This window comes from Gorilla gorilla, chromosome 9 (genome assembly GCF_029281585.2).
Source record: "Gorilla gorilla gorilla isolate KB3781 chromosome 9, NHGRI_mGorGor1-v2.1_pri, whole genome shotgun sequence".
NCBI lineage: Eukaryota > Metazoa > Chordata > Mammalia > Primates > Hominidae > Gorilla > Gorilla gorilla.
This window is the reverse complement of record NC_073233.2, coordinates 70084306-70156394: the sequence shown is the minus strand read 5'-3', so window position 1 is coordinate 70156394 and position 72089 is coordinate 70084306. Positions and strand designations below refer to the sequence as shown.

General features: G+C 42.0%; 2 protein-coding genes across 3 annotated transcripts; both read right to left on the bottom strand.

The window, feature by feature from the left end:
- Positions 1-17893: 17893 nt before the first annotated feature.
- Positions 17894-20915, bottom strand: SCGB2A2 (secretoglobin family 2A member 2). 2 transcript variants are annotated; one of them, XM_004051338.5, is made up of 3 exons: positions 20777-20907; positions 19980-20167; positions 17894-18097 (listed from the first exon to the last, which is right to left on the bottom strand). In XM_004051338.5, the coding sequence occupies exons 1-3, from the start codon at positions 20829-20831 to the stop codon at positions 18059-18061; spliced, it is 282 nt and encodes a 93-aa protein (XP_004051386.1). In that variant the 5' UTR covers positions 20832-20907; the 3' UTR covers positions 17894-18058. The 2 variants fall into 2 exon arrangements, with proteins under 2 accessions (XP_004051386.1, XP_018891522.2); XM_019035977.3 differs by lacking the exon at positions 17894-18097 and having other exon boundaries at positions 19845-20167; positions 20777-20915.
- Positions 20916-46554: 25639 nt separating this feature from the next.
- On the bottom strand, positions 46555-49139 carry SCGB1D2 (secretoglobin family 1D member 2). The gene is made up of 3 exons (XM_004051337.3): positions 49003-49139; positions 47887-48074; positions 46555-46693 (listed from the first exon to the last, which is right to left on the bottom strand). The coding sequence occupies exons 1-3, from the start codon at positions 49055-49057 to the stop codon at positions 46664-46666; spliced, it is 273 nt and encodes a 90-aa protein (XP_004051385.1). The 5' UTR covers positions 49058-49139; the 3' UTR covers positions 46555-46663.
- Positions 49140-72089: the final 22950 nt, after the last annotated feature.

Genomic DNA, 72089 nt, shown 5'->3' with positions numbered 1-72089 from the left:
AGACCTGCCAGCATCTCATAGTCAGCTTTCTTGGTGTTCATGTGCTCATTGATTGACATCCTGGATGTCTTCTTTGCTAATGATATTACTAATTTTGAAGAACATCTAGTTCAAAAACCTGAGAATGAGGTTTACCAAGTGTGTAGGATTGACTCATGCAGGGTCTCTTGACTTTATTTCTTCAGGCGTCTCTCATGACCACTGAGCTAAGTGGAGTCTCATAATTTGCCCTCTGGACAAATATTATCGGTCTCTGCCTAGGCACTTTTTCTCCAGTGTCTTCTCCCCATGATCCATCTTACACTTTATGACAAGCTCAATATTCTGAATCCAAAGTTTTGATTTAGTCATCGCTTATTTATTTATTTATTTATCTATTTATTTATTATACTTTAAGTTCTAGGGTACATGTGCACAATGTGAGGTTTGTTATGTATGTATACATGTGCCATGTTGGTGTGCTGCACCCATTAACTTGTCATTTACATTAGGTATGTCTCCTAATGTTATCCTTCCCCCTCCCCACACCGCATGACAGGCCCTGCTGTGTGATATTCCCTATTCTGTGTCCAAGTGTTCTCATTGTTCAATTCCCACCTGTGAGTGAGAAAATGCGGTGTTTGGTTTTCTGTCCTTGTGAGAGTTTGCTCAGAATGATGGTTTCCAGCTTCATCCATGTCCCTACAAAGGACGTGAACTCATCCTTTTGTACAGCTGCATAGCATTCCATGGCACATATGTGCCACATTAAAAAAAAATTTTTATTATGCTTTAAGTTTTAGGGTACATGTGCACAACGTGCAGGTTAGTTACATATGTATACATGTGCCATGTTGGTGTGCTGCACCCATTAACTCGTCATTTAGCATTAGGTATATCTCCTAATGCTATCACTCCCCTCTCCCGCCACCCCACAACAGGCCCCAGTGTGTGATGCTCCCCTTCCTGTGTCCATGTGTTCTCATTGTTCAATTCCCTCCTATGAGTGAGAACATGTGGTGTTCGGTTTTTTGTTCTTGCGATAGTTTGCTGAGAATGATGGCTTCCAGCTTCATCCATGTCCCTACAAAGGACATGAGCTCATCATTTTTTATGGCTGCATAGTATTCCATGGTGTATATGTGCCACATTTTCTTAATCCACTCTATCATTGTTGGACATTTGGGTTGGTTCCAAGTCTTTGCTATTGTGAACAGTGCCACGATAAACATACATGTGCATGTGTCTTTATAGCAGCATGATTTATAATCCTTTGGGCATATACCCAGTATTGAGATGGCTGGGCCAAATGGTATTTCTAGTTCTAGATCCCTGAGGAATCGCCACACTGACTTCCACAATGGTTGAACTAGTTTACAGTCCCACCAACAGTGTAAAACTGTTCCTATTTCTCCACATCCTCTCCAGCACCTGTTGTTTCCTGACTTTTTAATGATGGCCATTCTAACTGGTGTGGGATGGTATCTCATTGTGGTTTTGATTTGCATTTCTCTGATGGCCAGTGATGATGAGCATTTTTTCATGTGTCTTTTGGCTGCATAAATGTCTTCTTTTGAGAAGTGTCTGTTCATATCCTTCTCCCACTTGTTGATGGGGTTGTTTGTTTTCTTCTTGCAAATTTGTTGGAGTTCATTGTAGATTCTGGATATTAGCCCTTTGTCAGATGAGTAGATTACAAAAATTTTCTCCCACTCTGTAGGTTGCCTGTTCACTCTGATGGTAGTTTCTTTTGCCATGCAGAAGCTCTTTAGTTTAATTAGATCCCATTTGTCAATTTTGGCTTTAGTTGCCATTGCTTTTGGTGTTTTAGACATGAAGTCCTTGCCCATGCCTATGTCCTGAATGGTATTGCCTAGGTTTTCTTCTAGGGTTTTTATGGTTTTAGGTCTAATGTTTAAGTCTTTAATCCATCTTGAATTAATTTTTGTATAAGGTGTAAGGAAGGGATCCAGTTTCAGCTTTCTACATATGGCTAGCCAGTTTTCCCAGCACCATTTATTAAATAGGGAATCCTTTCCCCATTGCTTGTTTTTCTCAGGTTTGTCAAAGATCAGATAGTTGTAGATATGCGGTATTATTTCTGAGGGCTCTGTTCTGTTCCATTGATCTATATCTCTGTTTTGGTACCAGTACCATGCTGTTTTGGTTACTGTAGCCTTGTAGTATAGTTTGAAGTCAGGTAGTGTGATGCCTCCAGCTTTGTTCTTTTGGCTTAGGATTGACTTGGCAATGCAGGCTCTTTTTTGGTTCCAAATGAAATTTAAAGTAGTTTTTTCCAATTGTGTGAAGAAAGTCATTGGTAGCTTGATGGGGATGGCATTGAATCTGTAAATTACCTTGGGCAGTATGGCCATTTTCACGATATTGATTCTTCCTACCCATGAGGATGGAATGTTCTTCCATTTGTTTGTATCCTCTTTTATTTCCTTGAGCAGTGGTTTGTAGTTCTCCTTGAAGAGGTCCTTCATATCCCTTGTAAGTTGGATTCCTAGGTATTTTATTCTCTTTGAAGCAATTGTGAATGGGAGTTCACTCATTATTTGGCTCTCTGTCTGTTATTGGTGTATAAGAATTCTTGTTATTTTTGCACATTGATTTTGTATCCTGAGACTTTGTTGAAGTTGCCTATCAGCTTAAGGAGATTTTGGGCTGAGACGATGGGGTTTTCTAGATATACAATCATGTCATCTGCAAACAGGGACAATTTGACTTCCTCTTTTCCTAATTGAATACCCTTTATTTCCTTCTCCTGCCTGATTGCCCTGGGCAGAACTTCCGACAGTATGTTGAAAACGAGTGGTGAGAGAGGTCATCCCTGTCTTGTGCCAGTTTTCAAAGGGAATGCTTCCAGTTTTAGTCCATTCAGTATGATATTGGCTGTGGGTTTGTCATAGATAGCTCTTATTATTTTGAGATATGTCCCATCAATACCTAATTTATTCAGAGTCTTTAGCATGAAGAGTTGTTGAATTTTGTCAAAGGCCTTTTCTGCATCTATTGAGATAATCATGTGGTTTTTGTCTTTGGTTCTGTTTATATACTGGATTACATTTATTGATTTTCATATGTTGAACCAGCCTTGCATCCCAGGGATGAAGCCCACTTGATCGTGATGCATAAGCTTTTTGATGTGCTGCTGGATTCGGCTTGCCAGTATTTTATTGAGGATTTTTGCATTGATGTTCATCAGGGATATTGGCCTAAAATTCTCTTTTTTTGTTGTGTCTCTGCCAGGCTTTGCTATCAGGATGATGCTGGCCTCATAAAATGAGTTAGGGAGGATTCCCTCTTTTTCTATTGATTGGAATAGTTTCAGAAGGAATGGTACCAGCTCCTCTTTTTACCTCTGGTAGAATTCAGCTGTGAATCCATCTGGTCCTGGACTTTTTTTGGTTGGCAAGCTATTAATTATTGCCTCAATTTCACAGCCTGTTATTGGTCTCTTCAGAGATTCAACTTCTTCCTGGTTTAGTCTTGGGAGGGTGTATGTGTCCAGGAATTTATCCATGTCTTCTAGATTTTCTGGTTTATTTGCGTAGAGGTGTTTATAGTATTCTCTGATAGTAGTTTGTATTTCTGTGGGATTGGTGGTGATATCCCCTTTATCATTTTTTATTGTGTCTATTTGATTCTTCTCTCTTTTCTTCTTTATTAGTCTTTCTAGCAGTCTATCGATTTTGTTGATCTTTTCAAAAAACCAGCTCCTGGATTTATTGATTTTTTGAAGGGTTTTTTGTGTCTCTATTTCCTTCAGTTCTGCTCTGATCTTAATTGTTTCTTGCCTTCTGCTAGCTTTTGAATGTGTTTGCTCTTGCTTCTCTAGTTCTTTTAATTGTGATGTTAGGGTGTCAATTTTAGATCTTTCCTGCTTTCTCTAGTGGGCATTTAGTGCTGTAAATTTCCCTCTACACACTGCTTTGAATGTGTCCCAGAGATTCTGGTATGTTGTGTGTTTGTTCTCGTTGGTTTCAAAGAACATCTTTATTTCTGCCTTCATTTCGTTATGTACCCAGTAGTCATTCAGGAGCAGGTTGTTCAGTTTCCATGTAGTTGAGCGGTTTTGAGTGAGTTTCTTAATCCTGAGTTCTAGTTTGATTGCACTGTGTTCTGAGAGACACTTTGCTATAATTTCTGTTCTTTTACATTTGCTGACAAGTGTTTTACTTCCAACTCTGTGGTCAGTTTTGGAATAGGTGTGTTGCGGTGCTGAAAACAATGTATATTCTGTTGATTTGGGGTGGAGAGTTCTGTAGATGTCTATTAGGTCCACTTGGTGCAGAGTTGAGTTCAGTTCCTGGATATTCTTGTTAACTTTCTGTCTAGTTGATCTGTCTAATGTTGACAGTGGGGTGTTAAAGTCTCCAATTATTATTGTGGAGGAGTCTAAGTCTCTTTGTAGGTCACTCAGGACTTGCTTTATGAATCTGGGTGCTTCTGTATTGAGTGCATATATACTTAGGAGGGTTAGCTCGTCTTGTTGAATTGATCCATTTACCATTATGTAATGGCCTTCTTTGTCTCTTTTGATCTTTGTTGGCTTAAGGTCTGTTTTATCAGAGACTAGGATTGCAACCCCTGCCTTTTTTTGTTTTCCATTTGCTTAGTAGATCTTCCTCCATCTCTTTATTTTGAGCCTATGCGGCTGTTGTTGTGTATTTGTGTGTTTCTGTTTTTGTTGTTGTTTTGGTATTTTTCCCATTGGGTTTAGCCAACTCTATCAGACTTGATCAAATCCAAATGAAAGTTCCAAATCACAAAAAAAAATGGTCTCTGAGTTGGCTAAATTCCTGCAGCTGAAAGAACAAAAAAGATCAGCCAAATGGGAGAAAAAGAAAAAAAACTTGATTTTGACTACTTGAGGGTCTTTATTTACAGAACAAGGACAACTTTTTGCTTGCCAAGCCAAACTGAGAAAGCATTGGCCATCCCCCAGGCTTAGCTCAGTAGCTAAGATAGCTAAGATTCTGCCCTTTTTTTTTTTCACCATGAGAACTTGGCTTTGGTTCCTAAATCAAGTTTTTTTCTGGTTTGATATTTGTGGTACCTTTAAACTATCACTGTGAAAGGAAAATAACTCTTGAGACTCCCAAATCGCTAAGCTAAAGGAAAAAGTCAAGCTGGGAACTGCGTAGGGCAAGCCCTGCCTCCCATTCTATTCAAAGTTATCCCTCTGAGTCTCACCTGAGACAAATGCATGTCTGATTTCTTCCTCTACCCTATCATTTATGTAAAAATGCAGGTTTACTGAGCCATACTAAATTGTGTATTCAGTAGAAAGCTAATCAAGGACTCAAAAGAATGCAACCTTTTGTCTCTTATCTACTTCTAACCAGAAAGCCCCCACTTCCAGTCATCACACATTATTGGACTGAGCCAATGTACATCTTACACATACTGATGGATGTCTTATGTCTCCCTAAAATGTATATAAGCAAACCGTACCCCCAACAACCTTGGGCACATGTCTCAGGACTCCTTGAGGCTGTGTCATGGGTGCATCCTTAACCTTGGCAAAATAAACTTTCTAAATTAACTGAGACCTGTCTCAGATATTTTGCATTCAGAATTGGTAACAACAAAGGGATTCTGAGTGGAGGTGTCTCTGAGCTTTGACAAAGTACCTATGGGTGTGTGGTACCAGCTTGAGCTTCTTTATGGCTCAAACCAATAGGAAAATTTGCTGAGGCCTGGAAGCTCTCTCTCTGGAGAATCCCTGATCTCCCAAAATTTGGTTGAGATCTAAAGTTTAACTCCTTTTATTTTTTGGAGTTTTACTTTCTTCCAACAGGGAAGGCAAGTTTTTCTGCTTCCATGATGATTTAAAACAGGTAATTCCTTTCTGGAGTTTGAGCTCACTTTCAACAAGGAAGAGTGTTTGAGCTTTTTCTGCACCTCAGATGGTAGACAGCAGTCTTCAGCCTGAGACCCATCCCTAGATAAGTAGCTGAATTGGAATTTTGTCTTGGCTAAAGTTAAGATTAACAACCAGCTGGTCTTAATTTCTCCTTACCATTAGAGAGCTCAGTAATCATATAAACTGTGCAATAATCTGCTTGTTTTGCTTAACCATTTCTTTGTTGTTTGTTTGTTTCCATTTTTCTTGTTGTTTCTTTTTCCCATTGGGCTTGACCAACTTTATCTGACTTGATCAAATCCAAAGGGAAGTTTCAATTTATGAGAACAAGGCCTCTAAAGTGACTAAATTCCTGCAAAAAAACAAAAAACAATTGGGGGATATTTTTTATTTTGAATACTTGAGGGGCTTTATTTACATAACAAGGCCACCTTTTTGCTAGCCAGGCCAAACTGAAAGAGCATTGGCTGTCGCCCCATGCTGCAGTTCCACAGCTAAAGTTCTGTCGTCTTTTTTTCTTCACCACGACAAGCAGGGTTTGGTTCCTATATCAAGCCATTTCTAATTTCATGCTTATTACTTCTGAAATATCAGCATTTTTTCCTACCTAAAATATAGATTCGATTTTTAAATATTTTTCGAAGGAGCTCAATGGATAAAGGTCAGTTTAATTAACATCCAAAATGTGTATGTGTACATGTGTGTGTTTTATTCAATGGTCTTTACATTATCTTTTTTTCTCCTGGGACCTTTTCTTTTCTGAGCAAAAGTTTTTCTTTTCTTCTTGAGAGGAGAGAAAGACCCTCTCATATTGTTTTATACTGTTTCATATTCAGTAAAAACAACAAGGAAGTAAAACCAAAGACAGGCAGCCCAGCGCCAGGCCTGAAACCAGGCCTGGGCCCGCCTGGCCTAAATCCAGTAGTTAAAAATCAACTTATGATTTAGAAGCTGATGTTATTCATAGATTCCTTACATTGTATAGAAGAACATTGTGAAACTCCCTGTCCTGTTCTGTTCCTCCCTGACCACCGGTGCATGCAGCCCCTGTCACATACCTTGCTTGCTCAAATCAATCACGACCCTTTCATGTGAAATCTTTAGTGTTGTGAGCCCTTAAAAGGGACAGAAATTGTGCACTCAGGGAGCTTGGATTTTAAGGCAGTAGCTTGCTGATGCTCCCAGCTGAATAAAGTCCTTCCTTCTACAACTCGGTGTCTGAGAGGTTTTATCTGTGGCTCGTCCTGCTACATTCTCAATTGACTAAATTCTGTTTTCTTCATTTACTTCTGCTGTCTTTCCTTTCTCATTACACTCTCTGCTGCATGAGGAACCTACCATAGTTTATAATAGCCTGGGATTCCTGAAAACAAAACAAAACAAAACAAGAAAACAGAGAAGTCACCAGACACACCTTTGGAGAGAAACCTCTGTTTTTCTTTATGAAACCATAAAAGTGTAAACAAACAAGTTTCTCTCAGATCTTAACTGCTTGCTTTTGTATCATGTTGCCTGATTTTTTGACTAAAATAGTTTTTATAACAGAGGCTACTCTTGGTGTTGGGAATAACACTCAAAATCCTAAGGAGACTGAACACTCAAAGAAAGGATTCTTAGCAAAGTAATTTTACTTCTGTGCAGAAGGATGCTTCTCCTTGGCCAGTCACCATGACAGCACACCTAAACGCAAGGGTAGGAGAGTCTTTATTCCTGATGCAAGTCCTGCCTCTGTACCCTTTCCCCATTGGCTGGGGTCAGGTCACACAATCTGAACTAATCCCGCTTGGCTAGACATTTGAAATTTCTTTAGATAAGGTGGGCACAAATAGAAGAGAGGGGAAAAGGGGAAGGGGTGTTTGCAATGAGCTAGAGAGATAGTCTTCTTTCCAAATAATGAAAGGAAAGTGCCTGGTACTGTGGCGTGTCTGGGCATGTAACAAAGGCAGAAAGGAAAAAAAGAGAAAAAGGAAAAAGGGGTGGTGTTTGTGGGGTACTATGAATTAAATAATAAAGGATTGATCAGGCTGTTTGAAGAGAAACCTCATCACATCCCAAACTTAGGTTTTTAAGGAAGAGTGTAATTTAGACACTTAGAAGTGTCTTTGTTTAAAGAAATCCTCTTTCAAATGCACTGTAAAAACACCATATGGTCTAGCCTCATAATAATTCTCCCATTTTAAAGACCCAGGATGAATCCTCAAGCATAGGCTGTGCTCAGAGCTCAGAGATCCGGTTAAGAGATAGGTAGTCCCTCTCTAAATAAAATTGGTCTTCTTACACAATCCTTTGATAGAGTTCTATCATTTCATGTTTAATTTGGCATCCATTTTTAATCTCCCTGTAGCACCACCAGACTCTATCTGTACTTTGAGATGTAAATTTTGTTATCTGATTTTTCACCTAAGAGTTTCTTTAACATGCAAATTTAGGGCTATCTCACTGACAATCGCCTAGGGTAATAAAATCAGTTATTAAGAAATTGGAAGTCTAAAATAAAAGGATTCATAGAGGTCTATGAATCTATAAGATCTACTTATATCTATGTGTCTAATATGCCTATGTACTTACATGTTATGTATATGTTTCACTACTAAAAATATATAAAAGAGCTCTAATTGGTTGGCTTTAAAAAATCAATTAAATCAAATACTTTATTGGAATATAGAGACTTTAAGCCAAACTCTCTTTCAAGTTCAAGTGATTTAAGTAAATATTTAATAAATAAGCGGATTTTAAAAAATTCGGTGAAATAGAAAACAGTTAAGTCCTTAGTTATTGGCAAAGAAAAATCACAAAAACCCCGCTCATCTAAACTTAACATTCTTACTTAGAAAAGCCTGAAATTCACAGGCTATCAAAATGGTTAGCAAGGAAATAACTTCAAATAACTATCAGAGTTTTCATAAGTAATCTGGGTAAATTATTTTAAAAATTAATTAGGTAACTATAATGGAATGGATGCTTGTAGATAATCTTGTCATATAATTTATAATCTAAAGTTTTACTAAGCTAAACAAGAAATATGCATTAAATGGGTCATTTCTAATTTTTTTAATTATAGAAAAACATTTTTCTTAAAAATACGTATGTGTTCTTATTAGAAAGAAAATAATATTTTACTAATTCAGATTTACATAAAAGTTATTTGTTAAATTAGATAAAGGCAATTAGTGAATTAGAACAATGTAAAGAAAGTTATAATGAGGTAGTTTTGATAAGAAAAATTGAAAGGAAAATAATTTTATATGAAAAAGAATCTTAAGTGGCAGAATTTTGCCCTAAAATAAATTAATGATTTAAGAAAGAGGAATGTCTAGGATAAAACAGGAAGTCCAAGCATGTCATAAGTGATTTGCATCAAGTTGTCTATAATTAAAGGGAAATTACTTATAATAGTTGTTCTAGATTTCAGGCATTGCTAAAAACAAAAACTAAAACATATACTGAAGTATTGGTTAGAACAGGGCTTTGGCTCTTCAGTCTAAAAAGGACAGCAAGTTCTGCTAAATCTTACACACTGACCACTTAAATTAAACCCTCATCTTCAGACCCCATAGAAGATGCCAATCAAAATAAACTGCATTTGTGAGACACAGGGCCAGAAATTTCTACAGTTTGTATCTAAATCTTGAAAATAAATATTAATTTGAGGGCCCCCATATTTATTTTCGTCTCACATTTCCCTCCTTTTCTTTTTAAAATCTTTCAGAGAAAGCATTTTAGAAGAAAATGAGTATCTGATCTCGAGAGTCATCTGATCTCTCATGGCTAGGACAATTTATTCCTCAATAGGTAGGTCCACATTATTAGGAAAGGCCATTTTTTAGAAGGTTGTGAGGTCTCATGTCCTACAAACATAAAATAGGAAGAAGAAGGGAGGAAAATAACAACAAAAAAAAGAACAATATGGAAAAATCAATATAGACCATATTACTTTGAAATCCATACATCAGGAGGCAGGTAGGAAAGTGGTATGTAAATAGGTTGCTGTTATTTTCTTCTGAAGTTTAAGTTGTCTAGCTTCAGTTTGCAAGGCTTTGAGAAAGCACAGCCTAGTTTTCCATGTCAGATTTTAAAACATGGGTGGAAAAAAGAAAAGAAGGAAACAAAAAATTGAAAACATTACTTTGGAGACGTGTAGCCAGGAAAAACTAGAATTTAGTCCAAACTGTAGATAATAATAAAAATTGAAAAATATAAGGCAAGACTAGAATCTAACAACAGGTGCACTGTAGTTTTTTGAAACATAGTTTTTCTCTCTTCAGTCTCCCATTTTTATTAAAAACAAATTATAATGGGGCCAATTTGTTTGAAAAAATAAACTTTAGTAACATACTTGGCCTAATGATTTGTTTAAAGCAGAGCAATAATAATTAATTTTCACATAGGTTTTTAAAATTGGCTTTAATGAAGTGCTGTTCCATAAGGAATCTCAGATAAGACTTTTTTAAAGCTGAGCCTAGCCATGGATTTGTACCATCAAATATCAATGAGCTAGGTAAATTTCTCCTCTCTTGAGGTCAAAAGATAACTTGGGGCTTCTGGGCCAATCAGAAAGTGACACTCTGTACTTACCACTGGTCAGGAACCCTGTAGAGAAACTGTGTAGACAAGGTTCAAGGCCAGTTTTCCCCAGGGGGTTTTATTGGCACTATAAGTAAAGTTTGATTACTTAAAGTAAAGCACACCATTGTAGTCAAAGCCTTAGTAAAATAAACAGTTGGTCTGATGGTTTCCTGTTGCAAAAGAAAACAGATTATTATTGCACTTATGAAAATAACTATATTGCCATAAGTTAAGAATACTCACAAATTCTGGAGAAATCAGGTAGAGAGAAACATATATGCTCCAAATTTTTTTCACAGGAGTATACTTTACTTAATTGCTACAAGCTGTAAATAGCTCAAAAGAAAAGCTTCTTCACTCTGAAAAACAAAACAAAGGAGTAGCAATGTTTTAAGCAAAAATGTCAAAAGATTATTTCAGTCTCCTATTAGTTCAGTCCATGCAGTTAACTCCTGTTCTGCATGATATTCATGAACATTCCAGCTCTCCATGAGAGTTCTGAGAGTTTTTCCTCTTTCAAATGTCACAATCTTGACAATTAACAGAAGCCTGCATTAGAAAATACCTGTTAGAGTTTCGTAGCTGATTATAAAACCACCTTATAAAGAGGACCAAAACAACAATTGACTGTGAATGACAAAAAGTTTCAGGGTAGCCATAGTCAAAGACACAATTGACAACAAAATGTTACCTCTGTTGCAAACAATAATTTAACATAACAATTATAATTATTACTGGTAATGTACACTAAGTCCTAGCAGAATTATAGGAGTTTCACATAATTTTGGAACACATACCAATAAAATATTTATAGAAATATAGCCCAAAAAAGCCAAACAACATTCCATATTTGATAATGCTTCCTGTGTGATTTTTATATCCCATAAGCCAAATATGTCATTTTTGGACTTTAGGAAACCTAATATCTTCAAGAATTAATTAGGCCAGAAAAAGACATAATTTATTATTTGATTTTGGAAAGCTTGTTGAATATCAAAGGTTTAAGCACTTTTTGGAAAATGGGATCACAGGTCATTGTAAAATAAATATTTGTTTAACCAAAGGAATAACTCAAGGATTTCAAAAAAGGTAAAAACCATTATTTGAGAAAGGAGACATAACTTTCCAAACAATAAACTCTAATAAAAACAGCATGAAGCCCATTAAATTTGTTTTTTAAAATTTTATAATCTATAAAGTGCAATCATCTTGACCATAAGATATAATTTCCATAAGCCTTTTCTGACCTTTACCATGGAGTTTGTTAATGCTTCAAGAAAATCTCATTATTCTGACACAGGGGTCCATAGGCTGGTTTTGCATTAGTGTGCCTTTGACAATAATGGTTAATTCATAGAGAAACAACTTATTTATCTCTCCAAATCAGCCCTTACAATCTCAAATGCCCACCTCTTTCATAACAGTTCCCAGGCCTTGACTAGGGCCTTGAATAGATTTAATTTCTGGCCCTGGGCCTCATGAACACAGTTTACTTTGATTGGCATCTTCTATGGGGTCTGAAGATGAGGCTTTAAGTGCTGTGAGTGTTAAGATTTAGCAGGACTTGGTGTCCTTTTAGACTCATGAGTCAAAGTCCTGTAACTTAATGACACAATGACTTTACAAACACATACAGAAAGTTACAGGGATGTAGTATCCTGAATTAAAAAAATTAACATTTTTGAGATGGAGTCTCTCTCTGTCACCCAGGCTGGAGTGCAGTGGTGTGATCTCAGCTCACTGCAACCTCTGCCTCCTAGGTTCAAGCAATTCTCCTGCCTCTGCCTCCTGAGGAGTTGGGACTACAGGCACACACCACCATGCCTGGCTAATTTTTGTATTTTTAGTAGAGATGGGGTTTCACCATATTGGTCAGGCTGGTCTTGAACTCTTGACCTCAGGTGATCCATCCACCTCGGCCTCCCAAATTGCTGCGATTATAGGCATGAGCCACCACATCTAGCCAAATGAATGTTTTTTTCTAAGCAAACAAAACTTAGTAATAATGATAGGAATTATTTCAACAAAGCATAAAATCTGTTTATTAGGCCAGTTACCCAAGGCTAAAGGAAAGACCTTCTGCAGTGTGACTGCTATTCCTTATGAGGAATATTAGGTTAAAAGGAAACATTTCCTTTAGCTCTTTAAGATAAAGCTTTTTTTAAAGCATCAGGCCACAAGCTAGAACCTTAAGGAAAAAAGAAACTTACAGAAACTGAAAATGAGTTGAAGAATAGAGTTATTACTTTGGGCCTTTTAAAAGAGGAGAGAAAGCTGAAAACAGATACAATAAAAGTTGAACTTTGCAGAAAACAAAAATTATAATACCTCGTAATTTATTAAGAGTAAAGCAGTACCTTAAGAAAACTTCATAGTTGGAAACAATTCTTTACTAAGTATTTTTTAAATCAAAACCTAATTTCTATAAAGACCATTATAATTTCCTTTAATTATAGACAACTAGATCATATGGAAATTTTTTTCTTAAATTATCTTATTATAACTTAGACAGGTCATTTATGACATGTTTGGACTTTCTTGTTTGTCCTGAACATTCCTCTTTCTTAAACAACCAGTCATTTCATTTTAGGACAACTTTTACCATATGATTCTTTCTCAGATAAAATTATTTCTCTTTAAGCTTTCCTACAAAAAAATACATCTTGGTAGACAGCAGAAGTAAATAAAGAAAACAATTCAGTCAACTGAGAAAAAAAAACTTGCTCAAAAAAGTCAAGTTTCTAGGAGGAAAAACAAAAACAAAAACATGAAGGCCTTTTAAATACATACACACACATCTTGGATGTTAGCTTTTAATTAAGCTGACTTTTCACCACTGAGCTCCTTTAAAAATCTGTTTATAATTCTCATTACCATATTTCAACTAGGACAAATTGCAGCTATTTCAGAACTGCCAAGTATGAAGCCAGAAAAAAACTTGATTTAGGAACTAACCCAGGTTGTAAACTGCTTTTTGGGTTTTGAGAACTGTCTGTGTTGATTGCTTCAAAATTGGTAGGGCCTGGGGACATAGGGAACTAACCACACCCTTAATTAAGAAGGTAAACCTTGGCTGCACTTAGCACACAATTAAAGCAACTTACCAGATTTTACCTTAACATTAACAATTTCTAGGAGTTACTATTATATCATGTAATTGAAACTACTGAAAATAGATTTTCATGCAAGGTGTTTAAAAACAGTAAAATGTGTTCTCTAGTAAAAGATTACAAGAAGGCGTGGAAATGTAAACTGTTGCCTAGGGTTAAATAATAGTTTTTCTTTTTTTTGTTTCTTTTTTTTTTGAGACGGAGTCTTGCTCTGTTGCCAGGCTGGAGTGCAGTGGTGCAATCTCAGCTTACTGCAATCTCCACCTTCTGAGTCCAAGCGATTCTCCTGCCTCAGCCTCCTGAGTACCTGGGATTACAGGTGTGCTTTACCACACCCAGCTAATTTTTGTATTTTTAGTAGAGATGGGGTTTCACCATGTTGACCAGGATGGTCTTGATCTCCTGACCTTGTGATCTGCTCGCCTTGGCCTCCCAAAGTGCTGGGATCACAGATGTGAGCCACTGCACCCAGCTGATAGTTTTAAATTAGATAGGAAAAATCTGAAGGTTCAAAGAAGTGGTGGAAGAATTGTGGAAATTAATTTTGCATAAGAGGTTCTCTATGTAAATATATTGACTAAATTTAAAAAATGGGTTATTTTATGGTTTTTCTGTAAATTGAGCATTGAAATAAAAGCATAACAAGGTCTTCCTAAGACACTAATCTGCTCTTTGGCAAAATCTGTAAAGGGCTATAAAAGGTTTTTGCTTCTTTAAAATTTCTGAATCATGATTTTGGAAACATAAAAAACTTATAATAATCTGCAATTCTATTTTATAATATCAAGTGTTTTAAACCTCGAACATTTAACAGCCTTCCCAAAATCAAACTTCAGTTTCAAAATTGTCTTCCCTTGCAGTTAGCTTTTTGAATACTTCAGAAGGCCCCCGAAGTGTTCAGAAAAGAGAGGCAAACAGGATTATTTGACATTCCTCTAGGAAGCAAAAGAGCATTGTCCCCAACCATCCCAGCAGGAGGCAGGAGTAGAGAAGGGTTTATCCACTGTCCCTGCTTGCCCATACCTCACAGCCCAGGGCTGGACACAGACACTAACAACAATTTCAATAAGTATTTAATGACTCATTATCATTTAGCAGCAGGGAGTTTAATTTTCAAGTGATTGGCGAATTTCTTGTCATTCGGCTCTTGATTTTTCATTGGACTCAATTATGGTCACAGAACAGGGTTTGTATGATCTGTATTTTCAACCTGCTAACACAGATGATGCAACTCCAGCTGCTTGGAGTCCTGGACCCGCACAACCTCACTCAGTGGTCTCTAGACACCACATCCAGCCCCTGACGTTGAGGTTGGGCCCTGGGCTGGTCCCTACGTAGGTGCCCGGCTCCTCCCACAGCTCTCCACGCAGTCAGTGCTGAGACCAGAGCCATTGATGACTGGTGTCTCTGCCGGGTACCACTCCTGTGTTCAGTCTCCAGGCCTCTTCATTAAGCCCTGCCTCAGTGCCTCAGCATCCACCCTACAAGATGTTGAAAATTTTCATCCCATTGAGGAATTACCCAGGAGATAGTCCCTCAAATAATACCTTGTCAAATAATGTCCAGGAGTGATTTCCTCTGAGCAGTGCTCTGAATGTTCAGTTTTTCCCTATGTGGGAAAACACTGACAAGCCCCTACACTGTTGAAGCCAATCTGCTCCTCCTAGGCACCACCTCCGAAAAAGCTGAACTCATCGCCCTCACTCAAGCTCTCACTCTAGCAACCAGACAGCAGATGAATATACATTCAAATTCTCATTATGTGTTCCACATAATGCTCACACTCATCCATCTGGAAAGAATGGGGTTTCCTAACTGCAAAAAGCACTCCTGTCATAAATGGCTCTCTCATCAGCAAGCTCCTTCAAGCTTCCAAGCTCCCACAGAAAGTTGCCATCATTCATTGCAGAGGCCACCAAACCCCAGACAATCCTATATCAGCTGGAAATGAGCCAGCAGATCAGGTAGCCAAAAAAGTAGCCCTACATCCCATGCAAGGCCAGTTTCTGTCCCTGTCCTTGTTCTCTTCTCTTTACTCCTCACAAGAAAAGGAGGACTTCTAAGCCCCAAACCTTCAAAAGCAATGACCATGGTATGTCAAGGAAGGGTGCTTCACTCTCCCTCACTCTCAAAGCCTTCCTCACCTCCAAACCTCCACAAATATTCCCATGTCAGTTACAAACCTCTCCTGCAACTTCTCTGCCCTATCCTCACTTCTCCTCACCTTTCCAGCTGTGTTCAAGAGATTACCCAGTCCTGCTGTATCTGCCTCTCAGTGTCACCCCAAGGTTCTCTCTGGCCACTGCCTTTTCCTACCCACCAAGCCTGAGGCCAGGTACCCGGGCAAGATTGGCCGGTAGACTTCGCCCACATGCCACCTGATAAATTGCTCCACTATCTTCTGGTTTTTGTCTGTACTTTCTCCAGGTAGGTAGGAGCATTCCCAATAACTTCAGAAGGTACAAATATCATCACGCAAATGCTCATCATGCATATAATTCCCCATTTTGGACTCCCAACATCCATCCAGTCTGATAACAGGCCCACTTTCATCAGCCAAATCACCCAAGGTGTCTCTACATCTTTAAAAATAAAGTAAGTTCTCCACACACCCTACAAGCCTCAATCTTCAGGCAAAGTTGAAAAAATGAACTCTGTCCTTAAGGCCCAACTCACCAAGCTGCTTCTAGAAACCCCCCAGTCGTGGACAAAAAATCTCCCTTTTACCCTCATGAGACTCCACGCAACACCAAAAGCACCCTCTTTCTATAGTCCCTTTGAAATCATGTATGGCCAAACTTTTGTCTTGGGGCCTCCACCCTTACCAGACTCTGAGCCACTCAGGAATTATTCCCCTTCTTAATCCAGACATGGTCTTTCATGCGTGAAGCAGCAAATGAGGCCATGCCTCTCCCTGTTGACACCTCCTTGTCCTCTCAACATAACTGTTTTGCAGGCACAGACACCTTTCCAGACAATCCAGATGATGCTCCTGCTACAATGACATGGTGGATACCAACCTGTCTCTCAAGAATAGCCCCAAAATTAAGTTTTTCTTTTTCCAAGGTGCCCATGCCACCCCATGTCACACCTGAAGTAGTTATTGAGAAAGTCGTCCTTTTTCTATAACCAAATAGACAGCAATGTAAAATTCTCCCCAGGGCCTGAAAGCTTAAGGAGATGAGCTCCCCACTTCTCAGGCTCAGTCCCAAGGCACAAGGCTACTTTTGCTAGTGGGGTGCACCAGCAAGATAGCAGAAGCAGGAAGAGAGCCGGACGGAAGACACATACCCCTGAAGACGGAGAAAGAGGCCATCCAGATATAACATAGCAGTTACATCAGACTAGGACACTTCCTGTTTACAGGAGACTATAAAACCTTTGCACCATCCTCACTTAAGGCTGATGCCACTTTAGGCCTCAGCCCTCCTGCCTCCAGGCGCTCATTAAAACAGCATGTTGCTCCACACTGCCTCGTGTCGTCTGTTGGTATGCTTTTGGGGTTCGAACCGATACAAAAACCTTACAAGGGGATAGCCTCGGAAAGAAGAGGGACAGGCTGAGGTAGAAGCAGAACAGGTGGCAATAACTGCCCCTGGTGACAGGAATGCTGGGGACAGGACATGAAGGAGACTCCAGGTTCCATGTAAACATCCCCTGCTGTGCTGGGTCCATGCACAGCACACTCACTCCCCTCAACCCTCATTGCCTTTGCAGCTCACTGCGAGACAGCGGAGGATGGACCCCAGTCCCACCACAGGCACAGGACTAGAGGACATTGAAAATCTTAATAGGGGTACTGTTAAACTCAGTAGTCGTATTGCATAGGATTCAAATAATAACATAATATGGTTAAAAATAATATTTTCCTGTAGTAGTTTATAAATTAAACTGAAGCCAACATCTATGATGAGTAAAAATTACAAAATTTAAACCCAGTCAGGTGCCACCCTGCTTTGCAGGCCTCCCCTCCCTGACTGGCTCTGGCCCAGGCCCTGCACATCTCGGGGAGGCCCAGAGACAGCGCAGAGAAGCCTGACATGGCCAGCAGGGCTCAGCGTGGATGGGAGGACTGGAGTGAAAGCAGGTCCTCTGAGCGAAACCCTGCCTCACATCCCAGAGCCTGAGGACCCCAGAGAGAGTCGATGGGGTAGGTGGTGGGAAGGGGACAGGGAAACACTCTTCAGAGAGAGAGGACCAAGGCTTAGAGGTCAGACTGAGGAAACAAATGCTTCACAGAGTCCTCAACCCATGACCATGAGTTCTTTAATAAGTAAGTGTGTGTGTGTGTGTGTGTGTGTACGTAAAATATGTGAGGCCCTCTAACGCCTCTTTTCTATGGTAGAACAAAGAGAAACTTCAGTTTTTGCCATCAATTTATTAAAATACACATATATAGCAGGTTTCAACAATTGTCTTGTAGTTTGTAGTAAAAAGACATAAGAAAGAGAAGGTGTGGTTTGCAGCAATCCGTAGTTGGTTTCTCACCATACCCTGCAGTTCTGTGAGCCAAAGGTCTTGCAGAAAGTTAAAATAAATCACAAAGACTGCTGTCATATATTAATTGCTAGAAAGCAAAAACAGAGACATCACTTAGATTTTCTGCACTCTCTAACAAAATAAAATCTTGAAAAACAGAAGCTTATCCTTTTCCAGGGTTTGCCCACAAACATCTAGCATCCCAGACAGTTAGGGCTGGAAGTAGAAGAGCTGTTGTTTCTGGATCATTTCCCCCACCATGGACTTTTTAAATATTTTTTCTGTGTGTTTGTGGTTCTTTGAAATAACGTATTCAACAAATACGTGACTATATTACCTATTTTCACAGGATTGTTAAAATCTTAGCTCAAATGCAAAAAAAAAAAAAAAAAAAAGTGAAACTTTGAGCTCTCGTCTAACCCTCCATTGTGGAAATATTCCCAGTATCCCAGCAGTCCGACGCCCTCTGCCACCACCATTGTGCTCTACTAATTATCAGAGCTGCAGACTATGATCCGTCTGAGGAAGCTTTTAAAGAAACAAATCCATCACCCTTCCCTGCAGTTGATAATTAGTTTTTAACAAATTATTAATAGTGGTAAAATGTACATCTCATAAAATTTGCCATTTTAAGGGGACAGTTCAGAGTGTTCTGTATATTCGTGTGGTTGTGCAACCTAACTCCAGAATATTACTGTTTTGCACAACTGAAACTCCAGACCCATTAAATATGACTCCCCCTTCTTCTCTGCACCCAAGTCCTGACAACCACTGTTTTTTTTTTTCACTGTCTCTGAGTCTGGCTCCCCAGATTCCCATATGCATGGGTCATGCAGCATTTGTGTTTTTGTGACTCTTTGCTTCACTCTTCACTCGCTATAATATCCTCAAGGTTCATCCATGTTGTAGAAAGTGTCACGGTTTCCTGAGGTGATGTTCACTTTCATCCTAATGGAGGTGTTTGGTATATTTCTAACTTTTTTTTTTTTTTTTTTTTTTTTTACCAGGGAAGGATTAAAGAAGAATTTAACATAGGGAATAAATGCTAAAGAAAACCCTCAACAATATACATGTATAGTTAGAAAGAAATACAAAACTATTGGTTTTTGTTTGAGACAATTCTTCCTCCACGGTGGTTTCATACCCATGATCTACAGTTGCCTATTGGATAGTCCAAGGTTTCTCATCATTTATGCTAGCAAATTTTGATTGCCTGGAAGTGCATTTTAAATTCTTTTTATTTGAGATGTATAGAATCTTGCTCAAATGGTATTTTCCAAGCTGTTGAAAAATGGGGCATTTTTAAAGAAAGAACACTTTTACTTTTTTTTTAAGAAGAGAAGTTTTCTCTGCAGATTGGTCTATAGGTGCGGGTCTTCTGGAAAATTGTTTTTTCTGTAGAGAGTGAACATATGTTTGTATGTGTGTGTCTGAGTGTGTTTGTGTGTGTCTCTGTGTTTCTGTGGTTGTGTGGTTCTGTCTGTGTGTTTGTGTTTGTGTCTGGATGATTGTGTGCTGGTGTGATTGTGTCTGTGTCTGTGTCTTTGCCTGTCTGTCTGTGTTTGTGTATGTCTGAATGTGTGTGTGCTTGTGTGATTGTGACTGTGTCTGTGTGTTTGCATGTGTCTGGATGTGTGTATGTGTGTTTCTGTGTTTGTGTGATTGTGTCTGTGTTTGTGAGCATGAATTAGAGAGCTCTGGGGATAGGTAAGACTTCTACCGACCTTTCCTTTTCCTCTCTTGCCCTATTCATTTATCATCCACTGAGGATTCTCTGGGTAGAGTGACAACACAGGGACGCTGGATGTTTTTCTTGATGGCAAAGTCATTAGACTAACCATTCAACTAAATTAACCAATGTAAGAAAAGGCTTGTTCACTAGTGGCTTTGGCATTGTCAGTGAGAAATGAAGAGCCCACTTGTCCCTGGTCAGGGGATTTAAAAAACTTATAGGAAGAAAATGAAATTACCATAAACACCTCAACATTGCTCAGAGTTTCATCAGTTTGGTTAAGAAAACATTCCTTCAATTCATCTATGGCATTTGTAGTGGCATTGTCGTCTATGAACTCTTGAAGAAGTTCTTTGTATTCAGTCTTAGACACTTGTGGATTGATTGTCTTGGAAATCACATTCTCCAATAAGGAGCAGCCAGAGCCTGGGAAGGATGTACAAGGAAACAAGCTTGGTACCGAAGGCATGAAAGGCTTGGGGCAGACCTATCACATTCCTCATCTTCTTACAGCCCAAGAGAATATAGACTCAAAGATAATGATGCAGAATCTAGAGTTCTCAATTCTGGGAGAAAACCTCAGGCTCTGGGATTTCTTGTAAGCCCTGCAACTTCTTTCTCTCCACTCCCCAGCCCAAAAAAGCAAAACCTCATGAAACTTCATTTAATGAGAAGACTTGAGAAATGAAACACTCGGACTTGGAAGTATATCGTGAAGATTATTTGGTCTTCTTTGGTTCAAAATCATACGATGCTTCACTATTACCATTCAGAGCATCACAGAAGATTTCCAAGTATCTTAGGCCAAGCGTGGTGGCTCACACCTATAATCCCAGCACTTTGGGAGGCCGAGGTGGGCAGACTGCCCGAGCTCAGGAGTTCAAGACCAGCCTGGGCAACATGGTGAGATCTATTATACCTACAGCCTTTGTACTGGGGCTGATCTCTGCTGAGAATTGGGGAGCAGGAGTTCTTCCATAGAGGCCCAAGTGACAACCCCTAACCCTGAGGCAGCCCTCCCTGCACAGAACTCACCTGCGTAGCAGTGCAGGGGGAGGGCCGCCAGCATGAGGACCATCAGCAGCTTCATGGTGAGGCTGCTGCTGTCGGTGTTCAGTCGTGGGTGGCAAGGATCAAGGAAGCCGCTGTGGAGGTGAGCACCCAGCCCTGATCTATTTATTCCCCAGGTAGGCATCTTAATTCCACCCATGAAGGAGGCAATGAGTCAATCTGGCATGGGACCAGTAAACAGGAGCATGCTCCAGGGGAAACACAGCCAGCCTGTATGTAGAATCTTCCTGCTTCTCTTCCTCTTTCTTGTATTCCTTCTCCACTTGCTCCCCTTCCTTTTCTTCTCTGTCTCTTTCTTTAAGGTGAGAATGACAGCGTCATGTCCCGTGTATCTGTGCCAGCTTATCCCAGCAGTGGGCCTAGGTGCAATACCTCACACCTACTCTTGGGAGCAGGCTTTTCTCATCCACTGACATCTCATTTTCAGAAACGGATGTCTGGGAAAGTTTTACCTTTTGTGGGGAAATTTAAGGCCATCCACCCTCCGCTGAAAGTTATTTTTACAAGGATTATCTCGGTTAATTATAAATTAATTGATAACTTTGTTTAGTTCTTTGGTAACTTTTTAGGGTTTTCTTTCCACTGATTCAAACGATGCTGTGAATTAGTAGAGTAGCTGATGGGCTGGACAGGCAGTGCTGGGTGGTGGGTGGTGATGGAATTTGGAATCAGGGATGAGGGTTTGGACCCTGGATGCAACTTGCAGTCCTTCCATGTCCTTGCTGGTCTCTCTGAGCATCCTTCCTTTTCATCACTTGAAGAAAATAAAAGGCGGGATGGGATAGCATGCAGAATTTGTATAAGGATGCTTCATGTAAAGATTGTTTCATGGCCGGTCGCAGTGGCTCATGCCTGTAATCCCAGCACTTTGGGAGGCTGAGGTGGGTGAATCACCTGAGGTCAGGAGTTTGAGACCAGCTTGACCAACATGGAGAAACCCCTTCTCTACTAAAAATACAAAATTAGCTGGGCATGGTGGTACACGCCTGTAGTCCAAGCTACTCAGGAGGCTGAGGCAGGAGAATTGCTTGAACCCAGGAGGTGGAGGTTGCAGTGGGCCGAGATCACACCGTTGCACTCCAGCCTGGGCAACAAGAGTGAAACTCTGTCTCAAAAAAAAAATTGTTTCACACAGCCCAGTACAAGGTAGTCATGTATAAAGACAAGATTTCATCCATGCATGCAGCCATCCATCTTTAAATAACTGCTGAGCATCCCCTGTGAGCTGGCACTGAGCTGCACACCGTAAATTCAGTTATAGGCACAATTTAGACCAAGCCCTTGCTCTCATGAAGCTGACTTTCCAATAAGGGAGGTAACAAGCATCCTGCCACATAAGAGAGATATGAGAAAGTAGTAATCACTGCAAAGAACTCAAAATATCCACAACAGCAAAATGATGTCATGGACTGACTACTGAGAGGAGGAGGCCATGCCATTTCAGCTGACATTTGGATGAGTGGACGACAGTGTCTAGTGACAGATCCAGGGAAGATGCAGTTCCATGCAGAGGGAATGACAAGATCAGAGACCAGAGGGCAGATGGCACTTGGCCAGGTAAGGAAGGCAAGGAACATGGCCACATGGGATCAGGAGGACAGGACAGCCTCATGTGACAGAAAACCCACCCTCGTTTAATTAGGGGCATGGTGAAGGTCATGGGAACAAGAAATACAAAGCTGGCTTGGGTTTTTTATAAAAGAGGCCGGGCGTGATGGCTCATGCCTGTAATCCCAGCACTTTGGGAGGCCGAGGTAGGCAGATCATGAGGTCAGGAGATTGAGACCATGCTTGCTAACATGATGAAACCCCATCTCGATTCAAAATACAAAAAATTAGACGGGCGTGGTGGTGCATGCCTGTAGTCCCAGGTACTCGGGAGGCTGAGGCAAGAGAACCACTTGAACCTGGCAGGCGAAGGTTGCAGTGAGCCAAGATCACGCCACTGCACTCCAGCCTGGGTGACAGAGTGAGACCCCATCTCAAAAGAAAAAAAGAAGATACGGATGAGAGAGCCAAAGAGATGAGTCGGTTCTTCACTTCCTGTGGATGCATTATTTGCTGTCCGGATTACCCATGACGTCTTTCTTTCCATCATTCAGCTGGAGCCTCAGATATTTTCAAGTTGAGAACAAAATTGATTTAGGAAGAGGCTAGAAAAGAAGGTTTCTGTACTTATAGGTATACTTTCACCCAGCTGGCCATGGCGGGCATCCTTCTTCCATAAGTGAAGTGAAAAACTTTGATCATGAAATGGAGACTGTCTCCTTGGCCAAGACCTAATGGGTCTCTGCCTGGTGCCCCAGTCCTTATGGACCTGCCCTCTTTCCCACAGGCACAAACACTCACGCAGTGTTATCTTACCCATCTAAAATGAACTCCCCATACCACCTACATGGTGCCCCACTAAAGAGATGGTGTTTTCTTTCACTCACATATTGTATCCAGATCTGACAGTGATCATTCTCTGGTGAGTCATAAGACATACCTGGCCCAAGAAAGACTCATTTGCAAGCCAGTATTTGCAGGGAGAGAGAGGAGAATCAGAAGTTTAAAACACGGTACTGCTGGTCCAATTTTTTCTCTTCCCAAAAGGGAAGAATTTTTTTTTCTTTTTCTTTTTCTTTTGAGACAGAGTCTCGCCCTGTCACCCAGGCTGGAGTGCAGTGGCTTGATCTCGGCTCACTGCAACCTCCCCCTCCCAGGTTCTCCTGTCTCAGCCTCCCAAGTAGCTGGGACTACAGGTGCCTACCACCATGCCTGGCTAATTTTTGTATTTTTGGTATAGATGGGGTTTCACCTTATTGGTCAGGCTGGTCTCAAACTCCTGACCTCAGGTGATCCACCCACCTCAGCCTCCCAAAGTGCTGGGTTTATAGGCATGAGCCACAGCACCTGGCCGGGACTTTTATTCAGGTCCCTAATTCAGTTCAGAAACTGGAGGCCAAGTGTCCTTCAGTCTTCAGTGTTTCTGTGACAAGTGTTTACTGAGCCTCTACTATGACAAAGCAATAAGTCATTCACACATTCTCTCTAAAATGTGCTTGTGTTTTGTGAGGGGAAAAAAGTATGCCTTAAAAAAAAGGCAGACATCTACCCTGGCCTTGGGCTCACAAAAGAGCTGAGATGTAGGGACATGAAGGATTTGGGCAAAGGAAAGGCATTGCCATACTTCATATTAAATAGCAATGTTGTTTGAAAGTCATCTTTTCTCAGTGATTTCTGTATTTGTACCAAAATGCCTGGAATGGCCGGCCCTGGAAGCTGCATCTCTGCTGAATTCTGCAGCCCTTTTCCTTCATAGGCCCATGGCTGATGGCTCCTGAGTGAGGACCCCAAGCCAGGCCGACTGCCTGTGTTCGCATCCCAGCTCCTCTGTTTGCTGACAGTGCCACAGTGGACAGGAGACTTAACGATTTGTGTCCACTTCAAAATGGAAACAGTCATAGAATGGTTGTGACTCATAAATAAAGTAAAAATGGTAAGGTACTGGGAACAGTGCCTGGTGCAGAGTCAGTGCTGTCTAAATGTCAGTTGCTCATCATCTTTTCCTATTGTTAAGAGTTGTATTTATGATTCAACTCCTAGGACTACTAAGCTCATCATAGAACACTGGAAAATTAGTCTGCCCTTAATATTCTCAAAAATATATCACAATAACCATAGTTAGACAAAGCAAAAACATTTAACTTGGAAAATAAAGCACTGCATTGTGATCCAGGCTTTGGTGTCTTTTCTCTCAGTCCATTTTAAAGAATTTTGCTGAGCTCTAATTGACATATAAATTCTCTCCTAAACAGACCCTACATACTGTCGTCCGATGAATCTTCCCAGAACTCAGCTCCAAATGTGCTTCCACTTGCTTTTTAATGTTCAGTAGAGCAGGAATCATAATTATGTAGCAGTTTGCTGTTTGAAAGGCACTGTTGAACCCTGTGACAACATTCCTAGCAGCAACCCTAGCAGAAGGGCGACCATATTATTTGTTAGCCAAACTCCAACATTTTGGTGGCTGAAAAGAAACATAAAATCAATGGGATGCCAGGACAATAACATAACCCAGGACTGCTGTGGGCAAATTAGCATGAGTGGTCACCTCCCTATGATGTGGGCATGTCATTTCACCCCACCTACCAGAAATGTGACACAGAGATGTTAAGACACTCACCTGAAAGAACACAGCTAGGAAGGGGCAGAAGCGGGATAAAAAGCCAGATGTTCTGGCTCCACAGGCTGCTCTCAACACTATTTCCCTCCTTGGCTGAGCACTGAGGGACCTGCACATCATGGTTCAGATGAGTCCTGGTGTCCACGACTCCCACTGCTGCCCTATGAGAACTCTGGGTTGATTTCTGCACAAGCCCTGGAGAAGAGTTTTCTGCTTGAGACCTTTGCTCCAAGTGGATTCCCCTCCTCCTCTGCCCTTGCCTCAGCTGCTCTGGGTTGAAACACTTCATTCATTCCAAAAGCCACATCAAAGATGGCTAATGCCTTGTGTTCTTTGCTGGCCCCTGCATCTCTGGGGACCTCCCTGTTCACAGGACCCTGTATCTCTCCATAAGCAGTTCCATCTGACATCTCCAGGACCCTCACCCTGACCCTTCCTCCCTGTCCCTGCTCATTGAGCTCATGGCTTGGGCACTTCTTGTTTGTATTATAGTGATGAAAACTACTTATTTTCCTTAATTTACTATTGTGTAACTAGTTTTCAAGAGCAGATTTTGATATTTTACACAAAGAGTGTATTGACTGTATTTTATGTTTTATTACTAGATCTATTCAGGAAAAGGAACTCATTTAAAATTAAAGTTTTACTAAACACAGACATCAGACGTAACACTTAAATCAGACACCACTGTGTCTTCCTGGACATGGTAAATACAACACCATTTGTACTTTCCTGGAGGGAAACTGGGGGTCGGGGAGGAAGAAGGTAGTGAAGAAAGAAGATGGCTGGAAACCCTGCTAACGAGAGCCTGGGCCACCTCAGTGTCCTTTTTCCCTAGAAGTGACTGTTAGTGTGACACCATCTGACCAGGATGTATCTAATGAGTTGGAACCCGGAACCGGATTTGAAAGCAGAGACAAGGTCAATGTCAGCCGCTGGCTAATTCTTTCCTGTACCAAAACCCAGAAATTATACAACTCGCCACGTCCCCACATTGTGTGTGGTTAAAAATGTTAATGCGCATACGCGAGAGGAAGTTTGCCTTGGCTCATCAGATACCTTCACTAGTACCTTCGCCAGTGAGTTAGTAATTTTCCCCTCCCTTCAATGCCAACATTATCCCAGAAACAGTAGTCAGCCCACTGTCATGAGCCTCTGTTATGCCAGGGCCTCAGGAGAGGCATATGGAGGAACTTATACAAAGTATCCCTGCTGCTGGAGCAATGGGTCTCAGTGGGGACACTTTTTCACTTTCCCCACCCTGAAGAACCTTTCCCAATAGTGGGTTTTGCTTGTCCCAACTGGATGGGGGTGAGTGTCCTATTGAGGTCAAGTGACAGAGGCCAGGAATTAAACATCAACTAAAACCTTCTAAACATCTAACAATGCTCAGGACAGCTGTCCACAAGAATGAGATATTCAACCACAAATATTAATATTGCCAATGCTGAGAAGCCATGTATGCAGAAATATTGAAGAGCCGTTCACCTGGTCACAAAAAAACAGCAGTGCCAGCCAGCCTCACACCCAGTGCACAGTGGATGCAGCCCCACGTATGGTAAGAATGCCAGCAGGTGCCTGCCCTCCAATGGGCTGGACTGTATGTAAATTCATGCCCTGGCCCAGGCTGCTTCATCCACCAGAAGGGCCTTACTTCCATCCCTAGGTCTTCCTCATCCTCTAGGTCCTTATGATGCTACTCAATCATCCCTCATCCACAAACCTTTCCCGGAGCATGTGAAGCTCAGAAGGACGTTGTTCTTTGATTTTCTAAAGGCCTTTAATTTCCATGATGAAATTTCATTCTTAGAGATATTCCACAGGTCCTTCTTCAGTCTTCTGTCTCATATCCTGTTGTTCAACATGTGATTAATTTTTAAAGGAAGTCTATTATTTGTTTTCGGAGTGTGACCTTGTCTAGCCTATGAGGTAGACAGCAGGGAGAAGAGATTTGAGGGAAACATCCTAGGCACAGATGAGTAAATCTTGTCAAGGAAAACAGTTAAGATGCCCCACGGGAGAGGCAGCAAGAGTTACATAAAAGGAGCCAGGATAAGTAAATTCTTTGCACTTGGTAAAGCTAAATGTACTTTCATTTTTTGTACAGTTTGTTGACAGCTAGAGATATGTGGTCTTGGGAGGTGTCAGTGGTTCTAGAAGAGGATGTCCAATGGGGGTAAACATGCAGGCCTCATTCACTCCCTTTTGTAGATCCTACCTGTTGCCATCAGATGCCCTCAGCCTGCCAAGTCTTACCTGATCCCACCTCACACTCTTCAGCAGTAGCTCCTGGAGGAATCAGACAGCATATGAATCTAATATGATTGTTTTTATAACAAGGAAACCAATGACAGACATATTTCCTTATGTGATTAGAAATATACACATGTAATCAATAAAGTGAAGAGACAATACACAGAATGGGAGAACATATTTGCAAGCTATTCCACTGACAAGGAATTAATAGCTAGAATACATGAGGAGCTCAAACAACTCAATAAGAGAAAATGTAAAAATCCCATTTAAAAATGGGCAAAAGATCTGAATGAACATTTCTCAAATGGAGACATACAAATGGCAAACAAGTATATGAAAAAGTGCTCAACATTATGGATCATCCCAGAAATGTGATACAATGTGATATCCTCTCACCCCAGTTAAAATGGCTTTTATCGAAAAGGCAGGCAGTAACAAATGCTAGAGAAAATATGGAGAAAGGGAAATCATCGTTCACTGTTGGCAGGAATATAAATCAATACAGCCACTATGAAGAAGTGTATAAAGATTTTTCTTTTTCTTTTTTTTTTTTTTTGAGAAGGAGTCTCGCTCTGTCACCCAGCCTGGAGTCCAGTGGCGCGATCTCTGCTCACTGCAAGCTCCGCCTCCCGGGTTCACGCCATTCTCCTGCCTCAGCCTCCCGAGTAGCTGGGGCTACAGGCGCCCGCCACCACGCCCAGCTAATTTTTTTGTATTTTTAGTAGAGACGGGGTTTCACCATGTTAGCCAGGATGGTCTCGATCTCCTGACCTCGTGATCAGCCCGCCTCGGCCTCCCAAAGTGCTGGGATTACAGGCATGAGCCACCGCGCCCGGCCAAGATTTTTCAAAAAACTAAAAATAGAACTAGCATATGATGAAGCAATCCCATTACTAGGTGTGTATCCAAAAGAAAGGATATCGATATATTGAAGATATCCCATGTTTCTTGTAGCACTCTTCATAATAGCCAAAATCTAGAATCAAACTAAGCTTCTATCTACAGATGAATGGACAAAGAAACTGTCATACATATACACAATGGAGTCCTATTCAGTCATAAAAATGAATGAGATTCCATCATTTGCAACAACATGAATTGAACTAGAGGACATTATGTTAAGTGAAATAAGTTGGGCACAGAAAGACTAACTTGGCATATTTTCATATTTGTGGGACCCAAAAATTAAAACAATGGAATTCATGGAGATAGAGAGTAGAATGATGTCTACCAGAGGTGGGGAAGTTTTTTAGTTAAAATAACTAAAAAATATGATACTTTTTGGCCACTTGTATGCCCTCATTTGAGAAATGTTCATTCAGGTATTTTGGGGCAGGGCAGGGATGGTCAATGGCTACAAAAATATAATTACATAGAATGAATAAGATTTAGTATTTGGGCCCGGTGCAGTGGCTCACACCTGTAATCCCGGCACTTTGGGAGGCCGAAGTGGGCAGATCACAAGGTCAAGAGATTGAGACCATCCCGGCCAACATGGTGAAACCCTATCCCTACTGAAAATACAAAAATTAGCTGGGCATGGTGGTGCACACCTGTAGTCCCAGCTACTTGAGAGGCTGAGGCAGGAGAATAGCTTGAACCCAGGAGGCAGAGGTTGCAGTGAGTCAAGATTGCACCACTGCACTCCAGCTTGGTGACAGAGCAAGATTCTGTCTCAAAAAAAAAAAAAAAATGTAGTGTTTGATAGTACAACACAGTGACTACAGTCAACAATAATTTATTGTACATTTTAAAATAACTAAAAAAGTAAGAAATGATAAATGCTTGAGGTGATACATACCACATTTACTGATATTGGTAAATATGATTATTACACATCATCTACCAGTGTCAAAATATCTCATGTACCCCATGAATATATACACCTATTATGCACCCATAAAAAATAAAATTAAAATGTTTTTGAAAAGAAAGAAATGAAAATGTATTTAAAGTACATTATTAAATACACAATCATTGGTATATACTCATTCTTCGATCAAGAGATTATATAATTAAAGTAACTCTCTCCTGACATCCCCAGAATCCTGAACACATGGTCCATTCTTCTCTGTAGGTGTTTCTTGAGAATACTGTGGTCTCTTTGTCTTGGTGTAACAGCCATACAGCCTAGGTGCTTAATTAATACTGTGTAATTGACTTTTAAGAGAGATTTTGGCTTTTTCATGAAGAGTTTATTGATTGAATTTCATGCTTTATTACAAAGTCTATTTAGAAAAAAGGATTAATTTAAAATTAAAGTCTTACTAAAAACAAGCATCAGACTTAAGATGAAAATCAGATATCACTGACTTCCCGGGCAATGCATCACCATTTGTACTCTCCATGAGGGAAATTTGGAGTAAGGGAGAAAGAAGGCAAGTGAAGAGAGGAGGTGACTAGAGACCTTGCCAACCAGGGTCTGGGCCACCTCAGTGTCCTTCTCTAGAAGTGACTGTTACCATGACACCATGTGACCAGGATCTAGCTAATGACTTGGGATCAGGATCCGGATCTGGAAGTAGAGCCAGAGTCAGCTGTCGGCCTCTGGCAAATTCTTTTGGCTTCTTCACCAAAACCCAGAAGTTACACAACTTTCCATGTCCCCACAATGTGTATGGTTTAAAATGTTAATGCACAAACACATGGGAAAGTTTGCATTGATTCATTAGATACCTTCACCAGTGCCTTTGCCAGTGAGTTATTAATTTATCCCTCACTTCAAAGCCAGAATTTTCCTGCACACAGATGTCAGCCCACTGTCATGAGCCTCTGCTTCACTGGGGGCATTACCTGAGGTATACAGGGACTTACATAAAGCATCCCCATTGCTAGAGCAGTGGGTCACAGTGGGAGCATTTTGCCCTTTTCCTCTGCTCTGGAGAACCTTTGTCAATGTCTGGAGTGGGTTTCTGTCGTTCCTACTAGATGAGGTGATTGCACTATTGAGATCAAATGGCAGAGGCTAGGAATTAAACATTCTGCTGAATTCTGCTAAACATCCTAAAATGCTCAAGACAGCTGTCCACAATCACAAACATGAATACTGCCAATGTTGAGAAGCCTAATGTACAGAAATATCAAACAGCCTTTGTCCTGGTAATGAAACATCGGCAGTGCTAGCTAGCCTCACACTTGGTGCAAAATTATCGCAGTTCCAACTATGGTAAGATGCCAGCAGATGTGTGGGCATCTCTACCCCCCCAGTGAGCTGTACTCCATCTCACCTGCATGCCCTTGCCCAGGCTGCTTTGCCCACCAGGAGGGCCTTAATTCCTCTGTCTTCCTCATCTTCTAAGTCCTTCTGTTACTGGAAAAGAAATCTCAATCCAGACCCCAAGAGAGGGTTTCTGGATCTCACACAGGACGGAATTCAAGGTGAGTCACAGAGCGGAATAAAAGAAGCGAGTTTCTTAGAACGAATCCATTACTAAGGCATTCTTAGAATGCCTTAGTAAGGCATTCTCAGAAAGCAGCTGGAGAAATGCACCATCTTTGTTTTAACTTTTTCTTATATTGGGGTCTTGTCTATGTAAAGACTAAACTAAGCTGTGACTACATGGCAGTTAGTGGACAACATGACAAAAAGTATTGTTCTATTGATTTAAAGGAAACTGTCCTTGACATTTTCGTGTGTGAGTACATCAAAGCAGAACCATAATTATCTTGAAAGCAAATATTGTTATAGGTATTGGGACATCTGGACTTTCTGCTGTTGTTGGAGTTTGTCTTTGCAGGCATGACCAGACTGCTTCCTTAGGTATAAACAATTTAGGACTATGGGTGGTGACTGGCAGGGAAGGTGTCTCGCTGGTTTTCAGATGGAGTTGATTTTAAAATAGTGTCATTCTGGCTCTCCCAGCCTCCTGCTTCCCTAACACTTCTAATGCTACTCAACCATCACCTCCTCCAAGAAGCCTTCCTTACTGAAACATGCACAGCTCAGAAAGACACTGCTTTTCTTTGAATTTCTTCAGGCCTTTAATTTTTGTGAGGAAATCTTATTCTTAGTGATATACTTCATGTCTCTCATCAGTACTCTGTCTATGTCTTGTTGTTCTTCATATAATTAATTCTTTAAGGAAATCCATTATTTCTTTTAATAAAATATATACCTCCTAAGCCTTTGGTGAGGTTCTGGGTTGATCTGAGATAATATTCAGCATCATAGGCTCTTTCCACTCAATTTTTTCACCAACCACTTTTTCCCAGTGTTCCTTCTGTATCTCCTCACCTTTCATTTGTCTTCTACTTATTTTTTCATACTTCTAATTTTTAAAATGATATAGGTGCTTTGAGTAAAAAATATAATTGTGTTAAATAGACTCTAATTAAAAACAGTAGTTCTCTCTTCCTTTCCATTCTCACAATATAGTCCATGCTTTACCTTGAACTTGGTTCACTGTTTCTCCTGGTACTTACCTTCATAGGCCTAATTAATTTTGTTTTGAGACAGAGTCTTGCTCTATCACCCAGGCTGGAGTGCAGTGGTGCAGTATCAGCTCACTGCAACCTCTCCTTCCTGGGTTCAAGAGATTCTCCTGCCTCAGACTCCCAAGTAGCTGGGACTACAGGTGCCCACCACCATGCTGGCTAATTTTTTGTATTTTTAGTAGAGATGGGATTTTACCATCTTGGCCAGCCTGGTCTCAAACTGCAGGCCTCAAGTGATCTGCCTGCCTCAGCCTCCCAAAGTGATGGGATTACAGGCGTGAGCTACCATGCCTGGCAGATCTAATTAATTTTTAATGCAGTTCTCTGTTCATCATCAGATGCAGACACCTCTTACACTTTTTTTTTTTTTGATTCAAAGGTACATGTGCAGTGTTGTTGCATGAGTATATTTTCTGATGCTGACGTTTGGGCTTCTAAAGATCCTGTCCCCCAAATTGTGCACATAGTACCTGATAGGTAGTCTTTCAACCTCTTCTTCCTCCCTACCTCCCCCTTTTGGAGTCCCGAGTGTCTGTTTTTCCATGTTTGTGTCCATGTGCACCTAACGTTTAGTTCTCACTTATAATTGGGAACACATGGTATTTGGGTATTTAGTTTTCTGTTTCTGCATTGGTTCACTTAGGAGAATGGCCTCCAGTTGCATCCGTGTTGCTGCAAAGGACATGATTTTTCTCTTTTTTATGACTGCTTAGTATTCCATGGTATGTACATACCACATTGTCTTAATGAAATCCACCATTACTGGACACCTGGCTTTGCTACTATGAATAGTGCTACAACGAACATATGAGTGCAGGTGTCTGTTTGGTAGAATAATTTATTTTCATTTGAGTATATACCCAGTAATGAGATTGCTGGGTCAAATATAATTGTATTATTGGTTCTTTGAGATCTCTCCAAACTGCTTTCCATAGGGACTGAGCTAATATACCTTCCCACCAATAATGTATGTGTTCCTTTTCTCCGCAGCCTTGACAGCATTCATCATTTTTTGACGTTTTAATAACAGCCATTCTGACTGGTGTGAGATGCTATCTTATTGTGGTTTTGATTTGCATCTCTCTGATAATTAGCGATGTTGAGCATTTTTTCATATGTTTGTTTGGTCCCTTGTATGGTTTCTTTTGAGAAGTGTCTTTTCATGTCCTTTGCTCACTTTTTACTAGGGTTATTTGTGGGTTTTTTTAAATTGATTTGTTTACATTGCTTATAGAATCTGGTCATTAGTCCTTTGTCAGATGCATAATTTGCAGATCATTTATCCCTTTCTGTAGGTTGTCTATTTACTCTGTTGACTGTTTCATTTGCTGGGCAGAAGTTTAGTTGAATTAAGTCCCACTTGTCAATTTTTTGTTTTGCTGCATTTGCCTTTGAGGACTTAGTCTTCATTTCTTTTAGGACCATGAGTGGTGACTGGCAGGGAAGGTGTCTCGCTGGTTTTCAGATGGAGTAGTTCCAAAAGAGTAATTCCTAGGTTTTCTTCCAGAATTTTTGTTGGAGGTCTACATGTAAGTCTTTAATCCATTTGATGTTAAATTTTTATATGATAAGTGGTAGGGGTCCAGTTTGACTCTTCTCCCTGTGATTAGCCAGTTTTTCCGATATTTATTGAATAAAATATCACTTCCCCGTTGTTTATTTTTGTTAACTTTATCAAATATCAGTTGGTGGTAGATGTGAAGCTTTATTTCAGGGTTCTGTCTTCTGTTCCATTTGTCTATGTGTCTTTTTTTTTTTTTTTTTTTAACCAGTGGCATGCTGTTTTCGGTTACTATAGCCTTGTAGTATAGTTTGGAATCCAGTAATGTGATGTCTCTGAATTTGTTCTTTTTGTATACAATTGCTTTGGTTATTCAGGTTGTTTTTTAGTTCTACATGTGGTTTAGAATAGTTTTTTTCTAATTCTGTGAAGAATAATGTTGGTAATTTGGTAGGAATAGTGTTTAATCTGTAGATTGCTTTGAGCGGTATAGACATTTTAATGATGTTGATTTTTCCAGTCCACGAGCATGGGATACTTTTCCATTTGTTTGTGTCATCTATAATTTCTTTCATCAGTGTATTATACTTCTTCTTGTAGAGATTCTTAACCTCATTGGTTAGATGTATTTCTAACACCACTTATTGCTATGTGAAATCCTCAACACTGATTTCATCCCTGTCTCTCTCTCCTACTCATCCTTTCTTCAGGATATCTTTCATTATCTTTCTGAAAAAAAAAAAAAAAAAGGCATTGTAAAACAAAGCTTGGGAGGCCAGGTGCCGTGGCTCACGCCTGTAATCCCAGCACTTTGGAAGGCCGAGGTAGGCGGATCATGAGGTGAGGAGTTCGAGACCAGCCTGACCAACATAGTGAAACCCCACTAAAAATACAAAAAATTAGCCAGGCATGGTGGCGGGCACCTGTAGTCCCAGCTACTCAGGAGGCTGAGGCAGGAGAATCGCTTGAACCTGGGAGGCGGAGGTTGCAGTGAGCCGAGATCCTGCCATTGCATTCCAGCCTGGGTGACAGAGCAAGACTGTCTCAAAAAAAAAAAAAAAAAAAAAAGAAAAGGCTTGGGAAATTTTGTGTTACTGAAAATATCTTAATTCTATCTTCAAGCTTAAATGAAAGTTGACTGATTATAGAATTATAAGCAGAAAATTCTACAAATATGTATTTCTCCTTTACAGTTAAGTTTCTTGTGTTGATGCCATTTTTATTCCACAGCTTGGTATGTGTTTCTTCTAGAGAAAAGATCCTTTTTTGAAAATAATGTTCCAAAATTTCACCTTGATTGTTTTTGGAGTGGAGAATGAGGGCCTTCTTAATTTAATTCTATATCCTTTATTTTGGGATGATTTTGTGTGTTCTTTCTTCGATATTATGGTTCCCACCATTTTCTCTCTTTCTCATGGTGGAGTTTTGTAATTGGACATTGTGAATTAATTCTTCAACATTCTTCGCCTTACATTCATAGTTTTTTTTCTTTAATTTATCCCCCACATATATACTATTTGTTATACTGTTTTAATTTGGTCTTTCATTATTTTATACATTTTTCATCCAATGATACTTTTACTTTGCTGAAACTCTGTTGCTTTTTCAGTCATTTTTAAAACATCAGGGAAATGAGAGATCTTAGTAGTGTGGACTTTGTGAGACATGTGACTGTGTTCCAGGAGATGAATCATCATAATGCCTAGAGAACCTAGACTAATCACAAAAGCATTTGGATTAATTGAGAACTTTCATATCTTTGTGTTGCCTCTTTCTACACCCCAACGGTGAAGTGTCATACACCATGGGTAGGTTCCATGGGAAGAATCAGTAGAAGTGTCAGGAGAGGAGAAAAGAGAGGCTTAATTTTGAGTCACTGGGAAGTTTTGATTAACGCACAGGTCTGCATATTTTAATTTCTGAATTGAGACACTGAGCAATATTTTGTAGAAAGAGGAGAGCCATTGAAGGTTTACTTTAAATAAGCCTATGAGAAAGACATAGTTTTGTTTTCACAACACTGATTTTGTCCTAGAGTGTTAGGTACATAATAAGCAAAAGTGATTTCAACACGAAAGCCTAGGTAGAGATAAGTAAAGCTTTGCAAAGAAAAAAAAAACATTTTGAGACCCTACATGAGCCAACAGGTGTGGGAGAGGCTGCAAGCAATAGAATCAAGAGACTGAGCATAAGTAAATCTTTTGTACCTGGTAAAGCTCAGTTTTCTTTTTATTTTAAGCCAGAGTTTGTTAAAAATAGTTGATATTTTCAACAAGGAAGATATATAGAATGTGAACCAAGCAGAAAGTTGATAGCAAGAGATTTATTGTCTTTGCAGTGTTAATGGTTCTGGGAGAATATGTCCAATGAGGATTAAAATACAGGCCCGCCCAGCTTTCTATCACTTTCTTACTTTCTTACTACCACTCAGACTGCCCCTGACTATAGAGCTGCAGACTGTAGAATCTGGCTTGATCTCACTTCGCACTTTTTTTTTTTTTTGAGGCAGAGTTCGGGTGGGAGTGTAGCCGCACGATCTTGGCTCACTGCTGCAAACTCTGCCTCCCGAGTTCAAGCCATTCTCTTGTTTCAGTCTCCTGAGTAGCTGGGATTACAAGTGTGTGTCAACATGCCCAGATAATTTTTGTATTTTTTGTAGAGACAGGGTTTCACTGTGTTGACCAGGCTGTGTTGACCAGATTGAGAAATCTCCTGGCCTCCAGTGATTCTTCCGCCTTGACCTCCCAAAGTGCTGGGATTACATGCATGAGCCACTGGGCCCAGGTGTCACCTCACTCTCTTTAACAGCAGCTCCAGAAGAAAATCATATGTAGCACAAAACTGATGTGACTAATTTTATAAATGTAAGAGTAACACAAATGAATGGCCTACAATCCCAAGCTTTGGAGGGCTGAAGAATTATAAGAGGAAGACTTGTGTGTCATAACATTTGAGATCTAATTTCTTAGCAATGTTCATGAAAATGTTAAATAAAATATGAATAAAAAATCTATATTAATTACTAAATGGCAGGTACTGTTGTAAGCCTCTTTTAATCCCACAACCACCATCCTATGATCCAGATGACCGTAATATTGATTGTAAATGAGGGACACTTTTGTGAATGAGAGGGAACCCTAAATGGGTGGGAAGCCAGGACAACAATGTAAACCAGGACTGTCCTGAGCAAACGAATTTGTGGTCACCACGCTGTAAGGTGGCAGATCATTCAACCTCAGCTGCAGGAGACAGGACACAGAGATTCCATAGAACTTCATGGGACACAACCAGGAAGAGGCAGAACCAGGATAAAAAGTCAGGTGTTGTGGCTCCACAGGCTTCTCTCAATATTATTTCACTCCTTAGCTGGACCCTGAGGGACCCATGCATCATGGCTCAGGTGGGTGCTGGTGTCCATGACTCTGCTGCCCTATGTGAACTCTGGTTGTTTTTTTTTTTTTTTTGAGATGGAGTCTCACTCTGTCACCCAGGCTAGAGTGCAGTGGTGCGATCTCAACTCACTGCAAGCTCTGCCTCCTGGGTTCAGGCCATTCTCCTACCTCAGCCTCCCAAATAGCTGGGACTACAGGCACCTGCCACCATGCCTGGCTAATTTTTTTGTATTTTTAGTAGAGATGGGGTTTCACTGTGTTAGCCAGGATGGTCTCGATCTCCTGACCTCGTGATCCACCCACCTTGGCCTCCCAAAGTGCATGAACTCAGGGTTTATTTCTGCACAAGCCCCATAGTTTTTAGCTTGGGATCTTTGCTCCCTGTGGACACCCCTCCTCCACTGCCCTTGACTCAGTCACTCTGGGTTGAACCACTTCATTCATTCCTGAAAGCACATCAAGGACCACACATGTAGAGAGCTGAAGGCCTGTGGGTCATGACCAACTCAGCATTCCACTGGAGGCTATATGATCAAACAGCCAACTGTTTATCATGAATGCAGGATGTGGGCAAACTCGCTACTGCACCTGCCACCAGAAGGTTTGCTGAGGGCAATTACTCCCTGGTGCCATGCTCCTTGATGTTATCTACTTTGACATCTAGAGCCTACTGTTTGAAGGATGCAGTCTTGCAAGTTAAGGCAGCTTTTGCCTAAAATTAGTCCCATGTATCCTGCTGGTAAATGTCCCCAAATGCCAGTGGAACTTTGATAGGTTTGTCTAATGTAATTTTTTTTCTGACTGGGAGATCTAATCCTGCACTTCCTGGTGTTCCTGGAGTGAGGGAATCAATGCTTCTCCTGGGACCCATCCCTGAGACAGGGTTGTGGTCTGAACTGGGAATGCCCTCATTGTTTGAGGTGCCTGGGTCCGGATCCCCTTCTCATTTCCTGATAGGGCGGTGCCATTTTGATGAAATTTTGAGCGGCATTCATTAGCCCAATGATTTTCTTTGTTACAGCAAGGACAGAGTCCTGGAGTTTTTTCCACTGGTGGGGGAACTGCATTATAAGACCCTTTATGTCCTGAGATCTGGCAGCATTCCTTTTTAAAATGTCCAGTTTTTCCACAATTATAACATTTTCCTACTTTTGGGCTTAATCCTTGGCTCCTTTCAGATTTGTCAATTACTAAATTAGCCATTGCTTGAGCTAAAATTGCAGAGTGATGAAACTCATTTCCTACATCCTGACAAGCTCTGAGAAAATTTCCCAAGTTTTTTGTACACCTCACAGGTGCCAGTGCACATTTACAATCCGCATTTGAATTCTCAAAAGCTAAAGATAAGGTTAGCATTTCTGCAGCAGTGGTATGAGGAGTTTGACGCTTCACTATGGCTTGTAATCTTGAAAGAAATTGTGCATTGGGCTCCTGTGACCCTTTCATGATATGTAGAAAGGATTGTACTGGGACTCCATCTTCAGGAATTGTGGCCAAGGCACATTTAGTGGCCTGTGCACACTGCTGATAAGCAGGGTCTGGGAGTGCCATTTGACATTCCAGGTCTGAATAAGGACCATTACCTAAGAGCATATTCTCTGTAATGTCTCCGTGTCCAGCAGCACAGTTCTGTCTAGCCTGGTCTGCACACATTTCTTGCCAATTTAAATTTCATGTCAGGTATGCACTAGCAGACAAACAAGTTCAAGCCAAGTGTTTTACATCAAAGGTTAGAAAGCGCATAGCACCAAATACAGATTCTAGCAATCCTAAAGTGAATGGGCTCTGTATCCCATTATTAACTACACTAGTTTTTAATTCCTTCAACAACTTAAACTCTAGGTGGGGGGGTGTGTTCATGAGTACACTGCAGTGGATTATTTGGATCATGACTTATGGAAATAGGAAAAACACAAGGTCCTAAGGGCTCTCTAGCTATGGCAGCAGAGTGTAACGTTCTTTGTATCGGGGTCTCTATTTCTGCTACTGAAGGAGGTGGTACAGATGTTTCTGCTATTGGAGGGGTGGTATAGGCCAATTTTCATCCTCCCTCTCCTGTTTTTTATTTTCAAAGATTCTTTCAGATTTTTAGACTTAAAACATGACTCCTGCTGTCCAGCAGAATAAGAAGGAGATAATGGCAGAAGGAGAGTATGGACCAAACTCCAAGTGGAGGAAACAGAAGAATCAACTTTAAGACCTTTTTGATGAGCCTGTTTTAATCCTTCTGCTCTGTCCCAATTTTCCACATCAAGAGTGCCTGCCTGTGAAAACCATGGATTATGCATAATAACTTCCTGCAGAAACTTAGTGTCTGCGAATTAACCTGAGCTCCAAACTGTCTCAACAGAACTTTAAGAAACTGCACATAATATTTTTCTTCAATAGACAAATTCTGTCCCATGTTACCCTGATTCAGAAAACTTCCCATTCCCAGTACTTCTTTAGAGCACTGACCTTGTTTCACTCCCAGTACCTCTTTAGGGCACTGGCCTTATATCCACTGCTGGCAGACTCATCCCAGGGTCCCCATTTGTCTTGTCAAGTTCAGTTCCTCTGCTCCAGCAGACCTTTTTTGTTCATGTCCTCAAAGTCCCTGTTCAGGCGCCACTTGACACAGCCCCAATCCCTGTTGGACTGAACAAAGGGGGATGAACACAGGAATAAAGATAAAGACAAGAGAGTATATTTGGAAGAAGGGGTCAGGGGGCTCCTTGCTTCTAGTGAACAAGGGCCCTAAGCTTTTACAGCCCATCATATTTATTAGGTAAAAGAGATAGCGAGAAGGGGGGGTGGTTGTCGGTCAGCAGCTTGATTTACAGCAGGCTGGCAAGACTGCATTCTTCAAACAGTAGGCTCTAGATGTCCCAGTAGGTAACATCAAGGAGCATGGCGCCACGGAGTGATTGCTCTCAGCAAACCTTCTGGTGGCAGGTGCAGTCACAAGTTTGCCCACATCCTGCATTCATGATAAACAGTTTGCTGTTTGATCATATAGCCTCCAGTGGAATGCTGAGTTGGTCACGACCCATGGACCTTTGGCTCTCTACACATGCAGGTCTTGTGTTCTTTGCTGATCCCTGCATCTCCAGGGATCTCCTCCTTCACAGGACCCTGTGGCTCTCTGTGGGCAGCTCCCTTCTGACATCTCCACATCCCTGATGTTGACTCCTCCTTTCTGTTCATGCTTCTTGAGAGCAAGTCCTGTGCACATCCTCTCTTTGCATGGCAACATCATATGGTATGGGCCTAATGAACAATTTTTAATTATTTTTCAGAGCAGAATTTGCTGTTTGCAAGAGTTCACTGATGATATTACGTGTTATGTTATAAGGTGTATTTAGAAATAGGTGCTCATCTACATTTGAATCTTTAGTAAAGGCAGGGATCAGATGCAACACTAACCACACATCATGGTCACATTCTGGACACTAACACTGATGATGTTCTTTCTTGGGTGAGGACTTTGGGATCAGGGTGGGAGGAAATCAGCTAAAAGAAGAGGTAGTTGGAGACTGTACCACCAGTGCCTAGGCCACCTCAGTGTCCTTTTTCCCCAAAAGTGACTGTTACCATAACAGCATATGACTTGGATTTATCTAATGAGTTTGGACCAGGAGCTGAATTTGGAAGCAGAGCCAGAATCAGGTGTCAGCCCCTGGCTAATTCTCCTTGGCTCCCTCGCCAAACCCTGAACTTTACTCAACCTGACATTTCCCTATAGTATGTGGTTAAAAGTTAATCCTGTACATGTGTGACTGCTGATTTGGTTCTTCAAATATCTGCACTAACATTTTCATCATCAAGTTGGTATTTGTTTTATTTTCAATGTCCCTATTTTCTTGTACCTGTAGTAATTCCACCTTTGTGAAAGTCTGATCATTAGAAGTATTAGTATAGTTGTATAGCAGAACTGACAAGGTTTCCCACTCCAAAGCAGTGACTTTCAACTAGGACACATCTACTCCCAACTTTCCCCATCCCTGAAGACATTAGTCTGGAGATGTTTTTGGTTGTCACAGCTGTATGGCAGCCCAGATACTATTGGCATCAAGTGGGCAGAGAACAGGGGTGCTGCTGAACCTCCTACAATGCACAGGACAGATCCCACAAGAAAGGATTACTTGCCCTCTATGTCACTACTGCTAAGATTGAGAAACCCTGTGCTAGAGAAATATCTGTGAGCCTTCAAGATGCCAAAAGGAGTGTGGGCATCTTTGTCCTCCAGGGGGCTGGCTCAGCCTTCTGTCCATGCCTTTGCCCAGGCTGCTCCATGCACCTGGAGGCCCTGCTTCCTCTGCTTGCCATCCTCACTTCTCAGTGCTTCATGGTCCAACTCAGCCATCACCTCTTCTGCAAGCCTTCCTTGATATTTCCTTGAATGTCTGCAGGCTTTTAATTTGTGTAGTAAGATCTCATCTCAGTGATATACATTGTGTCTTTCTTTAGTTCTACATCCTGTCTTCCCATTCAACTTGCTAATTAATTCTTTAAGGAAATTCATTAATTCTTTCAACAAAATATACTCTCTTCCTCCATGGTACAGTGTGGTGTAGATTCTGCTTTGACCTGAGGCCATTTGCATCTTCTTAACTTCTTTTTGCCAAATTATCTCCTCTCTGCCCACTTTTTTGCCCCTTTTCTTCTATGCTCCCTTTCCTTTTTATTTGTTTTCCAACATCCTTTTTTTTTACAGTTTTAATTTTTAAAAAGTTGATATAGATGCATGTTTTGAAAAGGAATATAATGCAAAAAAGTGTTTTATTAAAAGTGATTATTCCTTGCCCTTCCTCTGCAGACCTCCCAGTCCCATTCTCACTTTCAGCTTGTTTTCCTGTGGGGGTATTTCCTGTTCTCAATAATCTTTTCTTGCTGTTCTGTTGATGTATCCAGTAACTCCTATTATAATCCCTGTGTATCCAATCCCACATCTTTGCCTTTCTTGTTCTACTTCTTTTTGGTGGAGCATATCCTACAATAACTTTCTGAAAAGAAGTTCATTGGTGATAAAATGTTTGCAGATTTGCATGCCTGAAAATATCTTTATTTTGTCTTCATGCTTGAATAATTGTAGCCTGGATGTAGATTCACATCTGTGTAGAATTACAGGTTGAAATACTCTGAATTCTGAGTGTTACTGCTCTGCCTTCCTGTTCTTGTGTTGGTTCCATTATTATTCCCCATTCTTGTAAGTGTTTCGTTGTTTCTTTCAAAAAAAAAAGTGGGGGGCTTTTATTTAAGATGATGTTCCAAAATATGATCAAAATTGTTTTGGTATGGGAAATCAGTGGATTTCTATAGATTTTTCAATCTTTTTATTCTAGAAAATTACCTAGGTAGTGTGGGCTTTCAGAAGCACTCATGGAACTGTCCAGGACACAAAGCATCTGACAGACCCAGAGAGCCTGAACCAATCACAAAACAGGGCAAGTCAATTCAGAACTTTCTGATTTCCTTCTCTTTCCTCTTTTCCTAGATTCTAACTCTGTCAGAAACCATGGTTAGTTCATTGGGAGAGAATAGATGGAAGTATAAAGAAAGAAAGAAAGAAAACAACATGTATTCTTAAACAATGTGAGGTTGTGATTATTACAAAAACTTGAACATTCTAATTTATGAATTGAGATATTGAGCTTTATTTCATTAAAAGAAAATTGAGGTCCATTGAAGATATACTTTAAAGTTGCCTATAACAAAACCTAAGCTTTGTTATCAGAATATTGGGCTTATCAGGCCAGGTGCGGTGGCTCACGCCTGTAATCCCAGCACTTTGGGAGGCCGAGGTGGGTGGATCACCTGAATTCAGGAGTTCGAGACCAGCCTGACCAATATGGAGAAACCTCATCTTTACTAAAAAATACAAAATTAGCTGGGCGTGGTAGTGCATGCCTGTAATCCCAGCTACTCAGGAGGCTGAGGCAGGAGAATCGCTTGAACCCAGCCTGGGCAACAAGAGGAAAACCCCATCTCAAAAAAAAAAAGAATATTGGGCTTATCATAAAATGCCAGATGGATCATAGGGACAAGATATTTGAGAAAAAGAGCCTAGGCAGAGATTGATAATATTTGTCCAGGGGGGAAATTATGAGACTCTACTTAGTTCAATGGTCATGGGAGAGAGCCTTAACGGGTAAAAGTCTGGAGACCCTGCGTGAGTGAATCCTACATCCTTGGTAAACCTCAATCTCAGGTTTCTGGACTAGATTTTCTTAGAAATTGTGATACCTCCATCAAAGAAGCAATCCAGGAAGTGAATCAATGAGAGCATGGACTTGGAGAGAAGTGCTGACTGTGGGATGCCGACAGGTCTTGGGGGGGGTTTGTCCAGAGGTAAAATACAGGCCCAGCTCCCCTTCACAGGTATCTTCCTGCTGCCTCCCAGACAGCAGCAACCCCTAGAGTGGTTTTTTTTTTTTTTTTTTGATTGTGTGTGCTTTTTTTTCTTTTTTGACGGAGTCTTACTCTGTCAGGCTGGAGTGCAGTGGCGCGATCTCGGCTCACTGCAACCTCTGCTTCCTTGGTTCAAGCAATCCTCTTGATTCAGCCTTCCAAGTAGCTGGGACTACAGGTGCACACCACCATACCCAGCTGATTTTTGTATTTTTAGTAGAGACAGGGTTTCACCATGTTGGCCAGGATGGTCTCGATCTCTTGATCTGGTGATCCACCTGCCTCAGCCTCCCAAACCGCTGGGATTACAGGCATGAGCCACCATGCCCTGCCCTTTTCAAACCATTTTTAAGTGTATAATTCAGTGGCCTTAAAGGCATTCACAACGTTTCACAATATTCCTTCCCAGAAAATTATTATCATCCCAATCAGGAACTCAATAGCCCTTAAATAATGACTCCTAATGCCCTCCCTCCCTGCCCCAGCCTGTGCAGTCTTACTGAATTTCACGTCACACTCTTTTAATAGCAACTCAGGAAGGAAAACCTTACCACAGATGATCCCTATGTGATTAGCTGTATAATGGTGAAAAGAGTGAGCACTTTGCAATCTCCAATCTTTAAAAGCGATGAAAGTAGCTAAGGAAAAGGCCTCCAGGTCACAGCCCTGGTGATGCTGGAACACCTGTGAGTATCACAAGGGACTCTTGTCCCAGATATTGCCTCCCCAGGTCACTGGATGACTGCACCCATAGAGATGAAGGCACAAGAACAGGGACTGCAGGAGCTCTACTTGCACAGAGATAGACACATATACACTAGATGGAGCCTGGGCATCACTTGATTTCGACAGCTTCCCAGTGGATTCCAAAACAGAACCAGGGTTGAGGACCACTGGGTAGGGCATTCGTCATTCTCATGTTCATTAGTGGGAACAATCTTGGACCTTCTTGGGCACTAGTGATGATGAAGTGAGAGAGAACTTGGAATTCTTCCAACAAAATGCATATCAGGATGATCAATGACTAGAAACTTCTAGTAGTTGTAAGCATTATAATAATGATTGTTATAATTTGTTGAGTGCTTTATAGTATTACTGTATTTAATATGTTCTCACAACAATGCTGTGATATGCATCCTATATCACAGAAAGGTAAACTGATAATAAAAGAGGAATGTCTAGGCATGTGGGTGCACATGTGTATAAAGATAAAATACAAGGTGTGGATATCTGAGAGGGCTTCACAGAGGAGGAGGCATATGAAGTGGATTCTATAGATGAGGTTGTCAGATGTCATCATGAGAGATGGCTATACAGGGAAAGGGAGACCCCTATGCACTTATGCAGGGGTGTGACTCACATGAGGCCCGAAAAATGAGATATAAACAAGTATGGCTGAGCACAGAGTGCCCCAGGGAAGAGGAGAGGAGGAGATAAAGCCTCCCAGAAGCAGGTCTTGAAGGTCCTTGTGTGCAACACAAGGGTGTGGACTCGCTCCTCCAGCAGTGGTTCCTCTCTGGTTTTCTCCCAGTGATTTGCGAGCTCCATAAATCCTTGTATCTGCCACACACAACAGCACGCTATGCCTGCTGACAGTAAGTTTGATATATCTTGGTTCTATTTTTAAGCGTACATAATTTCTGGTGTGATTAAAATACAAATTTCTTTTAAAAGCAATGTTTAATTAATAACAACTGTTATCTACTCTCCTGCCAATTGTGTAATGGTGACTATTATCATAAAAAGATGGGCTTGGGGTAAAAAATAATTTCCCTTACTTGAAAGCCTTGAGAACCAGTGCCTTCTGGTCATTTAGAGTTGTTGAAAAGAGAATAGGATCACATTTTAAATTTAGGAGACTTACCTTGGCATGAATGAGGAGGATGTATAGTAAGAAGAGTTCATAGAGGCTGCAAGACAATGTAGGAGAATTTGGTCAGAGCTGGGGAGGACATAGACCAGACTGTGATATGATTGTGTGATGGGAAAGAAGGAACTCGTAAAGGTGATTCTGGGGCAATGGAGGGAATAGAACATAGTGCACTGTTAGGAGTCAGGAGGGAGGGGAGCTGTCGTTGGCTGCCTCATGCCCACCCTGAAAGATACCCACATCCTAGTTCCTGAAATCTGTGAATGTTCCATTATATGACAAAAAAAAGCACTTGGCAGACACGATCAAACATAATGAGATGGGGTGTTATTCTGAATAATCTGCAGGGTCCCAAAACCAAACCTGTGTATTTTGTGATTAAAAGTCAGGGTGGTGGCTCACGTCTGTAATCCCAGCACTTTGGGAGGCCGAGGTGGGTGGATCACGAGGTCAGGAGATCAAGACCATCCTGGCTAACACGGTGAAACCCCATCTCTACTAAAAATACAAAAAATTAGCCGAGCATGGTGGCGGGTGCCTGTAGTCCCAGCTACTCGGGAGGCTGAGGCAGGAGAACAGCGTGAACCCGGGAGGTGGAGCTTGCAGTGAGCCGAAATGGTGCCACTGCACTCCAGCCTGGGCGACAGGGCGAGACTCCGTCTCAAAAAAAAAAAAAAAAAAAAAGCCAAGGTGGGTGGGGTTGATGTAGAAAGAAAAGAAGGGAACATATCATGGAGGCAGAGGTTGGAGTGATGTGGCCACAGGACCAGGACAATTATTAGCCCAGAAGCCAGAAGCAACCCTTAGTGAATTCCCCCCAAGAGTCCCCAGAGGGAGCGGAGCGCTGCTGCCCCATGACGTCTTCACAGGGATACTAATGTTGGACTTCTGACCCCCAGAGATGCCTGAGAATCAGTCGTTTTAAGCCATGAAGTTTGCAGATTTTTGTTCCAGTAGTCACAGGACACCAAGCAGGGAAACTGTGGTGTCTCTCTGTGTCCTGGTCAGGGGGCTTGCTGGGTGGGTGCCTTAGCCTGGATGGGCTCATGGAAGGGAGAGCAGGCTGGGGGCAGACCCTGTGCTCAGTTTTACATCCTGCTCCTGAAATGACTGTGGAGTGCGCACTGGGAGCTGTCCAGTGGTCAGGGGGTGCTGGTCTCTGGAGCTCTTGGGAGAGCTTGAGGAAGGAAGCATTCACCTCAGGTGCTGGTGAGTGATGCAGACGCTGAGGAGTGCTCTGAGCCTGGGGAGTAAAACAACGTGAACTCCAGGTTGAAACCTAAAGAGGCCCCCAAATTGTGATAAGTGGAAAATGAAGTGTACTGGACATGACGGGGGAGAGAAAGCATAGTGCAGAGAGAGCACCAAGCAGGCTGACTGTGGGTCTGAGGGGACATCAGAGTAAAGTCACTGATAGGTGGGAACCCTCGACCTGGATACCCATTCAGGCTGGGGGTTCTCTCAGTGTAAGACCAGCAGGAACATTTCAATTCCTGTGTCCTTGTTACCATGGTTTTTATTCACGGCTGCAAGATGGGAAATCTGTAAGGAATGCAGGATAATTCCTACCAAATATTCCCCTCCGTGACACCTGGACTCAGGCCCCATTAGTAACAGGATGCTGGTTCTCTGGAGTTAATTATCACCCACAGCAAAAGGCCACTCCACTATGGAAACCACCCTGTACTCAAGGTTCGAGACTGCAGGATTATAACAAGACCAGTGGAGACGTGGAGAGCAAGTGATTTATTAAAGCAAGACGCTGAAACCTTTACATTCTGCAGTGAAGATCAGGGTATCATTGAAAGACAGTGGAAACCAGGATGAAAGTTTTTACATGTCACACACTACATTTCTTCACTATTTTCACCTAAAATAGGGAAAGAAAAAAGAAGGTGGGGTCAGTCATGCTGCTGCTGGAGATGACAGGCTCACATCGAAGAGGCCAGTGGGATTCTGCCCCCAAAGGCAATTGGAAGGGCAGAGGCAACAACTCAGTTTGGGAAACTGAGGCCTAGACCTGGTGGCCTCACAGCACCCATGCCGGTGATGGAGCAGCCTTTTCTTGCCGGGCCAGTAGCCCTGGGGTGATCCGGGAATGAGGCCCAGGATCCTCATGGAAGCAAGCGACGAGGGTTGGAGAGAGCAGCAAGAGGTTATTGCCTGGGCTGTCCCAGGGCTTGGAGTCTCCTGGTTCCTGCAGTGAGGGACCCAGGACTGAGAGGCTGGTCAGGGCTGAGAGGGCTTCTGGGAAGCTTGGTTTCCAGGAGACTCCAGCCTCCCCATGTGGGAATTCTGCCTCAGGGCCCGAGCACCTCTCAGTCCTGAGCCTGCAGCTTCCATGAGCATTTGCAGCTAAACCTCAGGACAGCAACTCAGAGGCAGCCAGGCAGAGAGGCCCCTGGAAAACCTCTGATTTCTTGAGAAAGACAGAGTGAGAACATCCCACTTCCACGGCACTGCAGGAGGTAGACTAGCAAGGGTCTTGGACGACTGGCCATGGTCAGGAGAGTGTAGTGGGTGTGGAGGGGAGTATGGGGTCTCAGGAGCTGGGAGGGGCTCCTTCCTGGCTCTGCAGAAGCTGCAGAGAAGTCCAGCCTGCCAGTGCTACATCTGCAGGAGCCCCTTCTCTATGTCCCTCCCTGCCTTCCTCTCCCTGTTCAAGGCTCCCATGCTCCCCAGGACATTCCACAGTGACTGTGTCCATTACATGAGGGCAATTTGGTCTCAGGAAAGCTCCCAGCAGCGAGGCGGCCATGCTTGGCCATTTACCATTTCTGCCTGGGCCCAGGCTCACTCCCCATGTCCTCAGCACACTCTGGGGACATGGCATCCAGGCATGTGACATGAGAAGGAGGAACATGCAGGAGGCTGTGTGCAGCTGAGTTGAATTCTGCAGGTGAAATGGTGGCACCCACCCTGTGGCCCCAGGTGACCTTCTCAAGAGGTGACCAGCAAGGCAGCTGCCCCACCACCTGTGTCCCCCACAGAGCAGCAAGCTGACCTCACTTCATACTGTGCAGCTGACCAGAGGCCTTAACAAATAAAGGAGAAAGAAGTTACCAGGACTTCTGCAATGAGACCTCGTTTCTGAAGGGACATCTGATCCGTGCATCTCTTCACTCCTAACTTGGCTGCAACAGCTTCCGGAGGGGCATCAAATTTGGCAAGACTTAACTTGAACAGAGGTTCTCTAATGAAGAAGAAGTCAAACAGCTCAGAAACAAGAGCTGGGCAGACCTCGGCATTGGCTGCAGCAAAAGAATAAAAATATAGTTGATGTAAGGAAAGTCGATTTTTCTCTTTGGCTCCCTGACGTTAGACCAGACAGGATCCCCTGGGTTATATGTTCACATACATTTGTTGTGCTGATGACAATGCCAGATCCTCCAGGTGTGACTTCCTCAAGCTCTCACAATAAAGGAAAGCACTTCATATCAACAGCCAAACTCTTTTTATTTTCCCTTTGTCACCCAGGCTGGAATTCAGTAGCTCAATCATGGCTCACTGCAGCCTCTACCTCCTGGGCTCAAGCGATATCCCCATCTCAGCCCCCCAAGTAGCTGAGACTACTGGTGCATGTCACCACGTCCAGCTGATTTTTCATACTTCTTTTGGTAAAGCTGGAGTTTCGCCATGTTGCCTAGGCTGGACTCAAACTCCTGAGCTCAAGCAATTCACTCTCCTTGACCTTCCAAAGTGCTAGGATTACAGGCATGAGCCGCCATGCTCAGCCCACAGCTAGACTCTTTTGACAGTATTAATCTTTCTTACTCCATTCTCATAGCCGCTCCTGGCAGAAGCGCTAACTACCAGTGATAGGAGGAGGCTCAGGGAGGGTGAGCATTGTGCCCAAGGTCAAAGGGCTGGGAAGTGGTGGATCCCAGATTCACCCCAGACCTCACATTACATCATCTGACACAGATCCCACCCAGGAGTGAAGCTCAGGCAGAAGAATTCCTAATATTTGCCTGCATTGATTTTCAATAAAACTTCGTAGGTGCTGGGGAGTAGAAGAAATAGCTCTGAACTTGATGAGGGGCTTGTTCAACAAGCACAGAAAAAGGTTTGGAATTTTGGTTTTGTGCAGATCCTAACCCCAGCCTGAAAAGGTGACCTCGTGTTCAGAAGAGGGTGCTTCCCAGGGGCTGGAGCTGGACTCATGACTGATGTACTCACCCTGGTAGCAGCAGAGGGCCAGCGTGACCAGCAGGAGACACACCGACAGCTTCATGGTGGCTTGTTCTGCTGTGAGCTCAGCTTTCACAAACAATGAGTGATTTGGACTCCACCCCAGGAGCCTGTGGAGCTGCAGAGCCCAGGGCTATTTGTACCTAGGGAGTCTAGCTGCTACTGGTCATGAGGCCTGGCTCCCAGCCCACCTCTCCTTCCCAGGGCTGTTGCCATCCATCTGTGTCACCTCCCCATGCCTCCCTGCACCCTGACTGGGGCAGAGCACAGGAGGGTAGCCCTGCAGGAACTCTGCTCTGTGTTCCAGGTGAATGTTCAGGCACCTCTGGAAATATTCCTGGGATTCTGTTTCCTTCTGAGTTTTGCTGATTATTTTTTTTCTTTGTATCAGTTCGAGGGCACAGGTGAATTCTGACTTTGGAAGGCACAGGAAGCTGGAAGGCTGTGTTCTGGTTATGGGAGAGCAGGGACATAAGGAAACCCTGCTTTGATCCCCCTGCATGTCTGACAACCAGTAGGCTTGTTTCAGTTGCACACTGAGCAAGTCTAAACAAGACCTATTCCGCTCAGCCTCTCCCATCACCACCATGTTCACTGCATAGGTACCTAAAACCTAGTTCAATGCATCTTACCTTTGGAGGATTTCCTGGGGAAAAGCAACTGCTGCACCTGTTCTCTAGCCTATCTCACTCCCAAACCTGAGTCTTGTTTATGAGTGCAGCTATAAATATGGCCAAGACCCACATTTTCTCTCTATGAAGAGCAAGCTTTCTGTGATGTGTAGCCACCCACATGTTGATGGGTTGATCTGATGATTACATAGCCTAACTTTTTCCAAAGTAGCTTTTGGAGTGTCCGGAGCTAATCATGCATCAGACAGGTACTGAGAGTTCTTTGCTCTGGGGCTCCAGGAGGGGAAGAAGATGGAAAAGAAGAGACAGATGATCGGGGGGGGGGGTCACTTCCCCCCAACCTCTAGGCTCAAGTTTTCCTCTTCAAATCTAGCTGTGCTGCCTGAGCCAATCCCATTTTTAATAGAAAGGGAAGGAAGCACCCAGAGAAAGCAATACACACCCTCCTGCCCTCCTGCTGTGATGCCTTTGTGTGGTGTGAGCAGGAAATCAATCACTAGAAATTTCTTTCTCTTTTTTGTTATTATACTTTAAGTTTTAGGGTACGTGTGCGCAACGTGCAGGTTAGCTACATATGTATACATGTGCCATGTTGGTGTGCTGCACCAATTAACTCGTCATTTAACATTAGGTATATCTCCTAATGCTATCCCTCCCCCCTCCCCCCACCCCACAACAGTCCCCGGTGTGTGCTGTTCCCCTTCCTGTGTCCATGTGTTCTCATTGTTCAATTCCCACCTATGAGTGAGAACACGCGGTGTTTGTTTTTTTGTCCTTGCGATAGTTTGCTGAGAATGATGGTTTCCAGCTTCATCCATGTCCCTACAAAGGACATGAACTCATCATTTTTTATGCCTGCATAGTATTCCATAGTGTATATGTGCCACATTTTTTTAATCCAGTCTACCATTGTTGGACATTTGGGTTGGTTCCAAGACTTTGCTATTGTGAATAGTGCCGCAATAAACATACGTGCCATCTTTATAGCAGCATGATTTATAATCCTTTGGGTATATACCCAGTAATGGGATCGCTGGGTCAAATGGTATTTCTAGTTCAAGGTCCCTGAGGAATCGCCACACTGACTTCCACAATGGTTGAACTACTTTACATAATCATGTGGTTTTCTCGTTGGTTCTGTTTATATGCTGGATTACATTTATTGATTTGTGTATGTTGAACCAATCTTGCATCCCAGGGATGAAGCCCAATTGATCATGGTGGATAAGTTTAATGCCCACAAGAAAAAACAGGAAAAATCTAAAATTGACACCCTAACATCACAATTAAAAGAACTAGAGAAGCAAGAGCAAACACATTCAAAAGCTAGCAGAAGGCAAGAAATAACTAAGATCAGAGCAGAACTGAAGGACATAGAGACACAAAAAACCCTTCAAAAAATCAATGAATCCAGGAGCTGGTTTTTTGAAAAGAGCAACAAAATTGATAGACCACTAGCAAGACTAATAAAGAAGGAAAGAGAAGAATCAAATAGACACAATAAAAAATGATAAAGGGGATGTCACCACCGATCCCATAGAAATACAAACTACCATCACAGAATACTATAAACACCTCTATGCAAATAAACTAGAAAATCTAGAAGAAATGGATAAATTCCTCGACACATACACCCTCCCAAGACTAAACCAGGAAGAAGTTGAATCTCTGAATAGACCAGTAACAGGCTCTGAAATTGAGGCAATAATTAACAGCTTACCAACCAAAAAAAGTCCAGGACCAGATGGACTCACAGCTGAATTCTACCAGAGGTCCAAGGAGGAGCTGGTACCATTCCTTCTGAAACTATTCTAATCAATAGAAAAAGAGGGAATCCTCCCTATCTCATTTTATGAGGCCAGCACCATCCTGATACCAAAGCCTGGCAGAGACACAACACAAAAAGAGAATTATAGACCAATATCCCTGATGAACATCGATGCAAAAATCCTCAATAAAATATTGGCAAACCGAATCCAGCAGCACATCAAGAAATTTCTCTCTTAAATGAACTTACATTTGAGAGGATTCACAGCCTAGGCCCGAGCTTTCCATTCGCAGCTGTGCAATCGAATCACTTGGAGCTTTTAAAATATACTGACTCCCCAGATTTCTCTCTCTGGGGATTTTGATTCAGTAGCGTTGGGTTGACTCCCTGATTCCTATACTGTTTAAACTGCTCTGGTGTTTCTGATGGGCAGGAGGGCTGAAAACCACACAGAAAGACATGTATGTAAAGAGGGGACCTTATGGGCTGTGTCATCAGAGACAACTTGGCAGGTTTGTTTGAGCCCCAGCTGAGGGCAACAGCGGCCCTCACTTCCATCACACAGGATCATGAGGAAATCCCTGAGCCAGCTCTTCCGCCACCACCAAGGAGTGGGAGGGCCAGTAGTGAGGCTCACAGATACAAGGCACACAGATACATCCTCATTTGTGGGCTCTTGGACATTAAGAAAATTATTCAGCTTATGTAACCTCAGTTTTCCTATTTGTCAAAGTAGGCTAGTAATTGTGCCTACATCATTGGGTTCATAGATGATCAAATGAGTGTGTTCATGGGGGTGTGTGTGTTTAAAATTTACTAAGTTCTGGTACACAGTAGTTCTCAATAAATTCTAACTCCCATTATCTTGTCCCATTTGTCATATATGTCATGGTTTGCCAGTAGTTCCTAGTTTAGAGCACAGCCAAAATCCACAAAATCACCTACTTTCAGAACTACATGGACACCTAGCTACACCATTTCTCTCTGACATAAATGGAAAAAGAAATCCAGTTCATGATCTCTGAGTCTACAGACCCACGGACATGGGCTTCAGGACTGAGATGTCTTTCACAGCAGACAGGTCTGTGAGTCATTCATCCTAACTGTGGACCAGAGCTTGTCCTGGCACAGGCTTGGCATTCACCTTGTCAGCTCTATGGTCCGCTGGGGAGGATGTGTATCTCTGAGAGAGGACTGTTTGCTTGTACTTTTATCATTCCTATTGCCCTTAACACCTGCACAGGGTTTTTTAGTTTTCATCATTGATATTTTTAATGGGTCCTTCCTCCTTACCTAGTTCATGCAATATTTCAGTTCATTCTTTCCACCCATGGGCATTGTTGCCTGACCCCAATGCTTTGGTCAGTGTTGCCCTTTACAGACACTGCTGGAACCATGCACCTCTCATTTGCAGCAATTCCAAGGCTGTCATTTTACAAATGTGTAATCAGTTCATGGATACAAGTTTTCCTGGACTGTTAGCTCCATAATCACAGGGCCAGTATCTGCTTTTGCTCATCTTGGCTCAGCACAGCGGCTGGCATGGAGAAGAAGATCAGGAAACAATCTTTTAACAAATACATCATAAAATTATGAATCAACAAACTGCTAAATGGGTGACATTCATGTTCAGTGTAAAAGAATGCTCATGGTGCCAGGCTTCCCTGTGGGCAGTTGAGGGTGAAAGATGAGTAGTGTGGTGGTGACTGTGAAAGAAACTCATCGGTTTTCCACATCCCTAGAGAGAACAGCGAAACGAGGATTTTGCCGCATCGACCACTCCAACTCCTAATCTTCTAGTGGAAGCCAAGACTTCTAAAACAATTTCAGGGAAATTTAATATCAACTCACCAAGCTCTATATTGACTAATAGGAGCTCCTGTTTAGTTTCTCTTCTAATTAGGAGGTTCAGAGCTTCTGAGTTCCCAGGGTCCCAACAGCAAAGCAGCCCATGGGGACAACTCCTCTGCCCTTCCCCAGCCGTGAGCAGAGTGCTCCAGGGAAACAGGGGGAGGCATGGAACGTTCTGGGTGAAGGCACTGAGACGTGTTGCTGGGAATATAAAGGAGCATATCTGAGTGCCGCTCAGGGACACATCGGATTTGATTCACACACACACATACACACACACATACACCCACACACAACACACACACACACAGACACACACATATGCACACATACACACACAGACACACACATACACGCAAATACACACATACACACAGATACACATACACATACATACACACAGGCACACATACACACACAGACACACACAAAACGTACACACATACACGCACACAGACACACACAAACATACACACACATACACACACATATGCACACAGACACACACATACATGCAAATGCACACATACACACATACACATACATACACACACACACACAAAGTGTGGAAGAAGCCCAGGGAACAACATGAGAGAAATCGACAATGTATAAACCAAGTGGCTTGTGAGGGACACCAGGTAGCCAGGTGAACCTGAAACAGACAGGTGCACATGGTAAAACAGGGACGGGTTTGTGGCTGGAGAACAGGATGGGCCAAATGGAGGGGAGCTTCCACTTTCCTCTATGGCTTATGACAGCAGAATGGGTGTGAGAGGTGAAACACCTTCAGATTTTGCTACCCCACTGATTTTTTTGGTTTTCAAATCTCAGGTCAAAATAACATAGACTTTTCATACCCCTTAGGATGCTATTATAAAACAGACCAACAAGCAAACTAATAAATTAGAATATAATATTGTAACAAGGATGTACAGAGGTAGCAATTCTTGTGCACACTTGGTAGGAATGTAAAATCTGCAGCTCCATGGAAGAGTATGGGGGCCTCTCAAATTAAAATAGAAAATATCATAGGATCAAGGAATTTCTCCTTTGAGGATACTTCCACAAAAACTGAAATCAGGATCTTGTAGAGATATTGCATACGCATGTCTTTAAGGACACTATTCACATCCATCAGGAAGGGGATCCAATCCATTGTTCATCCCCAGATAAATGGATGAAGCAAATCTGTGCATTCATGGAATAGAATCTTATTCAGACTCAAAAGGGAAGAAGATTCAGACACAGGCTGTAGAATTCTATATAGATGAACTAGAGTACATTATGCTATATGAAATAATCCAGTCACAAAAACAAACATAGTATGATTCCACTTATGCATGGTATTTACAGTAGCCAGATTCATAGAAACAGAAATTAGAATAGTGGTTTCCAGGGAAAAAGATATTGAGAGTTATCATTCAGTGATAGAGAGTTTCAGGTTTTTTAAGAGAAAGTTTCTAGAGACTGGTTGCACAACAAATCTCTCTCATGAATGTACTTAATACCACTAAGGTGCACACTAAGAAATGCTTAAAATGGCACTTTTTACATTTCCGTACCACAATGAAAAAAAATTAAATCACCTAAGCTTGAAATCAAAATTACACTTTCCAAGCACCTCAATTCTGAGCTACCTGCTTCTGTAAAGCCAAAGATTTACAGAAGGCCAAAAGAGCCTTGAGCACATTCTTTCCTAAGCCCTTTCTTTTTCTTGGCTCATTCATTCAGCAAACAAACCACTTTTTATTATTGATCACACAAACATTCAGTTGACTTAATAGAATAGAATGTTCCAGAAAATCCAGCCACCAAACCAACAGTGAGTTCATTCTATTTAGAAACATGGAGGTCCTGCGAGTTGCAAAATCTTCTGTAGCTAATGAGAATAATGGTAACAAAAAACGGTAGCAATAGTTTTCGGTTTGTATGTCCAAACCTGCAAAACACAATTTATCATATTCACGTCCTTGTCACAAAATTATAAGATATAAGCTATTACATTTCCAAAATTATAGTTGAGGCAACTTACTTGCAGAAAAAAGAAACCTGTCCACAGTTGCACAGTTTGAAAGCCTGAAGGTCTGGCTCTGGCATTGATGGTGTGTGAGTTGTCAAGTAACCAAGTGCTTCTCTCAGTCGTACATCTGGCAATGGTGACATGTGAGGTGGGATGAAGTTGGATACAGATTAATTTCAATCTCAGCCCCTCCTTGCATTTCACTTTTGGACTCAAATGAATTCTTCTAGTGATGACTCATACTAGCTCCTTCATTTAGTTGATTTCTTTTTTTATTCTTTATTTTTTTTCCTTTTAAGCAAACATCCTATACTGACAACACCAAATGCTGGCGAGATGATGAGCAACAGGAACTCTCATTCATTGACTGGTGGGAATGCAAAATGGTACAACCATTTGGAAGACAACGTGGCAGTTTCTTACTAAAGTGAGCATATTCTCACCATAAATTCCAGTGAGTTTGCTCCTTCATATTGACCTAAATTAATTGCAATGTTATTTCTACACAAAAATGTGGACACAGATACTCATAGCAGCTTGATTGAAAATTGTCAAAACTGGGAAGCAACTGAGAAGTCCTTTAAGAGGTACAGGGATTATTAACCTTTGGTACACACAGACAGTGGAAGATGATTCGCCACCAAGAAGAAATGAGTTATTATGCCATGAAAAGACAAAGAGGACTCTCAAATGCATATGACTAAGTGAAAGAAGCCAATCTGAAAGGGTTACCTACTGTAGGATTCCAACAGTATGACATTCTGAAAAGCACATATGGAGACAAAGATCAGTGATTGGCAGAGGTTAGTGAGGAGGGGACACAAAAAGGGAATGCACAGAGGATTTTTTAGGGCAAGGAAATGATTCTGAATTTTTTTTAAAATTTTTATTTCCATAGGTTTTTGGGGAACAGGTGGTATTTGGATACATGAGTAAGTTCTTTAGTGGTGATTTATGAGATAATGGTGCACCCATCATCCAAATAGTATACACTGAACCGAATTTGTAGTCTTTTATCCCTGACCCACTTCCACTCTTTCTGCCAAGTCCCCAATGTCCATTGTATCATTCTTATGCCTTTGCATCCCCATGGCTTAGCTCCCAATCATGAGTGAGAGCATACGATGTTTGGTCTTCCATTCCTGAGTGACTTCACTTGGAATAATAGTCTCCAGTTCCATCCAGGTTGCTGCAAATGCCATTAATTCATTCCTTTTTATGGCCATTGTGTATATATATATATACCACAATTTCTTTGTCCACTCATTGACTTATGGGCATTTGGGCTGGTTCCACATTTTTGCAATAACAAATTGTGCTGCTATAAACATGTGTGTGCAAGTATCTTTTTCATATAATGTCTTCTTTTCCTCTGGGCAGATAACAAGTAGTGGGATTGCTGGAAGTTTTACTCTTAGTTATTTAAGGAAGCTCCACACTCTTTTCCATAGTGGTTGTCCTAGCTTACATTCCCACCAACAGCGTAGACATGTTTTCGTTTCACCACATCCATGCCAATATCTATTATTTTTTATTTTTTGATAATGGCCATTTTTGTGGGAGTAAGGAGGTATTTTATTGTGGTTTTGATTTGTGTTTCCCTGATTATTAGTGATGTTGAGCATTTTTTCATGTTTGTTGTCCATTTGTATATCTTCTTTTGAGAATTGTCTATTCATGTCCTTAGCCCACTTTTTGATGGGATTGTTTGTATTTTTCTTGTTAATTTGCTTGAGTTCCTGGTAGATTCTGCATAATAGTCCTTTGTTGGATGTATAGATTGTGAAGATTTTCTCCTACTCTGTGGGCTGTCTATTTACTCTGCTAACTGTTTCTTTTGCTGTGCAGAAGCTTATTAGTTTAATTAAGTCCTGTCTATTTATGTTTGTTTTTGTTGCATTTGCTTTTGGGTTCTTGGTCATGAAGTCTTTGCTTAAGCTAATGTCTAGAAGGGGTTTTCCAATGTTATCTTTTAAAATTTTTATAGTTTCAGGTCTTAGATTTAAGTCCTTGATCCATCTTGAGTTGGTTTTTGTGAGAGATGAGGATACAGTTTAATTCTCCTAAAGGTGGCTTGCCAATCATACCAGCACCATTTATTGAATAGGGTGTCCATCCTATCATTTCATTTTAGTCACTTTGAGATTTGCATCTGGTTATGAAAGTTAAGGCCTCCCCCTAGTGACTGGTGGCATATTGCAAATGTTCAAGGAGACTCCAGATTTTACACAAATGTCACCACACTGAGGTTAACAGTTTACACTCATGGTCAATTTAAGGAAACCTCATTATTCCAGTTCTGGTGCTAGACTTGGTGATTTAAAGATTAAAAAGACACTTTTTTGTAACCAAAGATTTCAAGCTCCTGGGATAGGCAGACCCACAAAGATATCCCTTGGTCACTATTGTACTGAATGCAACTGAACATCTGCAAAGGTCTTCTACGTAGGTGAGCTCAGTGCTTGGATGAAGCTGTGATCCAAGAATTACAAGAACGTGGAAAACGGTTACCTAAACCAGGGGGGCACTCAGAGGAGGTCTTTGGAGGGTGTGAATGAAAAGAAATGAAGAAAGGATGTAGGCTGGAATAACAGTCAGCCTTCAGCAACTTCACACACAATGAAAACAGGAAGACCTGATCTCAGTGCATTCTCAGTACTGAGCAACATGGACTTCTGGGGTAGGAGAGAAACTATAGATTGGCACAAAAGTAATTGCAGTTTTTGCCACTAAAGGTAATTGCAAAACTGCAATTACTTTTGCACCAATCTAATACAAGTGGTTGAAACTAAGGTTGGTGAAACTGCCATTCCTTTCGTCTATGGAGCAGGATGCAGCCTCTGTGTGTGTGTGTAGGTAGGTGTGGTGAGGGGATTGACAATAACCAGGCATGAGGGAAATACTCCATGGATCCTAAGTTCCAGGGAGGAGTGAAGTTCTTGTGAAATCTCTGGATCTATTTGGAGAGGCAGACAGGACCTATCTTGTGAGTTAGGACAACATAGCAGTGACTTGAGGAGAAGTTTGTGGGGTGTGCTACAAGCTCATTGTGCACTAGAAATCTTGAGTGGTTTGGCATCTGGTTAATAAGAAGTCATCAGAAATTCCTGGAAGTCTGGCATCTGTGGTTTGCTCACCAGTGATAAAGGAGGGTGTTGTGAATCAGGAATCAATCACTGATTTTTCAGCTGACAGTGATTCACCAAGGAAGGGTATAGAATCTACTTTCCCCATCTCCACTGAGGAACAAAACAACCACTTGTCCTGTGTTTGTCAAAGTCCTGATGTCTCCTTCTGACCATCATCAGCATATTCACCTTCTACTCACATGCAAACATAGCATTAGTGCCTGTCCTAGATTGCGGTAAAAGCAGGCCAAGGCCAGTTTTCGTGTCCTCAACTCCTGAGCACCTCCCACGCTAGGGACTGTAGATGGTGCCAGGGACTCCAGTGGATCGGAGAACAAAAACACCTCGCCCAAGACAGAGATAGACTTTCCTCTAAAGATTGAGGGCAAAGGAAAAAGGGTGAAAAAAATATACAGGAAATAGGGGAAAAAAAGAAAATGATAATTCTTCTCCACAATTTGGAGCAACTTTACACTTGTGAAAACAAAGGACAACAAACAATTTTTAAAAACCTCAAAACACCCACAGAAAAGACTTTTTAAATTTCTGTGGGAAATGGCAACTGTCACCCAATTTCAGGGATAACAGTGACAATGGTGAGGATATTCAATACCCAAAGAATAATGGATTCTGAGACAGGGACTGGCAGCATCGTATCTGCTGGTCCATAATCCCTATGAACCAAATCCTCATTCAGAGAGGTGGACTTCATCAGTGACTCAACTCTGCAGCCAACAAAGGACCCAATGTTATGCTTGCACACAGCAGGTGCGCACTAAATACGAGATAAACATATTAATATCATTGGAGTTCATTTCAGTCTGTTTTGCTGGAGTCTAGATTCTAGTTTCTGAACTTAATTTGGGCTTCTAAGTTAGTTTCCCTACAAAGCTGTCCCAGTTTAATGAAGATCCATTTGTGAATTTTTATTTTTGTTGCAACTCCCTTTGAGGACTTATTCATAAATTATTTCCCAAGGCTGATGTCCAGAATGGTGTGTCTTAGGTTTTCTTCTAGGATTATCATAGTTGGAGGTATTACATTTAAATCTTTAATCCATCTTGATTTAACTTTTGTATATGGTGAAATGTAGGGGTCCAGTTTTAATCTGCATATGGCTAGACAGCTATCCCAGCACTATTTATTGACTATGGAGTCCTTTCCCCATTGCTTATTTTTTTGTTGACTTTGTCAAAGATCAGATGGCTGAAGGTGGATGGCTTTATTCCTGGGATGCATTGGTCTATGTGTCTATTTCAGCACATAACTCACAGACCCTATAAAACAACAACACAGTAGAAAATACAAAGTAACCAGCTAACAACTTCATGATAGGATCAAAACTACACATATCAATATCAACCTTGAATGTAAATGGTCTAAACATCCCACTTAAAATGCACAGAGTTGCAAGTTGGATTTAAAAAAAAGACCCATTCATCTGCTGTCTTCAAGAGCCCCATTTCACACATAAAGACACCCATAGCTTAAAGGGTTGTACAGAGATCTAGCATGGAAATGAACTCTTAACTTTGGATGGAAAGAAACCTAGGAATAAAAATGAAATAGAAGACAGGCCCTTCTGGCAGGGTGTGGTGATTCATGCCTCTAATCCCAGCACTTTGGGAGGCCAAGGCAGGTGGATCACCTGAGATCAGGAGTTCGAGACCAGCCTGACCAACATGGTGAAACCCCGTGTCTACTAAAAATACAAAATTAGCCAGGTGTGGTGATGCATGCTTGTAATCCCAGCTACTTGGGAGGCTGAGGCAGGAGAATCACTTGAACCCGGGAGGCGGAGGTTGCAGTGAGCCAAGATCGTGCCATTGCACTCCAGCCTGGGCAACTGAGCAAGACTATGTCACAAAAAAAAAAAAAAAAAGAAAAAAGAAAAGAAAAGAAAAGAAAAAGAAGACAGGCCCTTGTAAGAGAGTATAGCTCAATGCAAATGGGATGAGGAGATCACAGAGTGTAATGATTCCAGGCATCACAATGCAGCCACAGTTGCTTGTAAGAAGAAAATGTAAATAGAGGATGATGACGCTCTCTCAGGCCTCATAGTATGAGATTAATGCTGTGCTTCACAGTTTCTGGTCCTCTCAAAAAACCAGAGGCCCTCTAGGAAGTGAAAGAGCATTGTCCCCAACCATCCCAGCAGGAGGCCAGAGTAGAGAAGGGCTTATCCACTGTTCTTGCCCGCCTATACCTGTCATCTCAGTGTTAGACAAAGATACTTAATACAAATTTCAGAAAGTATTTAATGACTCATTGATTGTTTAGTAGTCGGATGTTTAATTTCCAAGTTATTGGAGGATTTCTTGTTATCCTGTTCTTGATTTTAATTTGACTCAATTATGGTCACAGAACATGGTTTATATGATCTCAATTATTTTATTTGCTTTTATTTGTTTGTTTCTTTTTGAGACAGGGTCTCACTCCATTGTCCATTCTGGAGCACAATGGCATGATTTCAGCTCACTGCAGCCTCAACCTCCCTGGCTCAAGTGATCCTCTTGCTTCAGCCTTCTGAGTAGCTGAGACTACAGACATGCACCACCATGCCCAGCTAATTTTTGTACTTTTTGTAGAGATGGGGTTTGCCATGTTGTCCAGGCTGGTCTGGAACTCCTGGGCTCACACGATCCACTCACTTCAGCCTCCCAAAGTGCTGGTATTACAGGCATTGTTAATGGTGGAGGGTGTCCAGGTTCTTGGCATCTTGAATGAAGAATTGGACAAAACGCACAAATAAAGCAAGCAAGGAATGAAGGGATTTATTGAAAATGAAAGTACATTCCACAGTGTGGGAGTGGGCCCGAGCATAGAGGCTCAAAGGCCCCACTACAGAATTTTTGGGAGTTTAAATACCTGCTAGAGGATTCCATTGGTTACTTGGGGTAAGCTCTATGTAAATGGAGAGGATGAAGTAAAATGACAAAGTCATTGAGTTGGCCTACGCCCTATGGAGAGGATATTTCCTCTCATAGCTGAAGTGTGAATTGGCCTTATGTTCTCTGCCTCCAGAACCTATTTTTCTGCATCATCTCCCCCGTGAGGGATGTGATCTCCATAAGCCTTTATGGGAGGCAGAGGGACTGATGGTCTTTTTTCTGTAACTGCTTCATGTTGACTTGGGTGGGGTGTAGTATCTATATATTGGGGATCATGGAACTCTCACCCTGTTCTGTCTAGTGGAGGTGGAGTAGCTTCTTGATGGCATTGGGGTGGTGTCTTCACCTGGAATTGGCTGGAACCTTTGTTGCATGATCATCTGAAGCTTGAAGGTCTCTAGGCAAGAGGAAATGAATTTGGTTAAAAGATTTAATGGGAACTTCAGGGGGCAGATACCTCTGCTCTTAGAAATTTTCATTATAGAGATTTGCAAGGGAAAAAAACAAAACCTGGTCTGTTCTAGAATCTATGTGTTTCCTTAAAGTCTTAGCACGAGCAACTCCATTTTGGTTTGGTTTGGTTTGTTGGGGCCTAGTGCATGACCTTAGTCCAAAACAATGACCGCCCCAGAATTTTGTTTTTAAAATTCCTCCTTTATGGACAAGTTCTCACTTAGGTGAGAGTGTGACACAAACTTAGGGGCTTAACGCCACTCTCAGTTACCATTATTTTGGATTTCTGGTCTCAGCACATCATTTATAGGTTACAGGGTCCTCATGGTTGCACATTTCTTTTAGCCCCTGTTATTCCAGTTGAAGGGAGACCATATGACATTCAAGAGATGGCTGAGTAAAAGTATTTAAAACCTTTGAGAGAATACAGTGCACCAGAGAGACTACTGGGAGGATAATACCAAGAGTTTGCAGTATGCTCCTCACCCAAGGTCTCCATAAACCAAACCACCTCAAATTAAATAGATCAAAGAATGAGCTAGATAAAGTTTACTCTCTTGACTAAGCAATTTCTTCATCAATCCCCTACCACTGAATTTCTCTAATCTTCATTTGATGTAATTCCCCATAGGCCACAAGTGCCAGCAGCTGCACAGGTACTTTTCTGGTTAGCTAATTCTATTATTTAGCATAACTTTCAGAAGAGAATTTAAAGTCTGTTGTGTAAGTGTGGCCTATACAGTAAAGTTTGCTATAGAACCTATCATGAGGGATACATTTCTAATCATTGTCTCTTTTACTTTAAACCACATAAAAAGGACCAAACAAATGATACCCTTCTGGAAGTGTGAAGGCCTCCTGGCAATTTTCTCTTTAACCCATGATGTGGGTTAAGAGGAGGGAACCAAGGTTTTGTTTTTGATGATTGTGAGGCAACGTGTGTACCATTAAAGTGTCTTACCTACCTTGGCCGTTCACCTTTTATCTATCAAAGTATAAGGTTACCCAGGTATAAGGCTGGCTGCAAACTCCTTCACAAATAAGAGTATACCCCATAAGGGTGCATAACAGACCCCTTTTCCATTTCTATTGTTCATAGAGGCATAAGCAAGAAAAAAAATTAGAAGATAAGAGTTTCATGATAGTAGAAGTCTCGATCTGTGAACTTGGGAAAACCTGTTCACATCAAGGATGTCATCTTCTTCTTGGGAGAAGTTTCCGTGGTTAGCTTTTCCTCAAGGGTTCCAATGAATGCACAGTCCCAAAAGTGGGGAGGGACCCCTTCTCAGTTGTGAGACCATGAACCCAAATCCCAAGGCCCCAAAATTTTGTTGTAGTGTGGATGGCAAGGACAGTCTTTTTCTGACGTTTCCAGGAGATTCAAACCATAAAAAACTTTCTTTACCTGGTGAAAATACACTGTAGCATAATAATCTACTGTTATAACATCATCCCTCTTGCATGGGAAAGCTTTTATACAACCAGAAAACATGCACTGAAAATTAAAATGGGATGAAATCCCTTTATAAAATGTTTAAGTTGCCCACCAGGCGACCAAATGTACCTGAAGCTTTAATTGTTTTCCCAGGAATATGGGATCAAGCATCGGTTATAAATTATTTTAGTAATTTGTAAGCCACTTCACCAATGTATTCAATTGGGATCATTATATCTTTTCCATGATGAGTCATGGAATGCAGAAGTTTTAATAATAAAAGCTTTAAGGACTCAGGAAGGACAAGATGGCCATCCTGTTTCTCCATGAGTCCATGCTTAGTTAACATTAGACTTATATCCTCTTGGATACCAGTTGTTTATCCAAATTAGGCACATAACACTGGCAAGAAAATTTCATTATTTTTGTGGTTTACAATAACTTAACATAATAACCATAATTATAATTGATAGCATATACTTAGACATTAGAATTTTAGAAATCCCATATAATTTAGGAATATATATTAGTATTATTCACAAAAATATAACCTAAAGAAGATTGAACATCATTTTGGCCCATGTACCTAAACACATCAAATAATCCTGTTTACCTCTTTTCTAGATGTTTTCAGGGGCCCTCTGATTCATCTAGAAAGCCAGGAATTAGGAAAGACAATTTTGAAACTGAAGTTTGATTTTGGAATTCCAGATTACCATAAATTATTTATTTTGCCAAAATGATGACTCAGAAATCTTAAAGATGTAAAAACCTTTTATAGCCTTTTACAAGGAAAAAAAACACATTCTACTTACATATCTTGCATGTAAAACTGTTTCTAGTGGTCTTAATTTCATGTTATAATGAAGAATTTTAAGGTAAAACCTGGTAAATTACATTCTGATAAATTTTGACTATTTGCAGCATAGCTAGGGTGTGGCCAGCTCCACATGTTCCCAGACCTTACCTAGCTGGAAAGCAGGTAAGTTAAACAATTTTCAAAAGCCAAAGAAACAGTTTATGACCTTACAGCATTTAGCAAATCTAATATTTGAACATAATTTAGACTACATATTTACATTTGAAGACATTTGTATTTTACCCATAATCTTTTTCTTTTTTCTTTTCTTTTTTTTTTTTGTTTTTGAGATGGAGTCTTGCTCTGTTGCCAGGCTGGAGTGCAGTAGTGCAATCTTGGCTCACTGCAACCTCCACCTCCCAGGTTCAAGCGATTCTCCTGCCTCAGCCTCCCGAGTAGCTGGGACTACAGGCATGTGCCACTATGCCTAGCTAATTTTTGTATTTTTAGTAGAGATGGGGTTTCAGCATGTTGGCAAGGATGGTCTCGATCTCTTGACCTCATGATCTGCCCACCTCGGCCTCCCAAAGTGCTGGCATTACAGGCATGACCCACCACTCCCAGCCACCCATTATCTTGAAAAACATCTTTATTTCTCAAAGATTGCTAAAGTCACGTGAACTAAAAGGCATTACACCTTCTACTTTTCTGACAAAATATTTAATTTAAGGTTTTATTATTATTAAACCAACTAATTTAAAACTTCACAGAGGAGATTAACCAGTTTGCACAGAGAGAAAGAGGCCAGAGACTGCCTGGTAAGAAATTCTTACCCTTTGGCTGGCATGCCAGGTTTCTGGGTTCTCTCTCCCTGAGCGGCCCTGGCAGCCCTGCTTGACTGTATGCAAACAAACACATTGCCATGAATTAAAAATATTCATAGACAGTTTACAAATTTTGGAGAAACTAGGCAGAGAGAGAAATATGACTTAAATTCTATTTGTAAGTGTATACTCAACACATTTAAAGTATCAGGAATCCTAAAATCCAAAAAGTTAGTTTAAGGATGAAAAGCTGGTGTGCTCCAGTAATTCCTGCACCCCAAAAAAGGTTGCTTAGGAATTCCAGATAAATGGAATGAATGATGCCTTGCTAGAAATGCATAAGAAACAAAATAACTACTGACAGAACCAAATAAAAGCCTTCCACTGGAAACTAAAAAGCATCATGGTTTTATATACATGCATACACAAGCAAAACCAGAGAAGAATAAAAAGCAAATGAATGAAAATAGAAGCCAAAACAAATAAACAGGAAACCAACCCTAAATTTTCCTACTTAATTTACCCTAGAGGCTACAGTGTTACCTAGGGTCCCCAAAAAACCAACATAATGAATACTTTCTTTCTTTCTTTCTTTCTTCTTCTTCTTTTTTTTTTTTTTTTTTTTTTTTTTTGAGACAGGGTCTCACACCGTCATGCAGGCTGGAGTGCAATGGCACAATCTCGGCTCACTGCAACCTCCACCTCCACCTCCCAGGTTCAAGTGATTCTCCTGCCTCAGCCTCCCCCGTAGCTGGGATTACAGGTGCCCACCACCACACATGGCTATTTTTTTGTATTGTTAGTAGAGACAGGGTTTCACTGTGTTGACCAGCCTGATCCTTGAACTCCTGACCTCATGATCCACCCACCTCGGCCTCCCAAAGTGCTGGGATTACAGGTGTGAGCCACAATGCCCAGCCTTGAATATTTTATTTCTAATATACAATTCAATATCTTAAGTTCACCAATATTATCATACATTCTGAGCAATCAAGAAATCCACTTTTAGCACATGGCCAATAAGTACTCCAACACTATCCATGCAAAACAGTAGAGATAGTGTGAAGCAATGCAAGCATGTATGTGAAATTTGTCTCCACACTAAGTCCAGCTTCATGTTTAACTATATTAAAAGGAGAATTGCCAAACTGCTGATGCATTTTTGCAATACTTTTTATCTAACTTTAATTAAGACTAAGAGCTTTACTTATGAAAATGTTAATTAGCAAAATGTCTCCAATTTCCTATCAGGATTTGAAGAATGTTTTATTATTTAAACTTTTTTCACATCTTTCTCCTCTACTTAATGATTTCTCATTACATTGTTTTATAAATAACCTTTTCAGTCTGTAATTTGAACTAACTTTTAGATAATTTCTGAATTGCACAAAATTACTCTTTTTTCCACTAATAACATAACCCTTTCTGGGCACATTCTGTATACACAATTACATGTTAACTAAAATGTTTATCCTTAGTAACCTAAAACTTTAGTGAAACCCTAAAAAGCAAGAAATCCTGAACTATCAGATATGGGCATTTATAGATAAGAATAATTCCACAACTTTAGAAACATATATTCCCTATCACAACCCTTTCCTAATTGGAAAGACCCAGATATTAAATGAGCATCAAAAATAACTTTAAGATTTTAATTTACACAAAAAGTTTACCTAAAAAATTTATCTCAATCATTGTACTTAAATTTTACTTTTAACAAGAGAGACAGGAGATATCAATCAACATATGTAAAATAAACATTGGTTTGGTCCGGAAAGGCAGGACAACTTGAGGCAGAGAAGGGGATTGAGGCCTTTCAGATCACAGGTGTGAGACAAATGGTTGCATTCTTTTGAGTTTCTGATTAGCCTTTCCAAAGGAAGCAATCAGATATGCATTCATCTCAGTGAGACTTTGAATAGAATAAGAGGCAGGCTCTCCCCAAGCAGCTCCTAGCTTGAATTAACACTGACATTTTAAAATATCTAGCCAAGACAAAAATAAAATTTAGACAGAATGTATGCTGACAACCCTGAAGGCATTTCTATTTTTATTCCACCAATAATTTTAAAGCTAGCTTGTTTAGTAAAGTCATACTTAGGTCATGTGAGCTTGAAAATTACTTAGACTTATTTACTTAATTTATGATGCCCTTATAAGCCAATTGGTAGACACAACATGTAACAATAAGTGTACATACAAATAAACACATCTGGACATGTATACACACACATAAATGAAGATTCAGTAGCTTGGAACCTTAGCCATGAGATAGCAATACAAGCTTGCCAGTTTTACTTTGCCCCAATAGATAATCCAAGGAAGGCTGTGAACCAAAATTTCAGGTAATGCAGTCTCCATGGCAGTTTGAGTTTTAAAGGCTAAATGTCCCAAGACTCCAAGAAGCACCAGGGCCAGACAGTACTGCTGGGAGTAAATGTTCAGTGTCACAAAGTGAAACTAGTACTCAGGAAAAAGTTTTTTCAGCAAGGCAATTTACTTCTGTAGAAGGGTGCTGTCTGTGTCAATTACAATCCCAAGAGCCCACTGGACAAAGGAGGGAAGAGGTTTTTATTTTTAACATGTGGTCCCTACCTCTGTGTCACTCTCCCATGGGCTAGGGTCCAACCATACAATTTAAGCTGACCTGATTGGCTACTTGTGAATATTTTTCTCAAATAAGGAAGAGGGAAGGGGAAGGTGAGTTAAAATGGTGGGATGTGTGGTTTTGGCAGGAGGAATGGGTGTAGAGTGAGTAACCAAGGAAACAGATGTGATGTATTGGTTAGCACTGATGGGAAGGCTGTTTACAGTAACTAGGGGCAAGGAGGCATGGAGAACAAGAAAGTTAGGTTCGAGAATAAAGAACAAGGAAGTTAACAGGCTGAAACTTTGAGGAGGAATTTTATTGTATCTTACAATTCCCCCCTTTTAATTTTTTACAGTCCTTCCTCTTTAAACCTTTTTAGCACAACTTGGCTTTGTTGTTTAACTTGATGTTTTAAAAGGAAAAGCTTATCTGAATAAGGTGGAGGAGAACTAAGGGAGGTTTTAGTAAGTGTTGTTTTCATAAGTCTTTGTACTAGCTCACAGATGTATGGTATGACACGACACCTAACAAGAATGAGTACACTTATTACAACTGTAAGAGAACTGAGAATTGAGGCCATGATTCCTTTTTATTTACCAAACCATCTTTCTAGTCATTCTTGTTAGAAATCAATTTTCAGTGTCACAAAGGAAATACCACTTGAATATGAATTTTCCCAGCAAGGCAATTTTAATTTCTGCAGAAAGGGTGCTTCTTGGAAGCCTGATTGTCATGAGAGTGAAAGGAGCCGGGCACATTCCTCAGCCCCGGGCTCAAAACAAACAAGCCCAGTACAAACACATCCCATCTTCCCATCTCACCACATATCGCCATATATCTCTCAAACTTCCTGAGCCCAGTACAAACACATCCCATCTTCCCATCTCACCACATATCGCCATATATCTCTCAAACTTCCTGAGCCCAGTACAAACACCACCAGGAAAGTCTCCGATAAGGGGACAGCCGTTCAAAGTTTTACTGAAAAAGCGGGAACCAAAAGAATTCCTTTGTTCCCCTGTAACTCTCAGGCTATAAAAAGCAAACACTCACATTGTTCAGGGCCCTCTTGTATGCTGTGGAATGGAGGGACCAGGTTCGAACTTGTAGTAAAGATCCTTGCCGCTTGGCTTTGACTCTGGACTCTGGTGGTCTTCTTTGGGGAACTAATGGTCTGGGCATAACATCTGGGGGCCTGTCCGGGATTCCCCAAGCCCACCAGACCCCTGGTCAACGGATCTGCTAGGATCGATCTACTGATAGGTGAGCTGGTTCGTCTCCGTTTGTCTGTCTGTGTCTGTTGTCTGTTCTGAATCCGAATCTGTGACTCGGGAGGTCTGAAACTGGAGCTGGCACAGTCCTGGCAGACGCGCTATAGGACGGCCAGTGGAGACCGGTGGGAGACATCCCCTGGCTCTCATCTGATCTATATTGCGGTCTGAGCTGCCCCAGCTTGGCGGGCAGCAGCTGTCTCTGATCTGAGCTGCCCCGGCTTGGCAGGCAGCAGCTGTCTCTGATCTGAGCTGCCCCGGTTTGGCGGGCAGCAGCTGCCTCTGACCTGGGCTGCCTCAGTGCGACCGGGACCCAGGCAGCTAACTCTGACCCGGGCTTCCGGTGCGCGCTTGCGATCTGAACTGCCCCGGTTTGGCGGGCAGCAGCTGCCTCTGACCTGGGCTGCCTCAGCGTGACCAGGACCCAGGCAGCTAACTCTGACCCGGGCTTCCGGTGCGCGCTTGCGATCTGAACTGCCCCGGTTTGGCGGGCAGCAGCTGCCTCTGACCTGGGCTGCCTCAGTGCGACCGGGACCCAGGCAGCTAACTCTGACCCGGGCTTCCGGTGCGCGCTTGCGATCTGAACTGCCCCGGTTAGGCGGGCAGCAGCTGCCTCTGACCTGGGCTGCCTCAGCGCGACCGGGACCCAGGCAGCTAACTCTGACCCGGGCTTCCGGTGCACGCTTGCGATCTGAACTGCCCCGGTTAGGCGGGCAGCAGCTGCCTCTAATCTGGGCTGCCTCAGTGCGACTGCGACCCAGGCAGCTAACTCTGACCCGGGCTTCCGGTGCGCGCTTGCGATAAGAAGTCAAATCAGATTTCCTTTACAGGGATTCAAACCCACATTCCTTTATAGGAAGAGACTACAAATTATTACAGGATGGGTAATACCCAGAGCACTCCCCTATCTCTCCTTACGAGTAATTTCAAAGAAGTTAGAGCAAGGGGCCATGATCTTGGTATAGAAATCAGGAAAGGAAAGCTAATTACTCTGTGTCGCTCCGAATGGCCTGCCTTTGATGTGGGGTGGCCACCTGAAGGGACCTTCCGACTTGCTGTCATCACTAGAGTAAAGTCCAAGATTTTCCTACCTGGGCGTGCGGGCCACTTAGATCAAATCCCATATATCCTCATATGGCAGGACCTTGTTGAGAACCCGCCTCCTTGGCTGTCCCCTTTCCAATTAGCCTCTGAACCCTGTAAGGCACTGGTTGCTCGACCACTAAAATCCAAGCAGCCAACTGCCCCCCCATCCTGTTCTACCTGACAGTGGGGACCCACTGTTCACAGAACCCCCTCCATACCCCTCCGGGCCCCAGGCCCCAGCCCCCCTGGCTGAGCTGCGGGAGGGAGCAGGCGGACGGGAGGCGGACGGCACACACGGGCCCGCTGAAAGGGAAAGTAACTTTGAAGGGCCGGCGGGGCGGACGCGAGGGCGCGCTTCGCGGACTAGCCCCCCTCAGCCGCCTGACTCCACGGTGGCTTTACCCCTTCGGGAAATAGGACCCCCAGATGACACAGGAATCCCCAGGCTCCAGTACTGGCCATTCTCCACCAGTGATCTGTATAACTGGAAGACTCAGAGTGCTCGGTTTTCAGACAACCCCAAAGATTTACTGGCTTTACTGGATAGTGTCATTTTCACCCACCAGCCCACTTGGGATGATTGTCAGCAGCTCCTCCGAATCTTGTTCACCACGGAGGAGCGAGAGAGAATACAGATAGAAGCTAGAAAGCTGGTCCCGGGGGACGACGGTCAACCGACTGCCAACCCCGACCTCATAAACGCAACCTTTCCTCTGACCAGGCCGGCGTGGGACTACAATACGGCAGAAGGTAGGGGACGGCTACACCTTTATCGCCAGACTCTAATGGCAGGTCTCCGGGCAGCTGCTCGCAAGCCCACTAATTTGGCTAAAGTATATTCTATTCTGCAGGGGAAGACAGAGAGCCCAGCTACCTACTTAGAAAGATTAATGGAAGCTTTTAGACAGTACACCCCCATAGATCCAGAGGCTCCAGGAAGTCAGGCAGCTGTTGTAATGTCTTTCGTAAATCAGGCAGCCCCAGATATTAAGAGAAAACTCCAGAAATTAGAAGACTTGGAGGGGAAGCGGATTCAGGACCTCCTTCAGATAGCCCAGCGGGTTTACAATAACAGAGATACTCCAGAGGAAAAGCAATTCAAGGCCACTGAAAAAATGACCAAGGTCCTGGCAGCAGTGGTACAGAAAGAGCATCTACAGCCAGAGTACACCCAACCTAGGCGGCCCCCCCCGGCATGATAGTCTAAGCAAAGACCAATGTGCCTATTGTAAGGAGGCTGGCCACTGGGTAAGAGACTGCCCCAAAAAGAAACCACGAGGACAGGGACCCGGACCCCCTAGGTCTACACCCGTACTAGTCACTCAAGATGAAGACTAGGGAAGACGGGGTTCGGACCCCCTCCCCGAACCTAGGGTAACTTTGCAAGTGGAGGGGTCCCCAGTCCAGTTCTTGGTCGATACGGGAGCACAGCACTCTGTCCTAGTTAAAACTAATGGGAAATTATCCTCCAAATCCTCGTGGGTACAAGGGGCCACAGGAGTTAAGACCTGGGTTCGCAGAACTGGCTAAACCCTTGTATCAGGCAACACGGGGGCAACAGCCATTTAATTGGACAGACGAAGCCGAGTTGGCCTTCCAACAGATTAAAACCGCCCTACTCTCCACACCTGCACTAAGACTACCTGATGTTACCAAGCCCTTCCACTTATACGTGGATGAGAATAAGGGTGTTGCCAAGGCGGTAATAACTCAGAACTTAGGCCCCTGGCAGAGGCCAGTTGCCTACCTGTCAAAGAAGTTAGACCCAGTAGCTGCCGGGTGGCCCCCTTGTCTCCGAATGATTGTGGCCGTGGCTCTGATGGTGCAAGATGCTGATAAACTTGTCATGGGGCAAGAATTGCGGGTCGTTACTCCACATGCCATCGAAGGTGTACTCAAACAGCCACCTAATCGATGGATGAGTAACACCCGGCTCACCCACTACCAAAGACTACTACTAAATCCTCTCAGGATAATTTTCCTGCACCCAACGACCTTAAACCCTACCTCGCTGCTGCCCAACCCGGACCTGGATGCCCCACTCCATGACTGCACCAAGATACTAGCTCAGGTGCACGGAGTTCGAGAAGACCTGCAGGACCGCCCACTTCCTGACGCCGACCTCGTCTGGTTCACTGATGGGAGCAGCTTCATGCATCAAGGCCAGAGGTATGCTGGAGCGGCAATAACTTCAGAGACTGAGGTAATCTGGGTGGAACCCCTGCCCCCGGGGACATCGGCCCAGAAGGCCTAACTAATAGCGCTCACCCAAGCTCTTACCTTAGGGGCGGGGAAAAAGCTGACAGTATATACAGACAGCCGATATG

Coding starts and splice junctions, on each gene's coding strand:
- SCGB1D2 (XM_004051337.3), bottom strand. CDS start 49,057: ATGAAGCTGTCGGTGTGTCTCCTGCTGGTCACGCTGGCCCTCTGCTGC. Junction 48,075..49,002: donor GGCCCTCTGCTGCTACCAGG/GTGAGTACATCA, acceptor CTTTTGCTGCAG/CCAATGCCGAGGTCTGCCCA. Junction 46,694..47,886: donor GTCTCATTGCAGAAGTCCTG/GTAACTTCTTTC, acceptor TCCCTATTTTAG/GTGAAAATAGTGAAGAAATG.
- SCGB2A2 (XM_019035977.3), bottom strand. CDS start 20,831: ATGAAGCTGCTGATGGTCCTCATGCTGGCGGCCCTCCCCCTGCACTGC. Junction 20,168..20,776: donor CCCCCTGCACTGCTACGCAG/GTGAGTTCTGTG, acceptor CATCCTTCCCAG/GCTCTGGCTGCTCCTTATTG.